The 72089-nt window shown below is 39.8% G+C and overlaps 1 pseudogene; it reads right to left on the bottom strand.

The window, feature by feature from the left end:
- Positions 1–15807: 15807 nt before the first annotated feature.
- On the bottom strand, positions 15808–53130 carry LOC606894 (annotated as a pseudogene).
- Positions 53131–72089: the final 18959 nt, after the last annotated feature.

Raw genomic sequence — 72089 nt, 5'->3', positions numbered from 1 at the left:
CTGGCCTGCAAGCTTTTTAAAGTTGCCCAACATAAAATACAGGAAAGACCTGAATAATACAGGATGCTTTCAGAAAAGCTTAATATTCCTTAGCCTAAGGTTCTACAGCTATTCCTCATAATGGCAATGTGATCTAAAATCCTTCAACACAAGAGTAAAACATTAACTTTTAAAATCCTTGTAGGAGGGAGGGGCAAGACAGCGGAAGAGTAGGGTCCCCAAATCACCTGTCCCCACCAAATTACCTAGATAACCTTCAAACCATCCTGAAAATCTACGAATTCGGCCTGAGATTTAAAGAGAGACCAGCTGGAATGCTACAGTGAGAAGAGTTCGCGCATCTATCCAGGTAGGAAGACGGGGAAAAAGAAATAAAGAAACAAAAGGCCTCCAAGGGGGAGGGGCCCCGCGAGGAGCCGGGCTGAGGCCGGGGGGAGTGTCCCCAGGACAGGAGAGCCCCGTCCCGGAGGAGCAGGAGCTGCACCGACCTTCCCGGGGGAAAGGGGCTCGTGGGGAGGTGGAGCAGGACCCAGGAGGGCGGGGATGCCCTCGGGCTCCCGGGGACACTAACAGGCACCTGCGCCCCGGGAGAGTGCGCCGAGCTCCCTAAGGGCTGCAGCGCGCACGGCGGGACCCGGAGCAGCTCGGGGGGCTCGGGGGCGGCTCCGCGGAGGGGGCTGCGGGTCAGGGGCAGCTCGGGGGGGCTCGGGGGCGGCTCCGCGGAGGGGGCTGCGGGGCGGGAGCAGCTCGGGGGGCTCGGGGGCGGCTCCGCGGAGGGGGCTGCGGGGCGCGAGCGCGAATTCAACAGCGCAGGCTCCGGAGCACAGGGGCCGGGACATAGCCCAGGATCCGGCCTCCCCCCGGACAGGCAGAGGCCGGGAGGGCCCAGAACAGCGAGGACGCTCCTGCCCCGAGCTGAGCAGATCAGCGGCCCCGCCCGGAGCCTCCAGGCCCTGCAGACTGAGAGCTCCAGAGCTACTGCGGGAGCTGAATCCAGGTTTCCAGAGCTGGCCCCGCCACTGGGGCTGTTCCTCCTGGGGCCTCACAGGGTAAACAACCCCCACTGAGCCCTGCACCAGGCAGGGGGCAGAGCAGCTCCCCCAAGTGCTAACACCTGAAAATCAGCACAACAGGCCCCTCCCCCAGAAGACCAGCTAGACAGGGGAAAAACAAATTATTGACCAAGCAGCACTGGAAAGTTCCAGGGGAAGTGGAGGGACTTGCAGTATACAGAATCAGAGGATACTCCCCCTTGTTTTTTTTATTTGTTTTGTTTTGTTTTGTTTTGCTTTTTGATTTCTGTTTGCTTCCCCTCCCCCTTTTCTCTTTTTCTTTTTTTCTCTTTTTCTTCTCCTCTTTTTTCTTTTTTTCTTCCTTTTTTCTTTTTCTTTCCTTCTTCCTCTTCTTTCTTTTTCTCCTTTTCCCAATACAACTTGTTTTTGGCCACTCTGCACTAAGCAAAATGACTAGAAGGAAAACCTCACCTCAAAAGAAAGAATCAGTAACAGTCCTCTCTCCCACAAAGTTACAAAATCTGGATTACAATTCAATGTCAGAAAGCCAGTTCACAAGCACTATTATAAAGCTACTGGTGGCTCTAGAAAAAAGCATAAAGGACTCAAGAGACTTCATGACTGCAGAATTTAGATCTAATCAGGCAGAAACTAAAAATCAATTGACTAAGATGCAATCCAAAGTAGAAGTCCTAACGACGAGGGTTAACGAGTTGGAGGAATGAGTGAGTGACATAGAAGACAAGTTGATGGCAAAGAGGGAAATTGAGGAAAAAAAGAGACAATTAAAAGATCATGAGGATAAATTAAGGGAAATAAGTGACAGCCTGAGGAAGAAAAAATCTAAGTTTAATTGGGGTTCCCGAGGGCACCAAAAGGGACAGAGAGCCAGATTATGTATTTGAACAAATCATAGCTGAAAACTTTCCTAATCTAAGAAGGGAAACAGGCATTCAGATCCAGGAAATAGAGAGAAACCCCCTAAAATCAATAAAAACTGTTCAACACCTCGACATTTAATAGTTAAACTTGCAAATTCCAAGATAAAGAGAAGATCCTTAAAGCAACAAGAGACAAGAAAGCCCTGACTTTTATGGGGAGGAGTGTTAGGGTAACAGCAGACCTCTCCACAGAGACCTGGCAGGCTAGAAAGGCCTGGCAGGATATATTCAGGGTCCTAAATGAGAAGAACATGCAACCAAGAATACTTTATCCAGCAAGGCTCTCATTCAGAATGGAAGGAGAGATAAAGAGCTTCCAAGACAGGCAGGAACTGAAAGAATATGTGACCTCCAAACCAGCTCTGCAAGAAATTTTAAGGGGGACTCTTAAAATTCCCCTTTAAGAAGAAGTCCAGTGCAACAATCCACAAAAACAAGGACTGAATAGATATCGTGGTGACACTAAACTCATATCTGTCAATAGTAACTCTGAACGTGAATGGGCTTAATGACCCCATCCAAAGGCGCAGGGTTTCAGACTGGATAAAAAAGCAGGACCCATCTATTTGCTGTCTACAAGAGACTCATTTTAGACAGAAGGACACCTACAGCCTGAAAATAAAAGGTTGGAGAACCATTTACCATTCAAATGGTCCTCAAAAGAAAGCAGGGGTAGCCATCCTTATATCAGATAAACTAAAATTTACCCCGAAGACTGTAGTGAGAGATGAAGAGGGACACTATATCATACTTAAAGGGTCTATCCAATAAGAGGACTTAACAATCCTCAATATATATGCTCTGAATGTGGGAGCTGCCAAGTATATCAATCAATTAATAACCAAAGTTAAGACATACTTAGATAATAATACACTTATACTCGATGACTTCAATCTAGCGCTTTCTACACTTCATAGGTCGTCTAAACACAAAATCTCCAAAGAATCGAGAGCTTCAAATGACACACTGGACCAGATGGATTTCACAGATATCTACAGAACTTTACATCCAAACTCAACTGAATACACATTCTTCTCAAGTGCACATGGAACATTCTCCAGAATAGACCACATACTGGGTCACAAATCGGGTCTGAATTGATACCAAAAGATGGGATCGTCCCCTGCATATTCTCAGACCATTATGCCTTGAAATTAGAACTAAATCACAACAAGAAGTTTGGAAGGACTTCAAACACGTGGCGGGTAAGGACCATCCTGCTTAAAGATGAAAGGGTCAACCAGGAAATTAGAGAAGAATTAAAATTGGACATCCACATGCAGAAGACTCAAATTAATAAAATCATGAATGAGAAAGGAGAGATCACTACCAACACCAAGGAAATACAAACGATTTTAAAAACATACTATGAATAGCTATCTGCCAATAAATTAGGCAACCTAGAAGAAATGGACACATTTCTGGAAAGCCACAAACTACCAAAGGTGGAACAGGAAGAAATAGAAAACCTGAACAGGCCAGTAACCAAGGAGGAAATTGAAGCAGTCATCAAAAACCTCCCAAGACATAAAAGTCCAGGGCCAGATGGGTTCACAGGGGGATCTATCAAACGTTTAAAGAAGAAACCATACCTATTCTCCTAAAGCTGTTTGGAAAGATAGAAGAGATGGAGTACTTCCAAATTCGTTCTATGAGGCCAGAATGACCTTAATTCCAAAACCAGACAAAGACCCCACCAAAAAGGAGAATTACAGACCAATATCCCTGATGAACATGGATGCAAAAATTCTCAACAAGATACTGGCCAATAGGATCCAACAGCACATTAAGAAAATTATTCACCATGACCAAGTAGGATTTATCCCCGGGACACAAGGCTGGTTCAACACCCGTAAAACAATCAATGTGATTCATCATATCAGCAAGAGAAAAACCAAGAACCATATGATCCTCTCATTAGATGCAGAGAAAGCATTTGACAAAATACAGCACCCATTCTTGATCAAAACTCTTCAGAGTGTAGAGATAGAGGGAACTTTCCTCGACAACTTAAAAGCCATCTACAAAAAGCCCACAGCAAATATCATTCTCAATGGGTAAACACTGGGAGCCTTTCCCCTGAGATCAGGAACAAGACAGGATGTCCACTCTCACCACTGCTATTCAACATAGTACTGGAAGTCCTAGCCTCAGCAATCAGACAACAAAAAGACATTAAAGGCATTCAAATTGGCAAAGAAGAAATCAAACTCTCCCTCTTCGCCGATGACACGAAACTCTACCTAGAAAACCCAAAAGCCTCCACCCCAAGATTGCTAGAACTCATACAGGATACAAAATCAATGCCCAGACATCAGTGGCATTTCTATACACTAACAATGAGACTGAAGAAAGAGAAAGTAAGGAGTCAATCCTATTTACAATTGCACCCAAAAGCATAAGATACCTAGGAATAAACCTAATCAAAGAGGTAAAGGATCTATACCCTAAAAACTATAGAAGACTTCTGAAAGAAATTGAGGAAGACACAGAGATGGAAAAATATTCCATGCTCATGGATTGGCAGAATTAATATTGTGAAAATGTCAATGTTACCCAGGGCAATTTACACGTTAATGCAATCCCTATCAAAATACCATGGACTTTCTTCAGAGAGTTAGAACAAATTATTTTAAGATTTGTGTGGATACAGAAAAGACCCCGAATAGCCAGGGGATTTTTAAAAATGAAAACCATAACTGGGGGCATCACAATGCCAGATTTCAGGTTGTACTACAAAGCTGTGGTCATCAAGACAGTGTGGTACTGGCACAAACACAGACACATAGATCAATGGAACAGAATAGAGAATCCAGAAGTGGACCCTGAACTTTATGGTCAACTAATATTCAATAAAGGAGGAGAGACTATCCATTGGAAGAAAGACAGTCTTTCAATAAATGGTGCTGGGAAAATTGGACATCCACATGCAGAAGAATGAAACTAGACCACTCTCTTTCACCAGACACAAAGATAAACTCAAAATGGATGAAAGACCTAAATGTGAGACAAGATTCCATCAAAGTCCTAGAGCAGAACACAGGCAACACCCTTTTTGAACTTGGTCACAGCAACTTCTTGCAAGATACATCCTTGAAGGCAAAAGAAACAAAAGCAAAAATGAACTATTGGGATTTCATCAAGATAAGAAGCTTTTGCACAGCAAAGGATACAGTCAACAAAACTAAAAGACAACCTACAGAATGGGAGAAGATATTTGCAAATGACGTATCAGATAAAGGGCTAGTTTCCAAGATCTAGAAAGAACTTATTAAACTCAACACCAAAGAAGCAAACAATCCAATCATGAAATGGGCAAAAGACATGAAGAGAAATCTCACAGAGGAAGACATAGACATGGCCAACATGCACATGAGAAAATGCTCTGCATCACTTGCCATCAGGGAAATACAAATCAAAACCACAATGAGATACCACCTCACACCAGTGAGAATGGGGAAAACTAACAAGGCAGGAAACCACAAATGTTCGAGAGGATGCGGAGAAAAGGGAACCCTCTTACGCTGTTGGTGGGAATGTGAACTGGTGCAGCCACTCTGGAAAACTGTGTGGAGGTTCCTCAAAGAGTGAAAAATAGACCTGCCCTACGACCCAGCAATTGCACTGTTGGGGATTTACCCCAAAGGTACAGATGCAATGAATCGCCGGGACACCTGCACCCCGATGTTTATAGCAGCAATGTCGACAATAGCCAAACTGTGGAAGGAGCCTCGGTGTCCATCGAAAGATGAATGGATAAAGAAGATGTGGTCTATGTATACAATGGAATATTCCTCAGTCATTAGAAACGACTAATACCCGCCATTTGCTTCAATGTGGATGGAACTGCAGGGTATTATGCTGAGTGAAATGAGTCAATCGGAGAAGGACAAACATATGTTCTCATTCATTTGGGGAATATAAATAATAGTGAAAGGGAATAGAAGGGAAGGGAGAAGAAATGGGTAGGAAATATCAGAAAGGGAGACAGAACATAAAGACTCCTAACTCTGGGAAATGAACTAGGGGTGGTGGAAGGGGAGCAGGACTTGAGTGGGGATGAATGGGTGACGGGCTGAGGGGGGCACTTGACGGGATCAGCACTGGGTGTTATTCTGTATGTTGGCAAATTGAACACCAATAAAAAATAAATTTATTTTAAAAAAAATAAAAAATAAATTAAAATCCCTATAAACTCTCATGAAATTGTTACAAAATGAACTGAGAAATAGGTTCAATCTTCCTCTCATAAATTGACATTACCAAGTATCTAATGTATCATGTAAACCGTCATATGCCTGAAAGTTAAGAACTAAATTTCCAAAAGTGAAGTCACCAGAAGCATCGCTACATATTCTACAATGAGATTATACCTGTTAAAAGAGACACCAATCAATGTTAGTGTTAACATTACACTGAAAAGGATCATTTCCTCTATTTACATGCTTAATAATAAATGCTACAAGAATAAAGCCATGGATAAAAATGACCAGAATATGTGGTCCATTTATTTCTGTCTCTGGGACAAATGGACAAAACAGCTTAAGTCGTAAAGTCCCCATAGACCACAATAAATCCATTCAATAGGGTAATACCAAGAAATAACACTGCTGTTGAATATTGCACATGAAGATCATTTATACACATCTGATTCTGATTCCCAGGTGTTTACCCACTGTTGCATGGCCAGGATGCTTAGCTGAGAAATGGGTGATTCTGCACTAAAGAGACTAGAGGCTTCATGGTCAAAACTGTTTTGATCAAAATGAGGATTACTGAGAAATTCTAATGAGGAAAATGATACAGATCTAACTAATGTGGAGTTGCTAACACAAGAACATTGACAGATTAGAGACAACTTATCATGTATACTTAACTGTTACATTCTCAATTTTTTTCAGAGAATCCATAAAAATTAGTATTTTCTTGGATGTCCTGGATAGGCTATCTGAAAGTAGACTTCCCAGATGATTTCTGTTAGCTGTCAAAGTAATAAGTCTACCTAAAACAAACAAACAAACAAACAAAAAAACAATTAAGATTCTTATTTTATCTATGATTTCCCACTTATCCTCAGAAATCAATCCTCTATTTTAGCACAACTATCTGGTATGGGTAAGTCTGTGTACAGAATATCTCTTAATTAACTTTCTGACAGAATATGGACTTCATAATCATAGACATCTGTTCAGAGGCTCCAACACCTTAAGCAGTATCTCATCATCTCATCTCCTCAATCCCTTGACTTGAAATTCTGTCCCTTTCCCCTCAAACTCTCGTCAGCTTGGCAGGGAATCCTTACAAGATTATGACCATCCCATCACACATGTTTATCACAAGACTGGCCTCAGCTTTCCACATAGTGCCTGCCAATCTATTTCATCCTAGAATCCTCCTTAGGGGAGTGCAAGACTGGTGAACACCTCCCCCCACACCCCCCCCCATGAGAATGAGACTAGCCAGAGATAGTGGGTAATACCACGACCATCTCTGTACTTCTCAGGAGCAAGATGTTCATGCCATGCCATGCCATGCCATGTACTTCTCACATCTCAGGCCATCTCTGTACTTCCAGGAGCAAGATGTTCATGCCATGAAGCTAGGAAACTGCCACTGTGCCATGTGCCCTCAGTGTCACCAATCCAACTCCCAGAAATGCACTAGGGCCACAGGAGGTGCAAGGTTTGTACTACTGATAACCTTTTCAGGGTATTGGAAGCCTGGTAATTTTAAATATTTCATACAAACAGAAAAGAATGGAGAATAACATGACCACCTATCCCTGCCCCCTCCCCCGGTAGTAAGTAAAAGGTTATAAAAATCAAAGCCATTTGAATCTTTGCAAAATCACTTCCCAAATTACAGCCTTTCCACCCTCAACTATTCTAAACTTGTTTATCCTCCCTGTTCACTTATACTCTTACTCTATTTGTTCGTATCTAGAAATAATTATATTATTATTGCTTTGCAATTTTTCTATCAGTGGTAACATGTAAGTTCTTCTGAAATTTGCTATTCAGTTCTATGGTTTTGAGATTTATCCATATTGATCTAGGTATATAACTTAATTAAACTATTACATGACACTTTATAAAATCCCAAGAATCTTTTCAGTTGTTGAACATTTAAGTAGTTTCCAAGTTTTTATTATTAGTGAACTATAATTTCACTATATGAAAGAGTAAGGGAATTCGCTCTTATAGTTAAATACAATTATTGCCCATATCTTTTGCCAATGAGGGAGAATTTTTCATAGTGTTTTAAACATTTTAAAAAATCTCCACACAGTAAGAAATAATTATACTCTATGACCACACAAACTTAAATTAATTCATTCACAAAATTTTATTAAGTACCTATGATTCATCGGGAACTATTTTAGGCACTGTGGAAATAGTGGATAAAAACATCTCTACCTTAATGACACTTCTACTGTGGTGGGCAGGATGTTAGGGGAGGAACAGAGTTTAGGAAATATAAAGTTAAGTATGTAGTACACAGATGGCCAGTGTTATTTAAAAAAAAAAGAAAAGGATAGGGAATTAGAGATAGGATATTTAGTTTTAAAAAGGCGACAAGGAAGGTCTGAGAAAATGACAGTCTAGCATAGATGAAGAATGAGTAGGTGAACTTGTGGACACATGTGGGAATATGTGATTGTGCATATATGATAAATGCAACATATATTTAATTATACATATTTGTGTATGTATTCATATTCATGAATATATGCATTATCAACTTGAAACACTTTTATTAAACGGTATCATTTCTACTCATGATGTTATTTTACATTTTCTAATCAATTCTATTTTACGCTTTTACTTATCAATATAAGTACTTACTAAGTCTTGGACACATTATGAGTCACCCCATCCCCCTGCCCACCTCCCTTTCCACCACCCCTTGTTCATTTCCCAGAGTTAGGTGTCTCTCATGTTTTGTCACCCTCACTGATATTTTCACTCATTTTCTCTCCTTTCCCTTTATTCCCTTTCATTAATTTTTATATTCCCCAAATGAATGAAACCATATAATGTTTGTTCTTTTCCGACTGACTTACTTCACTCAGCATAATACCCTCCAGTTCCATCCACGTCGAAGCAATGGTATTTGTAGTTTCTAATGACTGAGTAATATTCCATTTTATACATAAACCACATCTTCTTTATCCATTCATCTTTCGATGGACAACAAGGCTCCTTCCAGTTTGGCTATTGTGGACATTGCTGCTAGAAACATCGGGGTGCAGGTGTCCCGGCGTTTCACTGCATCTGTATCTTTGGGGTAAATCCCCAACAGTGCAATTGCTGGGTCGTAGGGCAGGTCTATTTTTAACTCTTTGAGGAACCTCCACACAGTTTTCCAGAGTGGCTGCACCAGTTCACATTCCCACCAACAGTGCAAGAAGGGGCCCCTTTCTCCACATCCTCTCCAAAATTTGATGTGTCCTATCTTACTAATTTTACCATTCTCGCTGCTGTGAGGTGGTATCACATGTGGTTTTGATTTGTATTTCCCTGATGGCTGGTGATGCGGAGCATTTTCTCATGTGCTTGTTGGCCATGTCTATGTCTTACTCTGATATTTCTGTTCATGTCTTCTGCCCATTTCATGATTGGATTCTTTGTTTCTTTGAGGTTGAGTTTAATCAGTTCTTTAGAGATCTTGGATGCTAACCTTTTATCTGATAGGTCATTTGCAAATATCTTCTCCCATTCTGTAGGTTGTCTTTTAGTTTTGTTGACTGTTTCTTTTGATGTGCAGAAGCTTTTTATCTTGATGAAGTCCCAATAGTTCATTTTTGCTTTTGTTTCTCTTGTCTTCATGGATGTATCTTGCAAGAAGTTGCTGTGGCTGAGTTCAACAAGGGTGTTGCTGTGTTCTCCTCTAGGATTTTGATGGAATCTTGTCTCACATTTAGATCTTTCATCCATTTTGAGTTTATCTTTGTGTATGGTGCAAGAGAGCGGTCTAGTTTCATTCTTCTGAATGTGGATATCCTATTTTCCCAGCACCACTTATTGAAGAGACCGTGTTTTTTTCCAGTGGATAGTCTTTCCTGCTTTGTCGAATATGAGTTGACAATAAAGTTGAGGGCCCATTTCTGGATTCTTTATTCTGTTCCATTGATCTATGCGTCTGTTTTTATGCCAGTACCACACTATCTTGATGACCACAGCTTTGTAGTACAAATTGAAATCTAGCATTGTGAATGCCCCCAGCTATGGTTTTCTTTTTTAATATACCCCTGGCTATTCGGGGTCTTTTTTCTTTTTAATTGGAGTTCAATTTGGCAACATATAGCATAACACCCAGTGATCATCCCATCAAGTGCCCCCCTCAGTGCTCGTCACCCAGTCACCCCCGCCCCCCACCCGCTCCCTTTCCACCACCCCTTGTTCGTTTCCCAGAGTTGGGAGTCTCTCATGTTCTGTCTCCCTTTCTGATATTTCCCACTCAAATTTCTCCTTTCCCCTTTCTGGGTCTTTCTTGATTCCACACAAATCTTAAGATGATTTGTTCCAACTCAATGAAGAAATTCCATCGGATTTTGATAGGGATTGCATTAAATGTGTAAATTGCCCTGGGTAACATTGACATTTACATAATATTAATTCTTCAAGCCCATGAGCATGGGGTATTTTTCCATATCATTGTGTTTTCCTCAATTTCTTTCAGAAGTGTTCTGTAGTTTTTAGGGTATAGATTCTTTACCTCTTTGGTTAGGTTTATTCCTAGGTATCTTATGCTTTTGGGTGCAATTGTAAATGGGATTGACTCCTTCATTTCTCTTTCCCCAGCTCATTGTTAGTGTATAGAAATGCCACTGATTTCTGGGCATTGATTTTGGATCCTGCCACACTGCTGCATTGCTGTATGAGTTCCAGCAATCTTGGGTTGGAGTGTTTTGGGTTTTCTATGTATAGTATCATGTCATCGGTGAAGAGGGTGAGTTTGACTTCTTTCCCAATTTGAATGCCTTCTATTTCTTTTTGTTGCCTGATTGCTGAGGCTAGGACTTCCAGTACTATGTTGAATAGCAGTGCTGAGAGTGGACATCCCTGTCTTGTTCCTGATCTTAGGGGAAAGGCTCCCAGTGTTTCCCCACTGAGAATGATATTTACTGTGGGTTTGTCGTAGATGGCTTTTTAGATGCTGAGGAATGTTCCCTCTATCCCTACACTCTGAAGAGTTTTGATCAAGAATGGATGCTGTATTTTGTCAAATGCTTTCTCTGCATCTATTGAGAGGATCATATTGTTCTTGTTTTTTCTCTTGTTGATATGATCAATCACACTGATTGCTTTATGGGTGTTGAACCAGCCTTGTATCTCAGGGATAAATCCCACTTGGTCATAGTGAATAATCTTCTTAATGTACTGTTGGATCCTATTGGCTAGTATCTTGTTGAGAATTTTTGCATCTGTGTTCATCAGGGATATTGGTCTGTAATTCTTTTTGGTGGGGTCTTTGTCTGGTTTTGGAATTAAGGTGATGCTGGCCTCATAGAACGAATTTGGAAGTACTCCATCTCTGTCTTTCCAAGCAGCTTTAGTAGAATAGGTGTGGTTTATTCTTTAAACGTTTGATAGAATTCCCCTGGGAAGCCATCTGACCCTGGACTTCTGTGTCTTGGGAGGTTTTTGATGACTGCTTCAATTTCCTCCCTGGTTATCAGCCTGTTCAGGTTTTCTATTTCTTCCTGTTCCAGTTTTGGTAGTTTGTGGTTTTCCAGAAATGTGTCCATTTCTTCTAGATTGCCTAATTTATTGGCGTATATAGCTGTTCATAATAAGTTTTTAAAATCGTTTGTGTTTCCTTGGTGTTGGTGGTGATCTCTCCTTTCTCATTCATGATTTTATTAATATGAGTCTCTTCTCTCTTCTTTTTAATAAGGCTGGCTAATGGTTTGTCTATCTTATTAATTCTTTCAAAGAACCAACTCCTGGCTTTGTTGATCTGTTCCACTGTTATTCTGGTCTCTATTTCATTGAGTTCTGCTCAAATCTTTATTAATTGTTTTCTGATGGGTGAAGGTTTTATTTGCTGTTCCTTTTCCAGCTCTTTTAGGTGCAAGGTTAGCTTTTGTATTTGAGTTCTTTCCAGTTTTTGGATGGATGCTTGTATTGCGATGTATTTCCCTCTCAGGTCTGCTTTTGCTTTATCCCAAAGATTTTGAATGGTTGTATCTTCATTCTCAGTAGTTTCCATGAATCTTTTTAATCTTCTCTAATTTCCTACCTGACCCTTTAATCTTTTAGGAGGATGGTCCTTAACCTCCACGTGTTTGAAATCCTTCCAAACTTCTTGTGGTTTAGTTGTAGTTTTAAAGCATTATGGTCTGAAAATATGCAGGGGACACCCCAATCTTTTCGTATCCATTAAGACCTGATTTGTGACCCAGTATGTGCTCTATTCTGGAGAAAGTTCCATGTGCACTTGAGAAGAATGTGTGTACTCAGTTGCGTTTAGTTGTAAAGTTCTGTAAGTATCTGTGAAATCCATCTAGTCCAGAGGAATGCCTGGGTGGCTCAGCGGTTTAGCGCCTGCCTTTGGCCCAGGGCGCGATTCTGGAGTCCCGGGATCGAGTCCCACGTCAGGCTCCCCGCATGGAGCCTGCTTCTCCATCCTCCTGTGTCTCTGCCTCTCTCTCTCTCTCTCTCTCTCTCTCTCTGTCTGTCATAAATAAATCTTTAAGAAAAAAAAAATCCATCTAGTTCAGAGTATCATTTAAAGCTCTTGTTTCGGGATCCCTGGGTGGCGCAGTGGTTTGGCGCCTGCCTTTGGCCCAGGGCGTGGTTCTGGCGACCCAGGATCGAATCCCACGTCGGGGTCCCGGTGCATGGAGCCTGCTTCTCCCTCTGCCTGTGTCTCTGCCTCTCTCTCTCTCTCCCTCTGTGACTATTATAAATAAATAAAAATTAAAAAAAAATAAAGCTCTTGTTTCTTTGGAGATGTTGTGCTTAGAAGATCTATTTATTGCAGAAAGCAGTGTCAAGTCTCCAAGTATAAGTGTATTATTATCTAAGTATGTCTTTGGTTATTAATTGATATACTTGGCAGCTCCCACATTCGGGGTATAAATATTCATGATTGTTAGGTCCTCTTGTTGGATAGACCCTTAACGTATGATATAGTGTCCCTCTTCATCTTTTACTACAGTCTTCGGGATAAACTTTATCTGATATAAGGATGGCTACCCCTGCTTTCTTTTGAGGGCCATTTGAATGGTAAATGGTTCTACAACCTTTTATTTTCAGGCTGTAGGTGTCCTTCTCTCTAAAATGAGTCTCTTGTAGACAGCCAATAGATGGGTCTTGCTTTTTTATCCAGTCTGAAACCCTGCGCCTTTTGATGGGATCATTAAGCCCATTCACGTTCAGAGTTACTATAGAAAGATATGAATTTAGTGTCATCATGATATCTATTCAGTCCTTGTTTTTGTGGATTGTTTCCTTGGACTTCCTCTTTTTTGTTTTGTTTTTTACAGAGTCCTCCTTAATATTTCTTGCAGAGTTGGTTTGGTGGTCACATATTCTTTCAGTTTCTCCCTATCTTGGAAACTCTTTATCTCTCCTATTCTGAATGAGAGCCTTGCTGGATAAAGTATTCTTGGCTGCATGTTCTTCTCATTTAGGACTCTGAATATATCCTGTCAGCCCTTTCTGGCCTGCCAGGTCTCTGTGGAGAAGTCTGCTCTTACCCTAATACTTCTCCCCATAATGTTTAGGAATTTCTTGTCTCTTGCTGCTTTAAGGATCTTCTCTTTATCATTGGAATTTGCAAGTTTCACTATTAAATGTCAAGGTATTGAATGGTTTTTTATTGATTTTAGGAGGGGATCTCTCTATCTCCTGGCTCTGAATGCCTGTTTCCCTTCCCAAGTTAGGTAAGTTCTCAGCTATGATTTGTTCAAACACACTTTCTGGCCTTCTGTCCCTTTTGGCGCCCTCGGGTACCCCAATTAAACGTAGATTTTTCCTTCTGAGCCTGTCTTTTATTTCCCTTAACCTAACTTCATGATCTTTTGTTTTTCTTTTTTCCTCAGCTACCTTCCTTGCCATCAACTTGTCTTGTATATCACTCACTCGTCCTTCTACCTCATTAATCCTCGTCATTAGAACCTCCAGTTTGGATTGCATCTCATTAAATTAATTTGTAATTTTGGCCTGATTAGATCTAAATTCTGCAGTCATAAAGTCTCTTGAATCCTATGTATTTTTTAGAGCCACCAGTAGCTTTATAATAGTGCTTCTGAATTGGCTTTCTGACACTGAATTGTAATCCAAACTTTATAACTCTGTGGGAGAGAGGACTGTTTCTGATTCTTTCTTTTGTGGTGAGTTTTTCCTTCTAGTCATTTTCCTCAGTGTAGAGTAGCTAAAACAAGTTGTACTGGAAAAAGGAGAAAAAGAGAGAAAAAAAGGGTGGGGGGACAAACAGAAAACAAAAAACAAGAGGGTATCCTCTGATTCTATGTACTCTATGTCCCTAGACTTCCCCTGGAACTTTCTAGCACTGCCTGGTCAAGAACTTGCTCTTCCCCTGTCCTTTCATCTGGTCTTCTGGGAGAGGGGCCTGCTGTGCTGATTCTCAGGTGTGTGCACCTGGGGGAGCTGCCCAGCCCCCTGCCAGTTGTGCGGCTCTGTGGGAGCTGTTTATCCTGTGAGGCCCTGTTCCCTTGCGGCCCTGCTCAGTTCCAGTTATGAGGTGACACCAGGAGGAACAACAACAGTGGCAGTGGCCAGCTCTCCAGCTCTGGAGTCAGCTTCCGCAGTAACTACTGCAGTCTCCCAATCTGCAGGGGCCTGGAAACTGGGGCGGGGGGGGCGGGGTGCCAACCTGCACAGCCAGGGCCCACCGGTGTCCTAGAGCATCCTTCCTGTCCTGTGTCCTTACTGCCCTGTGTCCTCCTGGCCTCCACCTGTTCCGGCGGAGCACCAGACCTTGGGCTGAGTCCCCTGCACCCTGGGCTCCGGGCCTGCACTGCCTGAACTGCTCCCGGGCCACACAGCTCCCTCTGTATGGAGCCACCACCCGAGCTGCTCCCGGGCCGCGCAGCCCCCCTCCGCCGCGGAGCCGCTGCCAGCCGCCGCCTGAGCTGCTCCCGGGCCCAGCTGGGCGCACGCTCCAGCCCTTTAGGGAGCTCGGCCCGCGGTGTGTTGCGTGCTCTCCCCCAGGGCGCAGTTCCTGTTACTGCCCCTGGGAGCCTGAGGGCATCACTGCCCCTCCTGGGATCCTGCCCGAGTTCCCTGCAAGTGCCTTTCCATCCGGGAAGATTGGTAAAGTTTCTACTTCTCCGGGACTCGGCTTTCCTGTCCTAGGGGCTCTCACTACCCGGCCTTAGCCCGGCTCCTCTTGGGGCCCCTGCCCCAGTGGATGCTTTTTTATTTCTTTATTTTTTTCCATCGTCCTACCTTGATAGAAGCGCAAACTCTTCTCACTGTAGCATTCCAGCTGTTCTCTCTTTAAATCTCAGGTTGAATTCATAGGTTTTCAGGATGATTTGAAAGTTATCTAGGTAAATTGGTGGGGACAGGTGACTTGGGGACCCTACTCTTCCGCCATCTTGCCCCGCCTCCCAGGTTTTCTTTCTATTTTTCTTTTTTTTTTTTTTTAACTTCAGTTCCCTCTAAACAATGCAGTATTCTCCCAATGGCAGTAAGAACTTCAATGTGGTCATACCCTCAACAACATTTAAGCACTTACTATGTACCAGGCACAAGTCTTCGCAAGAGGTTTATGGCAGTGAACAAAAGGAAATTCCATGCACTCACAGAGATTTAATTCTAGATGGGGAAGAAAGGGTAGGTAGGGGTCAAAAAAGTAAGTTATTTGTTATGGCAGACTGCGTAAGTTCTAGGATGAAAGCCTATTCTTAGGCTTTTTTTTTTTTTCACTTACAAAGAGATTATAAAACTTTATTGTGGCATCACACAGCAGAAACGAGTTTGCAAGGCCAGGACTATCTTGGGGTCCTCAGAAGGGGTTGCCCCAGAGGCCAGGGCACAGAGGAAGGGGGCAAGCCATTGCCAGGAGGGTGGCTACAGCCAGGGAGCCAGCCTGTGCCCAGGCGCTCTTGCAATGCCACACTGCAGGGGACCAGAGCGTCTGGCCGGGAGCTTCGGAGCTTCGGGAGGGCAAGGACTCCTGGGTGGCGGGTGGAGGCGGGCTCAGGGCACCATGTTCCACCACTTGAAGGAGAAGGGCTGCCGGCGCACATTGGTGCCCCAGTGGACCTCCCCGTGCTGCATGTGGTAGGCGTAGAAGTCGTCGATGAAGGTGCAGTGCAGGCCCAGCAGCTCCAGCAAGGACCGCACCTTCTCCTCCAGGCAGCACTGGCCATTGATGATGGGACCGAAGGGCTTGGGGATGCCCAGGTGCTTCCCCAGCACCAGCATGTTCACCATGTTTGGAAAATAGGCTTCATCCTTGAGGATCCCACTGTTCTCCTCCTGGAGCTTGAAGAGCTGGGGGATGTCCACGATGTCCCTCTCACTCAGGCCCAGCTCCCGCTTCAGCACCTCCCGGTTCCAGTCGATGCATTTCTCCACGTATGAATCCTGGTCTCTCAGTTTCTTGTCTGACAGGATGTCCTTTACTTTCTGCTTTTTTTTTTCCTGATGCCTTCAGAGAGTGCAGCCTCCCCGTGGCCCCCCCACTGAGCTGCTCCTCCAGCAGTGCGTAGCAGGCCCGGGGGCTGGCCAGCAGCAGCCGGAAGCCCTTCTTGGGCCCGGGCACGAAGCTCAGGAACTCGTCCACGTGGCCCACAAACAGCCAGTCGGAGTAGAGCTTCACAGGCGCCTGCACCTGCTGGGCGCCAAGGAAGTCCTGCACAGCCTGGGGCCTGGTGCATCTCCTGGCTCTCCTTGCTGGGGTAGCTGCCGCTCCCAATGAGGATCCTGCCCAGAGGGTACTTCTTCCTCCCAACCGTGACCGGGGGACTCACTTCCAGGTTTCCAAAGGAGTGGAAAGTAGTAACCTCTCCAGTCTCGGGCCCTCAAGTCACGTAGCCAAAATCTGGACCCAGCAAGCACTTGATGGGGAAGTCCTTCAGGCCCCTGTTCCTCGGAGAGTCAAAGACCATGGGCAGGGTCTTGTGTGGGGCTTGGATGTAGCCGATCTCTATATCGTCCTGCATCCACCGATCATCGTTGCTCTGTTCCTTGGAGGGGATGGTCAGCTTGCACTTGGCTTCCTTAGCCACAGCAGTTACTAATTTCAGGAAAGCATGGAGAATATGAGAGCGTCCCTGTAGCATGCAAAGTGACGGGACAGGATGGCCGGTTCCGAGGGGAATGTACGACGGCCATGCAGGAGGGGTTGGAGTCCAAGAGAGCCTCTCATAAGTCCTGGGAACATAACTGTGAGAGGTGGAAAACCAAGGTACCTTACAAAGTTTCAAACAGATTCGAGGCAGATGCTGTAAAGTTTAGGAAATAGCAGGTACAGAGGAAACAGATTGCTGTGTTCCAGTTATACAGAAGAGCTAAATAAGTGGTGCATCATCATGATGGTTTAGATTTGAATTAAGAAAGCGATCATACCAACAAAAAGAAAACATGACATTATAAAGCCTTTGGAATTAAATAAAACAGCAAATGAATTGCATAAAAAAACGCAAATTTTTTTTAACAAATGACATTTTATTATTCAAATGATATAATATCAACACCAATGCTAATAAAAATAGAGGCTGAATTCATCAATGGCAAAGTCAGTTGTATTTCACTTGAAGATACCCACATTTCGAAGTAAGCCTTTTGTAGACAGATGAAAATCCTCTATTATGTAGAGTTTTAATCTTTACCTATTAAAGACTGGGCAAGGCAAAGCCATCCCTACTAGCAGAGCAAGAAAAGCAGAGATGGAACCGGTGTGTCTCCATACACTTGGAGCTATGAATACTTTTCTGTCTTGCAGTTTAAGATGAAGAAAATTCTTTTTCTCTACTAATGTCTTTAAATGTTGAGATTCTGGGTTCTTTTCAGAGTTTTACAGGATGCTGCTTTGCTCTATTTCTAGGCTATTAGAAGCAATAACGTTTAACCTCAAAGAATCAGTATGGGGTTGGTAACATGGTGACCCTTCCTTTAAAAGCAAAGGACATACAAAAAGGAAGTTTTTCATCAGCAAGCTGGTGGGAGGTGGGGTCCAGTAAAGGAAGTCCTCAATGATATTACACTTCAGAAAACACTGGAAGGATATAAGTGATGAGCCATGTCGATATCTAGAGTTAAAAGTATTAAAGACAGAAAAAATACATTTATAGTATATAAAAATACAATTGAGCTATATCCTAAAAAATTTTCTGAAGCAGTCTGGGTAGTTCAGACTGCCTTCAGCTCAGGTCATGATCTTGGGATCCTGGGATGAAGCCCCATGTCATCTTGGGCTCCATGCTCAGTGGGGAGCCTGATTCTCTCTCTCCTCCCCGCTTACACTGTCTCTCATTATCTCTGCCACTGTCTCTGTCTCCTCTCAAATAAATAAAATCTTTAAAAAGATATATTTCTGGGAAAAATACTCTTATTACTTATAATGCATTGTTTTACATTCTATTTCAGCATTGCATATAGAACACGTTTCACCCAAATCCACTGAAATAACAGCCTACTAATAGATGTCATCCTACAATTTTAAAACCAAAGCACCAGTAGTTACAAAGAGGAACGAGATTGCTAGTTCACTCTACAGAGACCATGCCAACTTTGTAGGGCCCAAAGGACAGTAAAGTGGTAAGGAACATCCTAGTGAGGGGAGCACAGATACAAGTAAGCTTAGTGGTGACAGTCCTCCATAGGCCAAAACTAATGGTAGGAGATGCTACTATGGAACTCGTCTCACAAATGCCGAAGGAGACGATGGAATTCTGACACTGCAGATGCCAGATGGCAACACTAACAAAGGTGGAGCAAGTACAAAACTATAAAGGGCACAGGATGAAAACGTAACTAGAAGGCCTCTGCTCACAGAGATCTGTGGTGATGGCCTGTGGACCACAGTGTTCCTAAGACACAGTGTAGCTTATATAATTGAAGTGGATCAGCACCTTCTCTTGAGGTAGACAGCAGTACGTATTTGCTGTATTACCCTGTGACAATCTTAATTCTTGTTTTCTCCATCACAATATATTCCTAAGGGACCTGGATTATCATGCAATTCTTGATAATGTTCTGATCCATTCTATTGATAACATATTAATCTCTACATTTTGGCTCAGTGTCAGTCATTACAAGAACTGTTACCCCAAAAAATCATATATTGAGTAGCTTACCAATAAATGTATTTCTCACAGTTCTGGAGGTTGACAGTTCAAGATCAGGGTGCCAGCGTGGTCAAATTCTGATGAGAACCCTCTTCTGGATCACAAAACTGCTAACTTCTCATTGAATCATGTAGCAGAGAGCACAGAAGAGGAAGCAAGCTCTCTGGTGATTCTTACCAAGGACCCTAAATCCAACTCATGGGGCCCCACCCTCATAACCACATTTAATCCAAATTAATTCCCAAAGACCCCAATTCCTAATACCTAATATCATATTGGGGGTCTGGGTTTCAACAAATGAATTCTGGCAGGACACACACATTCAGTCCATAACAACTAGAAACCAAAAATTACATCATCTTGGATTTATAATGCACATAAAACAACTATAACACAAACAACAATGCCAGGGAGGAGGTAAATGGAGTTTTATGGTTGCAAGGTTTTGACATTTTATGTGAAATGGTACATTATTAACTCTAACTAGAAGGTGAAAAGTTGAAGTATACTGTATGTAATGCAGAGAAATACTGCTAAAAAGTCAACAAATCAATTAAAGTAGAATTCTAAAAATATTCAAATTCAACAGAAAAAAAGCAAAAAATTAGAGATAAAAAAAGAGGAACCAAACATAAATATTGAAATTACAGAACTAAATCAATCAATAACTACATTAAATATTAATGAAAGAAATGAGGATAGGTATGGTAGTTTTTGAGAAGGCCAAGTATGATTTTGAAAGGCATCTGCTTCATGTTGGGCATCTACAGTCTCCAGGAAGTGGTAGGGTACTCCTCTCTATTAGAGAGGAATGGGTTCTTCCACTAGCCTGAATTTCACACAAGTCTTTAACACCTGCACCATTGCAATCCCTTACCATCCTGAAGCTATTAAACCTTGAGCATGACTTAGGACACAGCCTCACTTCTCAGGACATAAGAATCTTCTGAATGCTTTTATGGAGGTCTACTATCCTTCACTGTGTGCCCTGTGTTGACAGCTAACTTGAACCTGTATCTTCAAGCCTTCTTTTTTTTTTTTCTTTAAGATTTTATTTATTTATTCATGAGAGCCACAGAGAGATACAGAGACTGAGGCAGAGGGAGAAGCAGACCCCACACAGGGAGCCTGATGCAGGACTTGATCCTGGGACTCTGGGATCACGCCCTGAGCCAAAAGCAGACACTCAACTGCTGAGCCACCCAGGCATCCCATCTTCAAGGCTTGTAAGGCAGAAAAGTCAGTAACTCCACAACTCATAAACTTATCACTGCCTCATCTTGTTCAAGTGCTATAGCTACTATACAAATCTATCCAACCTCACGCTCATCTATCACACAGGAGAATCCTTCTATTACAGGATGATGATGATTATCCTCATACTTGCCATTAGCAATGTGGCCTTCATTGCCATCTGACTAATAAGCAATCTAGTTTTAGATTCTCAAACTCGAGTTCTCATTTCTAGGACCACTTTTGGGACCAACAGTACTACTCAGGTTTTGCACAAAAGCTGAGACAAGGAATCAGGCACAGATTATTTTGGAGGTCACTTCGGGAGAACAGAGGGAATGAAGAGAGTTGGACAGGAAAGTGGAGAAGTTAATAAAGTGCCACTGAAGAAAAAACAGTGTCTAGGGGATCCCTGGGTGGCTCAGCGGTTTAGCGCCTGCCTTTGGCCCAGGTTGTGGTCCTGGAGTCCCAGGATCAAGTCCCATGTCAGGCTCCCTGCATTCTCCCTCTGCCTGTGTCTCTGCCTCTCTCTCTCTCTCTCTCTCTCTCTCTCTCTCCCTCTGCCTGTGTCTCTGCCTCTCTCTCTCTCTCTCTCTCTCTGTGTGTGTGTCTCTTTTGAATGAATAAATAAAATCTTTTAAAAAATCATGAAAAAAAAATAGTGTCTAACACCACTGCAGACTCTGAGTACCACCTCAGAATCGATCCTGTTGAGGGATGACTGGGGCAAAATTAACATCCATTGTATTTTTTGTACCATTTTCTTACTGTTGGCTCCTAGTCCACTAGTAGTGATGTTTTATCACGTTGAATGAAATGTAGAAAATTACTACCTATGTTCTTTACAGGCTCTATTTCAAAATATAATTATCTTTAGTATTTTTATATGTAGAGTACCACATCAGGTGGTGTTATTTTTTTTTGCTTCCAATATGAAATAATTAAGAAACTTATAAAAATAATTTTGTACTTGCCCATATTTTTATCCATTTCCTTCTTTCTCTTCTGAATTTCCAAGACTCCTCTGTTTTCATTTTCATGAAAAACTTCTGTTAGCCACTGTTTGAAGGTAGGTCACCATGTAATAAATTCTGTTTTCCTTTATCTGAGAAAATATCTCCCTTTTACTCTCAAGGGCTATTTTTAATATAGAATTCACAGTACATAATTATTTAATCGCTTGAACAATTTCATGCCATGTACTCTGGCCTCCAGGGTCTCAGGTGAGAAATCTCTTGCCATTTGTATTGCTGTTCCTTAAAAGTTAATACACAGGTTTTCTTCAAACTTCAAGATTTTTTTTATTAGTTTTAGAAGGTTGATTAAAACGTGTCTCTGCAATGAAGGCCACATTAATGGCAATGCATTAAAATGTATTAATTTATTCTCTGTGGTTTACTTTCCTTCCTCAATCTGTATATGTTTTCTGCCAAATTTGAGAGGTTTTCAAATACAGGCATACCTTGTCTTACTGTGCTTTGCTTTCCTGCACCTCACAGATACTGCATATTTTTACAAATTAAAGTTTTGTGATGATCCTGCATCCAGCAACTCTACTGGCACTGTTTTACCAAAAGTATCTGTTCACTTCATGTCTCTTTGTCACCTTTTGGTTACTCTCACAACACTTCAAACTTATCTATCATTATTATTGCTATGGTGATGTAACCAGTCATCTTTGATGTTAGCATTATAATTATTCGGGGCACCAGAACTGTGCCCATACAGGATGACAACCTTAATAATGTGTGTTCTGACTATTCCACCGACCAGCCATTCCCCCATCATTCTCCCTCTCCGTGGATCTCACTATTCTTTGAAACACAAGAGTATTGAAATTAGGCCAATTTATACCCTACAGTGTCCTCTAAGTGATAAGTGAAAAAAAGCACATGTCTCAGATTAAATCAAAAGCTAGAAATGATTCAGCTTAATGAAAAAGGCAGGTCAGAAGCCAACACAGGCCAAAAGTTAGGCCTCGTGTGTCAGCCAAATTAGGAATGCAAAAGAAAAGTTTTGGTAGGAAATTAAAAGTGTTACTCCAGTGAACACACAGATGATAAGAAAGTGAAACAGCCTAATCACTGGTATGGAGAAAGTCTGTCTGGTTTGGATAGAAGGTCAAACCAACCACCACATTCCCTTAAGCCAAAGACTATTCTAGAGCAAGGTCCTAACTCTCTTCAATTCTGTGAAGGTTGAGAAAGGTGAGGAAGCTGCAAAGAAAAGTTGGAATCTTGAGGAGGTTGGTTCATGACATTTAAAGAAAGAAGCCATCCTCATAACACACAGTGCCAGGTGAGGCAGCAGATGCTCATGTAGAAGCTGCAGCAAGTTCTCCAGAAGACTGGGCTGAGATAATTCAGGAAGGTAGCTACACTGACCAGCAGATTTTCAGTGTAGACAAAGCAGCCTTCTATTGGAATAAGATGCCACCTAGGACTTTCATAGCTAGAGAGAAGACAATGCCTGGCTTCAAGGCTTCTAAGACAGGCTGACTACATAGGGACTAATGCAGTTGGTGACTTTAAATTGAAATCAATGTTCACTTGCCATTCCAAAAATCAGGGGGTCCTTAATAGTTATGTTGAATCTACTCTGCCTGTATTCTACAAATGGAACAATAATGCTTGCATGACAACACATCTGTTTATAATGTAGTTTACTGAATATTTTAAGTCAATTTTTGGTAAGTAATACCCAGCTAAAATTCTCTCCCTCTCCCTTTGCCCCTCCCCTGCCTTGCACTCCCTCTCAATCAAAAAAGAAAAAAAAATACATTTTAACTACCCAGGACACCTGAGTGGCTCAGTGGTTGAGTGTCTGCCTTCTGCCCAAGGTATGATCCTGGAGTCCCAGGATTGAGTCCTACATGGGGCTCCCTTCATGGAGCCTGTTTCTCCTCCCTCTGCCTATGTCTCTGCCTCTCTTTTTCTGTGTCCCTCATGAATAAATAAAATCTTTAAAAAAAATAAAAAAGACTATAGCTGCCATAGATAGTGATTTCTCTGATAGATCTGGGCAAAGTAATTGGAAACCTTCTGAAAAGGATTCCCTATTCCAGATGCCATCAGGAACATTTGTGATTCATGAGAAAAGGTCAAAATATCAACATTAACAGGAATTTGGAAGAAGATGATTCCAACCCTCATGGAGGACTTTGAGGGGTTCAAGAATTCAGGGGAGGAAGTAACTGCAGATATGGTGGGAATACCATGGAACTCTTAAGTGGACCTGGAGCCTGAAAATATGACTGAGTTACTATAATCTTATGATAAAACCTGAACAGATGAGATGTTGCTTCTTATGGATGAACAAAAAAAGTGAGTTCCTGAAATGGAATCTACTTCTGAAGATGCAGTGAAGATGGTTGAATTGACAAGAAAGGACCCAGACTATCATATAAACTTGGTTGATTAAGCAGCAGCAGGGGTTGAGAAGACTGATTCCAATTTTTAAAGAAGTTCTGTGAGTAAAATGCCATCAAATGGCAGCACATGCTACAGAGAAAACGTTCATGAAAGGAAGCATTAATTGACGTGGCAAAATTTGCATTATTGCTGTAAGAGATTGCCATGGCCACCTAACCTTCAGCAACAAACACCCTGATCAGTCAGCAGCCAACAAGGCCAGGCCTTCTGCCCGCAAAAAGATTACAGTTCCCTGAAAGCTCAGACAATGGTTAGCACATTTTAGCAATAAAGTATTCTTAAGTTAAGGTATATACTCTTTTTTCTTTAGATATAATGCCTATCGCACACTTAACAGACTACAGTATGGTGTAAACAAAATTTTCATAAACACTGGGAAACCAAAAACTTCATCTGACTCACGTTACTGCAATATTTGCTTTATTGTCATGATCTAGAACTGAACCTCTAAGGTATGCTTGTATCTGACAAAGAACTACAATCCAGAATATACAAAGTACTCTCAAACTCATCAGTAAAACCACAAGCCAGTAAGAAAATGGGCAAAAAACAAAAAGAACTGTTTCAACAAAGAGCAACACAAGAAAGCAAATACACAGATGAAAACATTTTATTTTATTTATTTTTATTTATTTATGATAGGCACACAGTGAGAGAGAGAGAGAGAGGCAGAGACACAGGCAGAGGGAGAAGCAGGCTCCATGCACCGGGAGCCCGATGTGGGACTCGATCCTGGGTCTCCAGGATCACGCCCCGGGCCAAAGGCAGGCGCTAAACCGCTGCGCCACCCAGGGATCCCAGATGAAAACATTTTAAACACCATTAGAGAAATTCAAATTAAAATGACTGCTATCACTATGCACCTATCAATTTTTTTCATATATTTTTTTAATTTTACTTATTTGAGAGACAGAGTAAGCAAATGTGAGAAAGCATGAGTCTGGGGGAAGGCAGGGGCAGAGGGAGAAGCAGCAGACTCCCTGCTGAGCAGGGAGCCTGATGCGAAACTCAATCCCAGGACCCCAGGATCATGGCCTAAACCAAAGACAGACACTTATCTGACTGAGACACCCAGGCATCCCTATCAGAATTGTTAAAACAAAGAAGAGTCCTAAGATAAATGATGATGAAGATGCAGAGAAACTAGATGACTTATACATTACTGATAGGAAGACAAAAATGGTATATTCATAGCAGCTTTTTTGTAGTAGCCCAAAACTGCAAAAACTCCAAATATCTATCAATGAATTAATAGTTAAACAAAATGTTACACACACACACACACACACACACACATATATATATTATATATATATAAAAACACAGAACACTTTTCAGCAACAAAAAGGAATGAACCATTGGTATTAGTAATAACCTGGATGAATATTCAAGGTGTTACTAGTCTAGGGAAAAAAGCTAATCCCAAAGGTGACATACATATATATTTACATAACATGTTTGAACTGACAGTGAGGGAGGCACACAGGAGTAAAGAGGGTGTGGTTATAAAAGGGCAACATATGAGAGGTCCTTGTGATGATGGAACTATACTGTATTTTTACTATGGTGGCAGATACACATAAGTGATAAAGTTGTATTGTCCTAAATATATATATCCAAACAAATGAGAAGAAGAAAATTGGAGAAATCTGTGTAAGGCCTGAATTGTATCAATATCAATATCCTGGTTGTGATATACATGATATTTTTTACCCATTAGTGAAAACTGGGTAATGTTCACAGGACTTGTATATACGGTTTCTTAAAACTGCATGTGAATCTACTGTCATCTCATAAAAATTCAATTTAAAAACATAGCAAGATGGTAGATGTTCAAATAAGAACTTATGCCAAATAAAAGCATTTAAAAAGAAAGGCAGGGATTATCAGACAGGAAGAGAAAACAAAAGTCTATCATATAAGAAAATTCACTTTAAATAAAAAGACAAATATAGACTAAAGAAAGATGAAATTAGATAACTATGCAAACACTAATCATAAAAAGCTGAAGTAGTTATATTAATATCAAAAAAGTAGATTTCAGCAAAAAGGAATTTTTCCAGGAATAAATAGGGAAATTTCATAGAAAGAAAAAAGTCATACAAACTTAATGTAACTGTACCTAAAATAAGAGCTTCAAGTTACATGACAAACCAACAACAGAAAAACACAAAGTCACAATTTACAGCTAAAAATAACATACCTTTCTCAGGAATTGACAGAACTGAAAGGGAAATTCAACATGAGCATACATACAATGTGGAAAACATTATCAACCAACTGACATAACATCTCACCCAGTAATAGCAATATACATAATCTTCACATTCACATGGAACATTCACCTAGAAAAACTTAAGTAAAAGCATAAAGATTATATTCTCTGAACATAAACAAGTTAGAAATGAATAGAAAAAAAACCTGGAAAAACTCCCAAATATTTAGAAATCACACAAGGCTTTTCTTTTTTTTTTTTTTTTTTTTTTTTTTTTTTTTTTTACACAAGGCTTTTCTAAATACCCGTGGCAGGGGTGGGTGGAGAAACCTCAAAGTAAATTAGAAAATATTTTGAACTAAATGAAATGAACACATAGCTTTCCAAAATTTCAGATGCTAAAGTGAAACTCAGAACTTTAAAAGCTTATAATTAAAATGAAAATGGTAAAAAAAAGAAAATCCACCTTTCATTTAGTGAGTTAAAAAAAGAACTAAATCTATAATGAATGGGAAGAGAAAAATAGTAGAGAACAGAAGTCAATGAAAAAAAGACAAATAGAGAAAATCAATGAAACCAAAAGCTCCTTCTTTTGAAGAACATAATCAGTACAACTATAAATTTCCTCTAAACTGATGAAAAAAAAAAGAAAGCAAATTATCAATATAAATGAAAGAGGGGCAATTGGTACATACCATACAGACACTATTCATTATGGAATATTGACACAACTGTCTTTAACACAGTATCTGCAAATCAAACTCAGCAATATATAAATGATGGACCACAACCAAGTAGATTTTTATTCCAGAAATACGAGGTTGTTTAAACATTTAAAAATATATAAAGATAATTAATCATATTAGGAAAATTTAAAAAAGGAATCATATGATTATTAGATTTTATGCTTAAAAGAACTAAGGACAAAAATCAACATTTTTCATGGTAAAACTCTCAGCAAATTCAGATGAGAAACAACATTATGGACCTGAAAAATCCACAGCTGACATGAAACATACGGTGAATGACTCAGAGTTGTCCCCCAAGACTGAAAGTAAGGCAAGGATGTCTTTTGCCACCAGTTCTCTTCTGCATTGTAGTGAGAATGCAGTAAAGGAAAAAAAAAGGTGTAAATAGCATAAAGATAGGAAAGAAAAAGGCAAGTACAGGGGACACGATCACATACAATTAGAAAATCTTATGGAATCAAAAAAGCTACCAAAATGATGTTTCTTTATCAAGGTTACAGGAAACAAGGTCAATACACAAGGATCAACTGTATTGCTACAGATTAACAAAAAACAACTGCAAGTGAAATTATATAAACAATACTACTTATAATAGCATTCAAATCAAGACAGACTTAAGGATAAATCTATCAACACCTACAATATCTGTACTCGGGCAATACAAAACACTGCCGAGAGAAATTAAAGACCTAATTAAATGGTGAGATGGATATTCATGGATCAGAAAAGTCAGTATTATTAAGATGTCAACTTTCCCCAAACAGAATCAATAAAATCCTAAAGAAATATTAAGGCAGCTTTTTTTTTTTAAGGAAATGACAAGTTCATTCTAAAATGTATGTAGAAATGCAAAAGGCTTGGAAGAGTCAAAACAATTCTAAACAAGAGAACAAAGTTGGAGAATTTCACTTAAAGACTTATAATTTCATTTAAGACTTACAATTTCATTTAAAGACTTATAAACAAAGATATAGGAATACAGACAATGTAGAGAAGATAAACAGGTCAGTAAGACAGAATAAAGGGTCCATAGGCAGAAACCACCCCCCATAAACAAATACAAATAATCAGTGGATATTTTAATGGGTACTAAGTAATTCAATGGAGAAAAGATAGTCTTTTCAAAAAACGGTGCTAAAAAAATTAAATGTTCAAATGGAGTAATATATAAACTTTGACCCTTAACACACACTGTATACAAAAATGTATTCCAAATAGATCATATACATAAACATAGAGCTAAAGTGTTTAGAAATCAAGGGGGAAAATCTTTCATACCATTGGGTCTGTAAAGATTTCTTAGAAAAGATTAAAACTGATAAGTTGGACTTTATCAAAATGAAAAATTCTAAAAAGCCACAAATTGGGGTGTGGGTGGGGGGGAATGTACAAATTGGGGGGAAATATTCAATTAAAAAACCTTAAAACTAAAAAATCAGACAGACCTAGAAGCAAGCAAACGATTTAAACATATGCTCACAAAATAAGATATACAAATGGCCAATAAGTGAAAGATGCATAACATCATTATTTAATAAGAGAAATGCAAATGAAAACCACTTGGAAATGCCACTATGCACATTAAAATGGCTATATTAAAAAGTAATATCAAGTATTGAAAAAAATGTGAAATAACTATAAGTCTTCCACACTGATGAGAGAAATGTAAAATGGAATAAAGCACTTCAGGAAAGTCTAACATGACATATACTAACCCTACAAACTCAGAAATTTTACTCCTAAGTATTTACTCAAGAGAAATAAAAACACACATATTAAAATCCACAGGAAGTTTACTGCAGCTATGTTCATAACAATCAAAAACTGGAAAGAGAAAGGATAAACAAACTGTAGTATATGCATACAATCAAATATGACTTAAAAATTAAGGTGTTACTGATACATGCTAAAATATGGACACATCTCAAAATCATGCTGAATGAAAAAGACGACAAGGAAGAAGACATCTTGTGTATCTCCATTTATGTGCAATGATATTAAAACAAAACAAAACAAAACAGAAGTCTAACCTAGTTACAAAAAGCAGATCACTGGTTGCCAGGGGCTAGGAGGAAGGTGACTGAGAAACCTGGGTGTGATGTCTCTCTTAACTGTAGGAGTCATATATACGAGTATACTGTTACTAAAGTTGCCTACTTAAATAGGGTATATTTAACCGTATTTAAATTATTGCCCAGAGTTGGTTAAAAAAATTAGGAAATATTATCTTAATAAAGCTCTTATGTTTTGAAAATCATACCCAGAAAAATAGACAATATTGTTGTTACAGTCATATATGATGTTTTATTAAAATCAATCAGCTAAAGCTGAATATATCAATATGTATAAATATCAAAACCATGTATTTGAAGACAAAAGCAAGTTGCAAAATGTGTGTTCCCACAGATATACTAGCAAAACAATGTTATTACATCACAAAGAAATATATGTAAAATATTACTATAAAAGTAATAAGATGTGAGATCAATATTAACCTAATTTAGAAAAGCACTGAAGAAAAAAAAAAAAAAAAAAAAAAAAAAAAAGAAAAGCACTGAAGGTGGTAAAAGTTATAGGATATGGAACAGATTTGAGGATGGAATGCAGATACTTCAATTATTTTCATAATACATTACTTTCAAACTACAGCAGGCACACCACTGGTTATGATATTCCTCATAACTGGACACACATATGAAATATTTCACTAAAACAACACAAAGTTTGTCTCCCCTGGAAAGGTGGGCTATCATTGGATCAAGAGGCTTGAATTCAAGAATGTAAACTATGTTGAGCTTCCTGTAAATTTGAATTGAGGCATAAAGGTCAAATGCCCTAGAGTACTCTAGAGGCAGTACTCTATTTTCATTAACAGTCAATGTTATTTCTGCTTCCTAAACTAAGAAGAGGAAGCAGATACATCCTCCAGACTGTCCCTGGGTGGTGGCATTATATATTCTGGTAAAAATATATAATGGTTCTCTAATCCATGGAGAAAAACCCTAGAGTAGATTCCAGGATGAACCAGACCATCTAGCATTATTTGCAAAGGTAATAGCATAGTTTAGGGGCAAATTAATAAAAAAACTATGATGGCTCATGATAGGGAGGGCCATGGGGTGACAGATGTTTTTCCAAAAGTGAAATCAAAGACTAAGATTATTCAATTTATTCTTTTCAAAAAGCTTCACATACCACAGCTAATGTTTTTAATAAATGTCTATTTTCAGCTTTACTTCTATTTAAAAATTTGAGATCAGAGAAAAACATAACGTTAATAATCATATATTTAAAGAATTTCTGTTTATATTTTGTAAAGACACCCATCCTTCAATACAACCTTCAGATATAATAAAGCCTGAATTTTGTTAAAGCCTGCACATTCAAAACATCTTTACGACTTCTTCCGACATCAATTTTCTTGCTCAACAAAATGGCATTTCTTGATAAAGCCTCAACCACTTTTGCTGCTTTGGGTATCTCCCTATTATTTCCCTGACACTCATTGAGTACAACTTGTATATGAAGGTCTCAAAAAATACAAGCGTTGACACTTTTTCCGAAGTGTGGTCTGATTGTTATTTATGGCCAAATTCTGGAAGAATATTTTCATACATCTGTTTGACTGACAGTATTGTCTCCTACGTAAGTTCTTTGTTTTTTGTTTTTAATATACGTGTATTTTTTATTGAAGTTCAATTTGCCAACATATAGTATAGCACCCAGCGCTCATCCCATCAAGTGTCTCCCTCAGTGAAGTTTTTTGTTTAATAAGATCTACTTCATAATAAAATAATTCCTCACCTTCCCTATATGCATTAGTAAGGTTTCTTCTACTTTTAGTAGTAGTCACTTTTAGTTTTCTTATTTACAACAGATTTTCAAACATTCATTACATTCAGAGTATTTTCTACTATGAGTATTCTCTTATTTATTTTGGAAGATGACTGCTCCTGCCTGGATTATAACTGCAGTGTTTGCTCTAATTGTGCTTGGAGACAATGGGCTTTGGATAGGTTCTTAAACAGTCATCGTTACATTTTTCTGAGCATAAAGGTAACATGAAGGATAGCTGAGAATTCTTAGGGTAAATAAATATATCAATTGAATATTTTAGGTCCAGGCTTCTGTGGTCATAAATCTAAATAAAAACAAGAAAGGTAGCAATGTGGGAATAAAAGAAAATAAATTCTTAATACTATGTCAAAGCAAGTTTAAAATGGGGAAAAATTAGCATCTGGTGGTAGAATATCTGACAAAAGAAGCTTGAATATGCCACAACTAAAAACAACTGATGGCTTTGTTCATCTTCATCCTCTGCCTCTCTCTCTCTCTCTCTCTCTCTGTCATGAATAAATAATTTTTAAAATGATAATGATACTAACAACAGGAAAAGTTAACGGGAAAAGTAACCAGTATGAGCCGAGCACTGTTCCATGTACTTTTCATGTATTAATTCTCAAGAATCGCCAAATATGTTAGAAATTAAATGTGGACTTATATGGCAGGAAAGCATATCTGTGGGTAATACTTAGGAAGAAGGATTTAATAGGACGTTTGCACCAGTTCTGTGCCACAGAAATGAGATGTAGTCATATTTAAGGGTCAGTGAGGCACCTGGGTAGCTTGGTTAAATGTTTGACTCTTGGTTTCAGCTCAGGTTGTGATCTCAGAGTTGTGAGATTGAGGTTTAATGCCCATCATGGAATCTGCCTGAGATTCTCTCTCTTCCTCTGATCCTCCTCACACACATGTGCACTTGCTCTAAGTAAATAAAATATTTTTAAAAAGATAAAAAAATGGGTGATGGGCACTGAGGGGGGCACTTGTCGAGATGAGCACTGGGTGTTATTCTGTATGTTAGTAAATTGAACACCAATAAAAAATAAATTTATAAAATAAAAAAATAAAAATAAAAAGATAAAAAAGTTGAGTTGTTAAATGAGAAAAACATAAATTTACTATATTACATATTGAGTAAAATAGAATTCCAGATACTAACATGATAAATTAGATGCTTTGGGGGGCAAAGTCTAATTGCATTTAGGAATTAGAACAATCAAGAGTAAAACAGTATGTCAAAGTGTTTTGGGTAGTATCAGTGCAAAGTAAGAATATAAAAGGAATTTTTTAAAGTTTACAAAAATCTAATAATGATCTAACATTAGTAAGAAAGGAAGACAGAAAAATAAAATGATAGTATGACTCTCAGTTACAAGAAAAGAAGACTCTGTAGGTTGTCTTTTAGTTTTGTTGACTGCATCCTTTGCTGTGCAAAAGCTTCTTATCTTGATGAAGTCCCAATAGTTCATTTTTGCTTTTGTTTCTTTTGGCTTCATGGATGTATCTTGCAAGAAGCTACTGTGGCTGAGTTCAAAAAGGGTGTGGCCTGTGTTCTCCTCTAGGATTTTGATGGACTCTTGTCTCACATTTAGATTTTTCATCCATTTTGAGTTTATCTTTGTGTCTGGTGAAAGAGAGTGGTCTAGTTTCATTCTTCTGCATGTGGATGTCCAATTTTCCCAGCACCATTTATTGAAGAGACTGTCTTTCTTCCAATGGATAGTTTTTCCTCCTTTATCAACCATAAAGTTCAGGGTCCACTTCTGGGTTCTCTATTCTGTTCCATTGATCTATGTGTCTGTTTTTGTGCCAGTACCACACTGTCTTGATGACCACAGTTTGTAGTACAACCTGAAATCTGGCATTGTGATGCCCCGAGCTTTGGTTTTCTTTTTTAAAATTCCCCTGGCTATTTGGGGTCTTTTCTGATGCCACACAAACTTAAAATAATTTGTTCTAACTCTCTGAAGAAAGTCCATGGTATTTTGATAGGGATTGCATTAAACGTGTAAATTGCCCTGGGTAACATTGACATTTTCACAATATTAATTCTGCCAATTGATGAGCATGGAGTATTTTTCCAACTCTTTGTGTCTTCCCCAATTTCTTTCAGAAGTCTTCTATAGTTTTTAGGGTATAGATCCTTTACCTCTTTGGTTAGGTTTATTCCTAGGTATCTTATGCTTTTGGGTGCAATTGTAAATGGGATTGACTCCTTAATTTCTCTTTCTTCCGTCTCATTGTTAGTGTATAGAAATGCCACTGACTTCTGGGCATTGATTTTGTAACCTGCCACGCTACCAAATTGCTGTATGAGTTCTAGCAATCTTGGCGTGGAGGCTTTTGGGTTTTCTATGTAGAGAATATGTCATCGGCGAAGAAGGAGAGTTTGACTTCTTCTTTGCCAATTTGAATGCCTTTAATGTCTTTTTGTTGTCTGATTGCTGAGGCTAGGACTTCCAGTACTATGTTGAATAGCTGTGGTGAGAGTGGACATCCCTGTCTTGTTCCTGATCTTAGGGGAAAGGCTCCCAGTGCTTCCCCATTGAGAATGATATTTGCTGTGGGCTTTTCATAGATGGCTTTTAAGATGTCGAGGAATGTTCCCTCTATCCCTACACTCTGAAGAGTTTTGATCAGGAATGGATGCTGTATTTTGTCAAATGCTTTCTCTGCATCTAATGAGAGGATCATATGGTTCTTGATTTTCTCTTGCTGATATGATGAATCACATTGATTGTTTTACGGGTGTTGAACCAGCCTTGTGTCCCGGGGATAAATCCTACTTGGTCATGGTGAATAATTTTCTTAATGTATTGTTGGATCCTATTGGCTAGTATCTTGTTGAGAATTTTTGCATCCATGTTCATCGGGGATATTGGTCTGTAATTCTCCTTTTTGGTGGGGTCTTTGTCTGGTTTTGGAATTAAGGTGATGCTGGCCTCATAGAACGAATTTGGAAGTACCCCATCTCTTTCTATCTTTCCAAACAGCTTTAGGAGAATAGGTATGGTTTCTTCTTTAAACGTTTGATAAAATTCCCCTGGGAAGCCATCTGGCCCTGGACTCTTGTGTCTTGGGAGGTTTTTGATGACTGCTTCAATTTCCTCCCTGGTTATTGGCCTGTTAAGGTTTTCTATTTCTTCCTGTTCCAGTTTTGGTAGTTTGTGGCTTTCCAGGAATGCGTCCATTTCTTCTAGATTGCCTAATTTATTGGCGTATAGCTGTTCATAATATGTTTTTAAAATCGTTTGGGGGGGGGGAAATCGTTTGTATTTCCTTGGTGTTGGTAGTGATCTTTCCTTTCTCATTCATGATTTTATTAATTTGAGTCTTCTCTCTCTTCTTTTTAATAAGGCTGGCTAATGGTTTATCTATCTTATTAATTCTTTCAAAGAACCAACTCCTGGTTCTGTTGATCTGTTCCACAGTTCTTCTGGTCTCGATTTCGTTGAGTTCTGCTCGAATCTTTATTAACTCCCTTCTTCTCTTGGGTGTAGGATCTATTTGCTGTTTTTTCTGTAGCTCTTTTATGTGTAAGGTTAGCTTTTGTATTTGAGTTCTTTCCAGTTTTTGAATGGATGCTTGTATTGCGATGTATTTCCCCCTTAGGACTGCTTTTGCTGCATCCCAAAGATTTTGAACGGTTGTATCTTCATTCTCATTAGTTTCCATGAATCTTTTTAATTCCTCCTTAATTTCCTGGTTGACCCTTTCATCTTTTAGCAGGATGGTCCTTAACCTCCACGTGTTTGAGGTCCTTCCAAACTTCTTGTTGTGATTTAGTTCTAATTTCAAGGCATTATGGTCTGAGAGTATGCAGGGGACAATCCCAATCTTTTGGTATCGGTTAAGACCCGATTTGTGACCCAATATGTGGTCTATTCTGGAGAAAGTTCCATGTGCACTTGAGAAGAATGTGTATTCAGTTGAGTTTGGATGTAAAGTTCTGTAGATATCTGTGAAATCCATCTGGTCCAGTGTATCATTTAAAGCTCTTGTTTCTTTGGAGATGTTGTGCTTAGAAGACCTATAGAGTATAGAAAGAGCTAGATTGAAGTCACCAAGTATAAGTGTATTATTATCTAAGTATTTCTTCACTTTGGTTAATAATTGATTGATATATTTGGCAGCGCCCACATTCGGGGCATATATATTGAGGATTGTTAAGTCCTCTTGTTGAATAGATCCTTTAAGTATGATATAGTGTCCCTCTTCATCTCTCACTACAGTCTTTGGGGTAAATTTTAGTTTATCTGATATAAGGATGGCTACCCCTGCTTTCTCTAAGGACCATTCGAATGGTAAATGGTTCTCCAACCTTTTATTTTCAGGCTGTAGGTGTCCTTCTGTCTAAAATGAGTCTCTTGTAGACAGCAAATAGATGGGTCCTGCTTTTTTATCCAGTCTGAAACCCTGCGCCTTTTGATGGGGTCATTAAGCCCGTTCACATTCAGAGTTACTATTGAGAGATATGAGTTTAGTGTCATCATGATATCTATTCAGTCCCTGTTTTTGTGGAATGTTCCACCGAACTTCTTCTTAAAGGGGAATTTTAAGAGTCCCCCTTAAAATTTCTTGCAGAGCTGGTTTGGAGGTCACATATTCTTTTAGTTGCTGCCTGTCTTGGAAGCTCTTTATCTCTCCTTCCATTTTGAATGAGAGCCTTGCTGGATAAAGTATTCTTGGTTGCATGTTCTTCTCATTTAGGACCCTGAATATATCCTGCCAGCCCTTTCTGGCCTGCCAGGTCTCTGTGGAGAGGTCTGCTGTTACCCTAATACTCCTCCCCATAAAGGTCAGGGATTTCTTGTCTCTTGCTGCTTTAAGGATCTTCTCCTTATCTTTGGAATTTGCAAGCTTCACTATTAAATGTCGAGGTGTTGAACGGTTTTTATTGATTTTACGGGGGATCTCTCTATTTCCTGGATCTGAATGCCTGTTTCCCTTCCCAGATTAGGAAAGTTTTCAGCTAGAATTTGTTCAAATACATATTCTGGCCCTCTGTCCCTTTCGGCACCCTCGGGAACACCAATTAAAGGTAGGTTTTTCTTCCTCAGGCTGTCGTTTATTTCCCTTAATCTATCTTCATGGTCTTTTAATTGTTTGTCTCTTTTTTCCTCAGTTTCCCTCTTTGCTATCAACTTGTCTTCTATGTCACTCACTCGTTCTTCCACCTCGTTAACCCTCGTCGTTAGGACTTCTAGTTTGGATTGCATCTCAGTCAATTGATTTTTAATTTCTGCCTGATTAGCTCTAAATTCTGCAGTCATGAAGTCTCTTGAGTCCTTTATGCTTTTTTCTAGAGCCACCAGTAGCTGTATAATAGTGCTTCTGAATTGGCTTTCTGACATTGAATTATAATCCAGATTTTGTAATTCTGTGGGAGAGAGGACTGTTTCTGATTCTTTCTTTTGAGGTGAGGTTTTCCTTCTAGTCATTTTGCTCAGTGCAGAGTGGCCAAAGCAAGTTGTATTGGGAAAAGGAGAAAAAGGAGAGAAAGAAGGAAAGAAAAGAGAAAGAGAAGAAAAAGGAAGAAAAAAAACGAAAAAGAAAAAAAGGGAAGAAGAGAAAGAAAAAGAAAGGAGAAAAAAAGGGGGATGGGGGAAGGAAACAAATCAAAAAGCAAAACAAAACAAAACAGAAGACAAAAAAAAAAAAAAAAAGGCACCACGGGGGAGTATCTTCTGATTCTGTGTACTTTAAGTCCCTTGGCTTCCTCTGGAAGTTGTCAATCAGTCCAGCTGGTCTTCTGGGGGAGGGGCCTGCTGTGCTGATTTTCAGGTGTGAGCACTTGGGGGAGCCGCTGTGCCCCTGCCTGGTGCAGGGCTCAGTGGGGGTTGTTTACCCCGTGAGGCCCCAGGAGGAACAACCCCAGTGGCGGGGCCAGCTCTGCAGCCCTGGAGTCAGCTCCCGCAGTAGCTCCAGAGCTCTCCGTCTGCAGGGCCTGGAGGCTCTGGGCGGGGCCGCTGATCTGCTCAGCTCTGGGCAGGAGCGTCCTCGCTGTCCTGGGCCCTCCCGGCCTCTGCCTGTCCCGGGGGAGGCCGGATCCTGGGCTGTGTCCCGGCGCCCTGTGCTCCGGAGCCTGCGCTGGTGGATTCGCGCTCCCGGGCCACGCAGCCCCCTCCGCGGAGCCTCCGCCCGAGCACCCCGAGCTGCTCCTGGAACCGCGCAGCCACCTCCGCACGGAGCCTCTTCCTCTGCCCGAGACCCTCCGAGCTGCTCCCGGGGCCGTGCAGCCCCCTCTGCGGAGCCGCTGCCCGAGCCCCTCCAGCTGCTCTGGGTCCGCCGGTCCCGCCGAGCGCGCTGCAGCCCTTAGGGAGCTCGGCGCACTCTCCTGGGCGCGTAGTTGCTGTTACTGTCCCAGGGAGCCCGAGGGCATCCCCGCCCTCCTGGGTCCTGCTCCAACTCCCTGCGAGCCCCTTTCCCCCGGGAAGGTTGGTGCAGCTCCTGCGTCTCCGGGACGGGGCTCTCCTGTCCTGGGGACACTCGCCCCGGCCTCAGCCCGGCTCCTCGCGGGGTCCCTCCCCCTTGGAGGCCTTTTGTTTCTTTATTTCTTTTTCCCCGTCTTCCTACCTTGATAGAAGCGCGAACTCTTCTCACTGTTGCATTCCAGGTGTTCTCTCTTTAATTCTCAGGCCGAATTCATAGATTTTCAGGATGATTGGAAGGTTTTCTAGGTAATTTGGTGGAGACAGGTTATTTGGGGACCCTACTCTTCCGCCGTCTTGCCCCTCTCCGGTGAATAATTTTCTTAATGTACTTTTGGATCCTATTGGCTAGTATCTTGTTGAGAATTTTTGCATCCATGTTCTTTGCAAATGACGTATCAGATAAAGGGCTAGTTTCCAAGATCTATAAAGAACTTATTAAACTCAACACCAAAGAAACAAACAATCCAATCATGAAATGGGCAAAAGACATGAAGAGAAATCTCACAGAGGAAGACATAGACATGGCCAACAAGCACATGAGAAAATGCTCCGCATCACTTGCCATCAGGGAAATGGAAATCAAAACCACAATGAGATACCACCTCACACCAGTGAGAATGGGGAAAATTAACAAGGCAGGAAACCACAAATATTGGAGAGGATGCGGAGAAAAGGGAACCCTGTTGCACTGTTGGTGGGAATGTGAAATGGTGCAGCCACTCTGGAAAACTGTGTGGAGGTTCCTCAAAGAGTGAAAAATAGACCTGCCCTACAACCCAGCAATTGCACTGTTGGGGATTTACCCCAAAGATACAGATGCAGTGAAACGCCGGGACACCTGCACCCCGATGTTTCTAGCAGCAATGTCCACAATAGCCAAACTGTGGAAGGAGCCTCAGTGTCCATCAAAAGATGAATGGATAAAGAAGATGTGGTTTATGTATACAATGGAATATTACTCAGCCATTAGAAATGACAAATACCCACCATTTGCTTCAACGTGGATGGAACCGGAGGGTATTATGCTGAGTGAAGTAAGTCAATTGGAGAAGGATAAACATTATATGTTCTCATTCATTTGGGGAATATAAATAATAGTGAAAGGGAATATAAGGGAAGGGAGAAGAAATTTGTGGGAAATATCAGAAAGGGAGACAGACATAAAGACTCCTAACTCTGGGAACGAACTAGGAGTGGTGGAAGGGGAGGAGGGCGGGGGGTGGGGGTGACTGGGTGACGGGCACTGAGGGGGCACTTGACGGGATGAGAACTGGGTGTTATTCTGTATGTTGGTAAATTGAACACCAATAAAAATTAAAAAAATTAAAAATTAAAATACAAAGAAGACTCATAGAAGGTAACAAATGAAACAATAAATTTATGATTTGTGAGTGCTCATTTTGATATTACTGCTTACTACATACACTCTGATGGGATCAGGATATACTGTATATTCTGTATATAACAGGTATAACACTGAATGTTAAGTAGAGAAACGATGCTGAAAATATAAATATGTAGTTATCAGAATAAATGAAAACCTATTATCTCAGATATAGCAAGGTATTATTGTATTTTCAATATCTGATTTGACAATTTGTATTTTAACAGGCAAATTTAGTCTGTTTCCATTTATGGGGATTACTGAAATATATCAAGTCATCTCTTACATTTCACTTGGTACTTTATATTTGTCAGTTTTACTATCAATTATATTGTACTTTTCTTCCTACCTTTTGAAATAACTTCATATCTTTCCCATTTGTTCTTGTTTTAGGAGTCATGCATACCTGTTTCTCAGCTTTAGATGGCTATTATATCATATCATGAATTTTTAACTTAAAATCTGAAGTAATTCAGTGTCTTAAACCTCTTTTTCTGAATAACAGAAGTATCAAACTCAATTTGATCACCTCTCACCTCATTTATATGCAGTTATTGCTTTGTGTCTCATGGGGTTTTTTTTAGCCCTACATATTAGGTATCATAATCATTTTATACATCTATTGTTTCAGATTTAAATGTAAGTTTTTTCATTTCTTATCACTTACTGCTCCTTCTCTCATCTCAAGCACTCTCTGGGATTTCATTTTTCTCTTTTCTTATAGTATCTCCATTAGAATTTTACAATGAAAAAAAAAAGAATTTTACAACGAAATTATACAATAAAAGGTATGGATTCTATAATTTATTTCATTATCAACCCAAATTTTATCATACAGTCTGACAAGACCTCTCCCACTGATTAACCCTTGGTAGGCTCCTCTGAACCCTATTCTCAACCAGGCCTTGATGAAGCCTTCTAGGTCTGTCCAGGCTGAGCTCAGTTTTAGCAGGAATCCATTTAAGTCAGTCTAGTGACAATCCCCTCACCCTTGATATCTGATCAGGTTCCTTACACCCCACCCCTAATGTATGAGTGCCTGGTCCCTATTGTTGATATTTTTCTTAGTGATCTTCTATCCAGTGATGCCCCCATCTTACCCGCTGGCTGTAAATCCCTGGCTGTCTTAGCTGTATTTGGAGTTGAGCTTAGTCTTTCTGAAATGTCTTGCCTTCTATTCCAATAGCTACTGAATAAAATGTGTATCTATCACTGTTAGCTGGTGTCTGGTTTTATTTCTCAGTGATTCAGCATGAGCTCAGTGATTGCTGGAAGAGAAATAGGAGCAGAGAGATAAACTGTCTGTGACACAGGCTTGGATGGGGAGCCAAAAGCTGAATATGGAGCACAGACACTGAGGAAATTCTCCTGACATGATAGAGCCAAAACCTAGGAACAGTGCCAAACATAGCCACACATAAGTAACTGTAGTCTCAGGAAAAAATAAAGGATGAAATATATCAAACCACGCATTTAGGAAACTGAGAAAACAACAAGAAAAATACCTAGGACACCCCCTAAAATAAATCAAAGGTAAACATGGAAACATCAGAGTTGAATCGCCAAAAACCAGAGATGAAAAGAAAATTTTGAAGGTAACAAGAAAAAATAGAATATTAAACACAGAAGAACAAAGATTTAAAAATCATAAAAGGAAGTAGGTATGTAAGCCAGAAAACACTGAGGTAAATCAAGGATGGACAGAAAAAAGAGTGTCAATTCAGATTTTTGTAACAGGAGAAAATATGTTGCACAAATGAAGACCTGTGGGCAGAAACAGCTGCTACTTTGTGGGGTTTTTTTTAAAGATTTTATTTACTTATTATAGAGACACACAGAGAGAGAGGCAGAGACACAGGCAGAGGGAGAAGCAAGCTCCATGCAGGAAGCCCAACGTGGGACTTGATCCCGGATCTCCAGGATCACGCCCTGGGCTGCAGGCAGCACTAAACCACTGCACCACCAGGGCTGCCCTACTTTGTGGGGTTTGATGTAAAATATCACAGAAAGGGAGAGAGGAACAGAGGTATATTGCTAAAACATTGCACAGCTGCATATTAAATAGTACGACATCATTTGAAATCAGACTGTGATAAACTGAAGATACTGTAGGCCATAAGGCAACCTATATAGTGGCTAAAATATTCCCATTAAAAAGTAGAGGTTTTCACATTAGTTTAAAAAAGACCCAACTATGTGCTATCTATAGGAAATCCATTCTAAATATATGTAGGTTAAAAATAAAGAGATGGAAGAAGATATACCATGTAAACATTACAAGAAAGCTAAAGGTACTGGGACACCTGCATGGCTCAGCAGTTGAGTGTCTGCCTTCGGGTCAGGGTATGATCTTGGGTCTGGGGATCAAGTCCCCCATGAGGAGTCTGCTTCTCCCTTTGTCTCTGCCTTTCTCTGTGTGTCTCTCATGAATAAATAAATAAAATCTTTAGAAAGCAAGCAAGCTAGCTAGCTACAGGTACTATATACGTTTTTTCTTCTTTTGCCTCTAGTACTTCTGACTACACTGCGGGTTCCTGTAACTATTCATCCTACCTCAGATTTGATAATTCACTAGAACAGCTCACAGAACTTAGAAAAACAATTTACTTATATAGTTTGCTCTAAAGGATTCAACTCTGGAGTAGCCAAACAGAAGAGGCATATGAGTAAGGTTTGGGGATGTGTGTGGTATGTGGAATTGCCATACCATCTCTGGGGCACACCACTCGAAGCTCCCCAAACTCTGTTGCTTAGAGGCTCTTATAGAGGTTTCATTACCTAGGCTTGATTAAATCACTGGCCTTGGTGATGGCAACCCCCAATACTGAAGTGATCTAGTGTCATGTCAGTACAAAAGACACTCTTCACACTAGAAACTCCAAGGGTCTTAGGAGCTGTGTAAGTGGAATTGCGGGCAAAGATGAAAGATTTGTTTTTTCTTTGCTTTATTATATTCTCATTACTAAAAACTACAATGGACCCCTATTTTTTTTTAATGAAATTCAGATTTTTCAGAATGGCCTAGAACTGTAAGAATAAGTTTATGACGATTCCTCCAACCTTATTTCAAACTTGCTCACTGTTCTTGTAGAAATACACTAGCCATCTTGCTATTGATTGAACTAATTAAGTGTGCACCAGCCCAGAGCATTCCTTCCTGTCTCAGGAATGCTCTTCTCATGGATCTTTGCTATCAATATTTTTCATATAATTTAGCACCTTTTCAAATACAATTCTGAAGAGGCTACCCTTGGCTGAAACAGTCTACTTATCCTCAATACCCTCTATCACATCATCTTATTTTCTTGTCTTTAAAATCCTTCATAGCATTCAGCATGATTTGAAATTATACAATTAATTTATTTGCATCCTTGTTTATTGTCTACTTCTTCCTCTGTGGTCCTTACCTCTATACCTCCCTCCTGAATCTAAGCTCCACAAAAGCAAAATCCTTGGCTTTCTTATTCATTGAGGTATCCTGAGCTTTTAGGAGGGCATCTGTTAAATATTAATTATAAGTATAAACTTCCTGACTGCCTATTTTAGCAAGGCACTGTGTATTTGTATATTGCCTCATCTGATGCTCACAAATACTGTGACAAAGGCCTTATTATCTAAATTTATAGTGAGGAAACAGAGGCTCATAGAGGTTAAGTGACTTGTCTAAGCTAATAAATGGCTTAGCTAGGATTTGCAGAGTGGCTGTATTAATATCAAAGTAGGGTTCAGAACAAAAAGTTCTACCAGCAATAGAGACATCATCATAAAGGAGTAAACTCATCAAGAGGACATAAAGATTCTAATACTTATACACTCAAAAATTCTTTAAATTGATAAAGCAAAAACCTATAGGAATGAAAGGAGAAATAAATACAAAGTTATACCTGGAGACTTCAATGCTGCCTTTCATTGTATCACTGACAAAGCTTTTGAGCATTGTATCTCCAACCCCATTTTTCCATTAACCCTGTCATTTTCAGTACACTAATTTATAGGGAGCAGCAGATTTTTTTTTGTAGGAATACACATGTTATTTTATAACAGAATACTGCATTCATATACCTTCTTTCCTCTCAATTTGTTTTTAGCCTCTTCTTAAATACATAGATACACAGCCTTTCTGTGTTGCCCAGATTTATAACTGGTACAATCTTTTCTGTCATCTAGCTCCCACATTTGCTTTAAAATTAATTCTTTGGGGGCACCAAGGTGGACTCTTGGTTTCAGCTTGGGTCATGATCTCAGGATTGCGAGATCAAGCCCCCCATCAGGCTCCATGCTCAGCATCTGCTTGCTTTTCTCTCCCTCTCCCTCTGCCTCTCTCCACCATGCTTGCTCGCTCTCTTTCTCAAACAAATAAATCTTTAAAAAACATTATAAAATAAAATTGGATCTTCAGTTAAATTCAGAGCCCACCATCAGTCTTCTAACCATGCTTTTTTATGTCCTTCCTTGGTTACCTGATATTCACTACTCTAATAGAGACTTCTAGGCACAAAGATCCTACAGTTCTTGTCTATTCAAAAAATATTTCCTGTTTTTGTTAAAAAATATCTTAACTGGGCATAATATTCTCAATGTGACACCTTGAGGATTTTGTAGAAACTGTTCCACTGACCCTTAGCTATAGATTTTACTATGGAAAAGTATGAGGCTAGTTAGGACTTCCTCTTATATTGGCTGGTTGTCAAAATGACTTTGTTTTTGAAACCTAGTCCCTTTATTAGAATATATACTAATGTTGATGAGGATTGGCTCTTTTAGGGATATGTAGATTCAATTATACAACTCTTCCCCGACAAAAAGCATTACTGAAATATTTCAAATACTTGTTCTATTTCTTTTCCTTTCTATTTTGGAGAATGAATTGTATGTATATATTTATGTGAACTCTTTTTTTTAATGTAATCTTCAAAATTTATTTCATTTTCTTCTTGCTCACATTTCTCATGTCTTTCTGTACAGAATTTTGACAGTACCTATTCTTCCCTGGGATTCCCCTAATTTGCTTTCCTTACTGTGATTTTATTTTCTGTTCCAATTCTTGTCTGAGTATGACACCTCACAATTATTATCAAAGAGACAATTAATTAATAATTCAATTAGTTCACCTTTTTGAAATTCATGGTTTAATATTTGGTCACATTATTTATCTACTTTATTACTGCTTTGATCAGATGACAATTCAATCACCAACTAGCTTTCTTCCCAATTTTTTTCACCCCTTTTTTCTTGTAACAGTTTTGTATGCATTTTGTGCTGGTTCCTTTTCAATTACTCAGACTGAAAGGATGTCAGCTTTTTAAGGAACAGCACACTGCAAAAGGTTTATCTGGAAGAGGGAATAGAGTCATAGAGTCTTAGGCTAATATGGTAATTCATTATGAACAAATGTTTTGCATATGTACTGGACTCAGTTTATAAATCAATCAAAATGTGCCTTTCTTCCTAGCCAGAGTAGCCTTAGCAATGGCTGGCTCTTTTGGTCATCACAGTCAGGTCGCTGGGGTTGGCACTTCTGCAGCTCCAAAGTAAGGAACACAAGTGCTAAGCTGACTTCCCAAAAACTACAAGCCCAAGAGGCTGAATTGGGCCCATGGAGGTTCTGACTTCCCTAGCATCTGCCGAGACAAACAGTCTGATGCAATCCAGAAAAGAAAGGTAGACTCTATGGACCAGTTTCATCTAATGAGAGACAGAAACATGAAGATAAAAGATGTAGAGGAGGAGGGGCAAGATGGCAGAAGAGTAGGGTCCCCAAATCACCTGTCCCCACCAAATTACCTAGATAACCTTCAAACCATCCTGTAAATCTACGAATTCGGCCTGAGATTTAAAGAGAGAACAGCTGGAACGCTACAATGAGAAGAGTTCAGGCTTCTATCAAGGTAGGAAGATGGGGAAAAAGAAATAAAGAAACAAAAGGCCTCCAAGGGGGAGGGGCCCCACCAGGAGCCGGGCTGAGGCCGGGGGGAGTGTCCCCAGGACAGGAGAGCCCCCTCCCGGAGACGCAGGAGCTGCACCAACCTCCCCGGGGGAAAGGGGCTCGCAGGGAGTTGGAGCAGGACCCAGGAGGGCGGGGATGCCCTCGGGCTCCCCGGGGACACTAACAGACACCTGCGCCCCGGGAGAGTGCGCCGAGCTCCCTAAGGGCTGCAGCGCGCACGCGGGACCCGGAGCAGCTCGGGGGGCTCGGGGGCGGCTCCGCGGAGGGGGCTGCGGGGCGGGAGCGAATCCAACAGCGCAGGCGCCGGAGCACAGGGCGCCGGGACACAGCCCAGGATCCGGCCTCCCCCGGGACAGGCAGAGGCCGGGAGGGCCCAGGACAGCGAGGACGCTCCTGCCCCAGCTGAGCAGATCAGCGGCCCCGCCCCGGAGCCTCCAGGCCCTGCAGACGGAGAGCTCTGGAGCTACTGCGGGAGCTGACTCCAGGGCTGCAGAGCTGGCCCCGCCACTGCGGTTGTTCCTTCTGGGGCCTCACGGGGTAAACAACCCCCACTGAGCCCTGCACCAGGAGGGGCAGAGCAGCTCCCCCAAGTGCTAACACCTGAAAATCAGCACAGCAGGCCCCTCCCCCAGAAGACCAGCTAGACGGACAAGTTCCAGGGGAAGTCAAGGGACTTAAGTACACAGAATCAGAAGATACTCCCCCGTGTTTTTTTTTTCTTTTTGATTTGTTTGCTTCCCCCACTCCCTTTTATTTCCTTTCTTTCTTTTTCTTTCTCTTTCTCTTCTCTTTTTTTTCTTTCTTTTTTCTTTTTTCTTTTTCTCTTTTCTTTCCTTCTTTCTCTCAGTTTTTCTCCTTTTCCCAATACAACTTGTTTTTGGCCACTCTGCACTGAGCAAAATGACTAGAAGGAAAACCTCACCTCAAAAGAAAGAATCAGAAACAGTCCTCTCTCCCACAGAGTTACAAAATCTGGATTATAATTAAGTGTCAGAAAGCCAATTCAGAAGCACTATTATACAGCTACTGGTGGCTCTAGAAAAAAGCATAAAGGACTCCAGAGACTTCATGACTGCAGAATTTAGATCTAATCAGGCAGAAATTAAAAATCAATTGAATGGGATGCAATCCAAACTAGAAGTCCTAACGACAAGGTTTAACGAGATAGAAGAACGAGTGAGTGACATAGAAGACAAGTTGATGGCAAAGAGGGAAACTGAGGAAAAAAGAGACAGACAATTAAAAGACCATGAAGACAGATTAAGGGAAATGAACGATGGCTTGAGGAAGAAAAACCTACGTTTAATTGGGGTTCCCGAGGGCGCCGAAAGGGCCAAAGGGCCAGAATACGTATTTGAACAAATCATACCTGAAAACTTTCCTAATCTGGGAAGGGAAAAAGGCATTCAGATCCAGGAAATAGAGAGATACCCCCTAAAATCAATAAAAACCGTTCAACACCTCGACATTTAATAGTGAAGCTTGCAAATTCCAAAGATAAAGAGAAGATCCTTAAAGCAGCAAGAGACAAGAAATCCCTGACTTTTATGGGGAGGAATATTAGGGTAACAGCAGACCTCTCCACAGAGACCTGGCAGGCCAGAAAGGGCTGGCAGGATATATTCAGGGTCCTAAATGAGAAGAACATGCAACCAAGAATACTTTATCCAGCAAGGCTCTCATTCAGAATAGAGAGATTAACAACTTCCAAGACAGGCAGCAACTGAAAGAATATGTGACCTCCAAACCAGCTCTGCAAGAAATTTTAAGGGGGACTCTTAAAATTCCCCTTTAAGAAGAAGTTCAGTGAAAAAAAAAAAAGAAGAAGTTCAGTGGAACAGTCCACAAAAACAAGGACTGAATAGATATCATGATGACACAAAACTCATATCTTTCAATAGTAACTCTGAACATGAACGGGCTTAATGACCCCATCAAAGGGCGCAGGGTTTCAGACTGGATAAAAAAGCAGGACCCATCTATTTGCTGTCTACAAGAGACTCATTTTAGACAGATGGACACCTATAGCCTGAAAATAAAAAGTTGGAGAACCATTTACCATTCAAATGGTCCTCAAAAGAAAGCAGGGGTAGCCATCCTTATATCAGATAAACTAAAATTTACCCCGAAGACTATTGAGAGATGAAGAGGGACACTATATCATACTTAAAGGATCTATCCAATAAGAGGACTTAACAATCCTCAATATATATGCCCTGAATGTGGGAGCTGCCAAATATTTAAATAAATTAATAACCAAAGTTAAGATATACTTAGATAATAATACACTTATACTCGGTGACTTCAATCTAGCACTTTCTATACTCGATAGGTTTTCAATGCAAAACATCTCCAAAGAAACGAGAGCTTTAAATGATACACTGGACCAGATGGATTTCACAGATATCTACAGAACTTTACATCCAAACTCAACTGAATACACATTCTTCTCAAGTGCACATGGAACTTTCTCCAGAATAGACCATGTACTGGGTCACAAATCGGGTCTGAACCGATACCAAAAGATTGGGATCGTCCCCTGCATATTCTCAGACCATAATGCCTTGAAATTAGAACTAAATCACAACAAGAAGTTTGGAAGGACTTCAAACACGTGGCAGTTAAGGACGATCCTGCTTAAAGATGAAAGGGTCAACAAGGAAATTAAGGAAGAATTAAAAAGATTCATGGAAACTAATGAGAATGAAGATACAACCATTCAAAATCTTTGGGATTCAGCAAAAGCAGTCCTAAGGGGGAAATACATCGCAATACAAGCATCCATCCAAAAACTGGAAAGAACTCAAATACAAAAGCTAACCTTACACATAAAGGAGCTAGAGAAAAAATAGCAAATAGATCCTACACCCAGCAGAAGAAGAGAGTTAATAAAGATTCAAGCAGAAGGCAACGAAATCGAAACCAGAAGAACTGTGGAACAGATCAACAGAACCAGGAGTTGGTTCTTTGAAAGAATTAATAAGATAGATAAACCATTAGCCAGCCTTATTAAAAAGAAGAGAGAAGAGACTCAAATTAATAAAATCATGAATGAGAAAGGAGAGATCACTACCAACACCAAGGAAATACAATCACTTCTAAAAACATATTATGAACAGCTATATGCCAATAAATTAGGCAATCTAGAAGATATGGACACATTCCTGGAAAGCCACAAACTACCAAAACTGCAACAAGAAGAAATAGAAAACCTTAACAGGCCAATAACCAGGGAGGAAATCGAAGCAGTCATCAAATTCCTCCCAAGACCTAAAATCCAGGGCCAGATGACGTCCCAGGGGAATTCTATCAAACGTTTAAAGAAGAAATCATACCTATTCTACTAAAGCTGTTTGGAAAGATAGAAAGAGATGGGGTACTTCCAAATTCGTTCTATGAGGCCAGCATTACCTAGATTCCAAAACCAGAAAAGGACCCCACCAAAAAGGAGAATTACAGACCAATATCCCTGACCAACATGGATGCAAAAATTCTCAACAAGATACTAGCCAATAGGATCCAACAGCACATTAAGAAAATTATTCACCATGACCAATTAGGATTTATCCCCGGGACACAAGGCTGGTTCAACACTCATAAAACAATCAATGTGATTCATCATATCAGCAAGAGAAAAACCAAGAACCATATGATCCTCTCATTAGATGCAGAGAAAGCATTTGACAAAATACAGCATCCATTCCTGATCAAAACTCTTCAGAGTGTAGGGATAGAGGGAACATTCCTCAGCATCTTAAAAGCCATCTATGAAAAGCCCACAGCAAATATCATTCTCAATGGGAAAGCACTGGGAGCCTTTCCCCTAAGATCAGGAACAAGACAGGGATGTCCACTCTCACCACTGCTATTCAACATAGTACTGGAAGTCCTAGCCTCAGCAATCAGACAACAAAAAGACATTAAAGGCATTCAAATTGGCAAAGAAGAAGTCAAACTCTCCCTCTTTGCCGATGACATGATACTCTATATAGAAAACCCAAAAGCCTCCACGCCAAGATTGCTAGAACTCATACAGCAATTTGGCAGCGTGGCAGGATACAAAATCAATGCCTAGAAATCACTGGCATTTCTATACACTAACAATGAGACTGAAAAAAGAGAAATTAAGGAGTCAATCCCATTTACAATTGCACCCAAAAGCATAAGATACCTAGGAATAAACCTAACCAAAGAGGTAAAGGATCTATACCCTAAAAACTATAGAACACTTCTGAAAGAAATTGAGGAAGACACAAAGAGTTGGAAAAATACTCCATGCTCATCAATTGGCAGAATTAATATTGTGAAAATGTCAATGTTACTCAGGGAAATTTACACGTTAATGCAATCCCTATCAAAATACCATGGACTTTCTTCAGAGAGTTAGAACAAATTATTTTAAGATTTGTGTGGCATCAGAAAAGACCCCGAATAGCCAGGGTAATTTTAAAAAAGTAAACCATATCTGTGGGCATCACAATGCCAGATTCCAGGTTGTACTACAAAGCTGTGGTCATCAAGACAGTGTGGTACTGGCACAAAAACAGACACATAGATCAATGGAACAGAATAGAGAACCCAGAAGTGGACCCTGAACTTTATGGTCAACTAATATTCGATAAAGGAGGAAAGACTATCCATTGGAAGAAAGACAGTCTCTTCAATAAAAGGTGCTGGGAAAATTGGACATCCACATGCAGAAGAATGAAACTAGACCACTCTCTTGCACCATACACAAAGATTAACTCAAAATGGATGAAAGATCTAAATGTGAGACAAGAGTCCATCAAAATCCTAGAGGAGAACACAGGCCACACCCTTTTTGAACTCAGCCACAGTCACTTCTTGCAAGATACATCCATGAAGCCAAAAGAAACAAAAGCAAAAATGAACTATTGGTACTTCATCAAGATAAGAAGCTTTTGCACAGCAAAGGATACAGTCTCAAAACTCAAAGACAACCTACAGAATGGGAGAAGATATTTGCAAATGACGTTATCAGATAAAGGGCTAGTTTCCAAGATCTATAAAGAACTTATTAAACTCAACACCAAAGAAACAAACAATCCAATCATGAAATGGGCAAAAGACATGAAGAGAAATCTCACAGAGGAAGACAGAGACATGGGAAAATGCTCTGCATCACTTGCCATCAGGAAATACAAATCAAAACCACAATGAGATACCACCTCACGCCAGTGAGAATGGAGAAAATTAACAAGGCAGGAAACCACACATGTTGGAGAGGATGCAGAGAAAAGGGAACCCTCTTACACTGTTGGTGGGAATGTGAGGGAATGCCCTACGACCCAGCAATTGCACTGTTGGGGATTTACCCCAAAGATACAGATGCAATGAAACGCCGGGACACCTGCACCCCGATGTTTCTAGCAGCAATGGCCACAATAGCCAAGCTGTGGAAGGAGCCTCGGTGTCCATCGAAAGATGAATGGATAAAGAAGATGTGGTTTATGTATACAATGGAATATTCCTCAGCCATTAGAAACAACAAATACCCACCATCTGCTTCAACGTGGATGGGACTGGAGGGTATTATGCTGAGTGAAGTAAGTCAATCGGAGAAGGACAAACATATGTTCTCATTCATTTGGGGAATATAAATAATAGTGAAAGGGAATATAAGGGAAGGGAGAAGAAGTGTGTGGGAAATATCAGAAAAGGAGACAGAACATAAAGACTCCTAACTCTGGGAAACGAACTAGGGGTGGTGGAAGGGGAGGAGGGCGGGGGATGGCATTGAATGGGTGACGGGCACTGAGGGTGGCACTTGATGGGATGAGCAGTGGGTGTTATTCTGTATGTTGGTAAATTGAACACCAATAAAAAATAAATTTATTATTAAAAAAATAATAAAAACAGGGATCCCTGGGTGGCGCAGCAGTTTGGCGCCTGCCTTTGGCCCAGGGCGGGATTCTGGAGACCCGGGATCGAATCCCCATGTCGGTCTCCCGGTGCATGGAGCCTGCTTCTCCCTCTGCCTCTCTCTCTCTCTCTCTCTCTGTGACTATCATAAATAAATAAAAAATAAAAAAATAATAAAAACAAAAGAAAAAGATGTATCATTTTTCCTTCCACTATTCTGACTAGCTTCTCTGGCACACAGTGGTTCACATCAAGATTCCAAAAATATCCTGGTGGTCTGAGCAATCAGATGTGCTAATTACAGAGTTACAGCTAACAATGTAATCACCCCATGAACTTTCCCTTCCTCTGAACCAGCATTACTCCCCAGCTTCCCTCATTTTTGCAGGATGTCTGAACATCCTGACCAACTTTTATCAAGTAAGGTTTGGCTTCAAATTCTGTGTCCTAGGAGTAGCCACTAAGATAGCACTTAAGATTCTATCTCTATATTTGGTGTCTGTGAGGTGGTTTTCCCAAATGTAAAGTGTCTCTTGCACTGTCACAGAAACAGAGAGCTACTGAAAATATGGTTTGTGCTATACTTTACTATGTCTTCTTGCAAAACCAAACTGTGTCCAAAGAAGCTCAGCTATGTTGTGTGCACCACTGTTGTTAATATAAATTTTAAGATTTCACACCTAAGAATATGTGCTCTGTTCATGGAAACACTCTGCCAGTCCCCGTGAGCATCAGAAATCCTTTTGTTTTCTACTCATCTGCTGATACACATACTCCTTGATTAATCAATTTTGCTACATTTATTTGGGATTTCAGATATCCACTAGTGTCATATAATGAAGTTTGTGTTGCTCATTTTCCTTAATGCTTCTGGATGATTTGCAGGCAGAGACAGGAAATGCTGACTTTATATATTCTTCTTCAAGAAGTTCATTTTGTCTGCAAACTGTCTTAACTTGGCTACAGGATACCACATTCTCTGTTTCCACCTTATCCCCACACAGTTCTTCTTTCTTCCTTGCTGAGCTTTCTCATTTCCAGGACTTCTGAAAGTTAGTGTCCCAGGGGACAGCCTTCAGACCTCTCAAATCTGTTCATCCTTACATCTAAGGGAGAGGTAGTTACCCAATCCCTTAGCTTCAAACACTAAATTTAAAAACTTTAAATATTACCATAAGTTGATCATTTCCAAACAAATACCTTCAACTTGGGGTCTCCCCTAAACTACCTCTATTTACACAGCCAAATGCTTATTCCTATGTAAACCTGTGTATTTTATAATTACCTGAAATTTGATGTGTGCAATCTAAACTCCTAGTAACCCCTCCAAATTTGTTCCTCTCCAGTATCCTCAATCTTGGGAACTGGCACTCACTCATCCCATTGCTCTAATGAACTCCTTCAAGTTATTTTTGACTCCTTTCTTTCTCTAACAGTCCTTATCCAACCCACAGAAAATCTTAAGAGGTCCCACCTTTAAAACACATCCAGAAGCCAACCACTTTTAATCTTTTTCACCAATCCCAACCAAGGGAAGTGATCATCACCTTTTCATAGATTGAAATACTGTCTTGATGGTCTCACTTTCATCCCCATGCCTCTATTAGTATTTTCTTTGCCCGGCAGCCAGAGAGAAAAGTTTAAACATAACTAAGCATATGTCACTTATATTAGGTAAAATTGCCCCAAGGGTTTCTCAATTCACTCAGAATAAAATCAAAGTCTTTATCACAGTCAAAATGGCTCTACATAATTTGAGCTCCATTGCCTCAACAATGCCAAATCTTACCAGTCTCTGCTCATTTATCACCCCCAATGCACATTGATACTTGTGTGTCCTCAAAAACACCAAATACATTCCTGCCTTGGTAGACTGACATTTAGTGTCACCTCTGCTATCAAGATTCCCCATGATGTTCACCCTCATTTAATTCAAACTGATATCTCATCAAAAATGCCTTCTTGAACCTCCTTTCTCAAGTATTACACTTCATTATTTTCAACCTATAACTTCCTTGCTATTTTATGGACACATCATGTGTTTGTGTGTACATATGTACTGTTGTTTGTTTCTTATCTTTCCCTATCAGAATGTAAGCTCCATGAGGTCAGGAACAAACTTAGTTTGCTGATGTGTTTTGGCACCTAAAACTTGAGTGAAGCAGAGGAGGTCCCCAGTATTTGTTAAATGTGAAAATGAACATATAGGCAAACACATAAGAATAAAAACAATTCATATGATGTCATCTGCTGTCCACCTATTTAATATGTACTAACTCACCTGGGTAGCTCTGACTTGGTGATTCTTCCTCTAATATCCATGGCTGGTCTACTTCTTCCAACTTCAAGATCACTTCTGGTTTAGGGATGCAACACCCTGTAATTGGGAAATGACATGGGAATTGGGCTTGGCTCACTGGCTTCAGGGCCCTTAAATAAGACAGAAAATGAAGCTTCAGGGGCCAGTTACAATCTTTCTTTGAAGAAGAAAACAATCTTTATGGTGTTTCAACAATCCTGCTTAAGCAGAAGCTTGAATCTAAAGCCTAAATATCATTAAACTCAACAAAGCTGCTACAGATGTGAAACCAAGAAAGGAAGTGCATACTAAAAGTCCACATGGAAAACAATCCCTACCCACTGAGATGAGATGGCTATAGTTCTCCAGCATCTCATCCCTGTACAGGGTCCTCTGAGCATGGTCCAGGTGCTGCCACTCCTCCTGAGTGAAGCCCACAGTCACATCCTCAAATGATAAGGATCCCTGAAACAGCGTATTTGTGTTCAAATGTAAGTAATCAGAATGGGAAGACATGGAAAAGCTGTCAGAGAACTGTCATGTAGCTCACTATTCAGTTAATTAGAAAGTGTCCTCTGGCATGTCTACTTTTGTACTTGGTCAGAGAAGAAATCATGATAGACATTCCTCACTGCTGTGATAAGTTACTGGTGTCCCATTATGTGCCTGTATGCCATAAGAACTCTCCTACTTAGAGAATCCAAAAACCAGGGGCATGTGGGTAGCTCAGTTAAGTGGCTGCCTTCAGCTCAGGTCATGATCCCAGGGTCCTGGGTTCCAGCCCCACATCAGGCTCCCTGCTCAGCCTGCTTCTCTCTCCCTCTGCCTGATGCTCCCCCTGTTTGCTTTTGCCCTCTCTGTCAAATAAATAAAATTTTAAAAATCTGAAAACTGATTAAAATCGTATCACTGTTCTTAAGGAGCATATAATCTGATAAACAGACACAAACATTAAGTATCCAACTACCATGTAGCATACCATGTTACTACAGTAAACAGATGTGCAAAGGAGACCTAGGTTACAGAGGGGAGAAAAGTTCTATTACTGCTATTGGGGTGGGTTTCATTGATAACAGATAATCATGATAATCATGACACCTGGAGCAACAGAATAACCATGTGTAATCTAAAATATGTAGTTAGAGAGGTGAGTGAACACACAAGAAAGTACTATTTGGACTATGATCACATAAAGAGCTATAATGGTCTTCAGGGAATACTTTATTGAGTAATTCTAGACATAATTCCTGTAGAATAGGGGAGTCCAAAACATTTGATTACTCTTCCATCAAGGAAAACTTTTTTTTATATAAATAGTAAACTTATAATGTCAATCTATATTAAATTGTCTTTTTTTTCCTAAATCACTTTAATTTTTTTCAACTGAATAAATTTGGCATGTAACATTGTGTAACTTTGATACATTTATATATTGTAATGGTTGCCAATGTAATTGTATTTATCATATTACATAATTATAGTACAATACTACAGCCTATATTCATTTCACTGTATATTAGATTTCTTCATTCTTATTTTTATGGATTAAAATAAACCTAGGGAGTCATCTGAATATTTTCTTCCCATAACTAAAGAGACTGTCTTGCACAGTTCCTAAGTTATATACTATCCACAGATGACCACTGTGAAAAATACTGCAACAGACATAAGCAAGCAGAGACAGAGATGTATCATTCCCAGGTTATCAAAACAAATAGCTAATCAATACTCATGCCATATACTAAAAATTAGTTAACAGAAAAAATCCTATTTTTCAGAAATGTATAAAGTATTATTGAGAAAAAACAAAGAATACCTAAACAAATGAAGGAATACATTATATTCATGGTTTAAACAATTCAATATTACAGAAGTCTCATTTCTCTACAAATTGGCCTATAAATTCAAGACAAAGCAGAATTAAAATCTTAGCAGATATTTTATGGAAACTGGTAAGCTGATTCTCAAACTTATAAAGATATTCAAATGGCCAAGAACAACCAAAGCTATCTTGGAGAACGAAAGGATAAACTCACACTATGTGTGTTAGGCAGAATCTAAGCTGACTTCCAGTGGATCCAACACCCTGATATAAACTCATCTTTAGTGGAAAAGACTTATGTCCCTGTGATTATGTTACATTCTATGGCAAAGCAGATTTTGCAATTAATCAGTTGACTTTGGTCTAAAAGGGAGATTGACTTAGGTGGGCCTGACCTAATCATGTGAGTCTTTTTAAAGAAGGTACAATATCAGAAACACTCTTCTACTGACCTCAAAGAAGGAAGCTACTGGGAGTTTTAAGGCTTGCAGAAATAAATTCTACCACATATCTACAGAAGGGAATCCAACCAAGCCTCAGTTAAGGAGTCCCAGGTGACACCCTGACTGCAGTATTGTGCCTAAGAGAACCTGCTAACTTATGCTTAGACTCCTGATTCACAAAAACTGTGAGATGACAAATTTGTGTTGTTCTTACCTGTAAAATTTGAGGCGACTTACTACAAAGTAGAAAACTGATGTACTAGTGAATATAAAAACTTATTCTGAAGTTAGAGTAATTTAACAGTGTGCTATCAGTAAAAGAATAAACTGAAAGATCATTGGAACTAAATTTATAGTATAGAAACTGACTCACAAACATGGACACCTGGTTTATAAAATAATGTGTTACAGCAGGGCAGTGAGAAAGGACATGAAAAAAAAAAACAAATTTGATTTCAATCTCAAATAATATGTGGAAATCAATTCCAGAGATGGATTATAGATCAAAATGTGATCAGTAAAACTTCCAAAAGATAACATGATAAACTTATCTTCACAATCTGTAGACAATCAAAAAAAATTTAAGCAAGAAACCAAAAACACTAACCATAAAGAAAAAGACTGAAATAAGTTGGATGACATTAAAATTAAGAACTTCTATTAATCTAAAGGAAACCATTAATTAAAAGCAAATCAGAGAGCAAGAAATGTTGGCAACACATTTAAATGATAAAGGGATTATATACCCAGAATGTATTTCTAAAATCAGTATGAACAACGCAATCTAATGGAAAAATGGGAAAAGGATCTAACAATAACTTTACAAAAGATCAGTGACCAATAAACACGGTAAAAGAGGGATCCCTGGGTGGCGCAGTGGTTTGGTGCCTGCCTTTGGCCCAGAGCGCGATCCTGGAGACCCGGGATCGAATCCCACATCGGGCTCCCGGTGCATGGAGCCTGCTTCTCCCTCTGCCTATGTCTCTGCCCCCCTCTCTCTCTCTCTGTGACTATCATAGATAAATAAAAAAAATATATCTTTAAAAAAATAATAAAAAAAATAAACACGGTAAAAGGTGCTCAACCTAAACAGTCAACCACTGGATGAAAGGTCATAGGGAATAAGAACATTCACAGTCTCCAAATGTCACCTGACAGATTATTAGTTTACAAAAGGAAAAAAGAAGACTACTTTTCAAGTGGAGATTATTTGGTGGTATTTAGATAATGGTACAGTCAGACGACATAAGAAATATACAATAAATGAGCCTAATAAAAATATATATTCTGAATCTAATCATGAGGAAAAACAGATCAGTCAACACAAATGTGGGGGCATTCTATAATCATGCTTCTTAACATGGCTGCACACTGCCAGGTGTCACTCCCCAGAGTTTCTGACTTAACTGGTATGGAGTGCAGTCCAGGTATAGGAATATTCAAAGAGTTCCAGATGATTCTAAAGTATAATTAAGTTCAAGAATAACTATTCAACAAGACATGACCAGGACTTTAAAAAGTCCATAATATGAAAGAATACAAGGGCATAATCTTTGCATTCTGAACAGGATATGAGGATGCTTTTATGCCTGTAGCAAATTATTTTTTTTTTTTTTTGCCTGTAGCAAATTAAATTAAGTGTATGTGTTGTTAGATCTTTTGGATTTCTGTCAGTCCAACAGGAGTGAAATGGTTCAGTCTAATTTTTACTTACATTCTTCTTTTTTAAAGAGTAAGCTTGATTTTATAAGTTTTAGTGCCATTTGCATTTCTCTTTCTGTGAGTTTTCTCTTCACAGTTCTTGCCCATATTTAGAATGTTATTGGTTTTTCCCTTTTTAGAAACTCTTTACATAGGGAAATTAAAAGAAAAACTTAAAAAAAAGGTCACCCTCATGGTAAGGGAAGGAATAGGATGGAGGGGATGGAGATAGAAGCCAGACTTATCTCTGAATACACTTTGCTTTATATTCACAGTCTGTCTTCAGAAAAATTTAAATATTTTTTATACTTATATAAAAATAATTATGAAAATAAAAGCAAAACCTTAAACAAAAGGAACAAATGAAACAAATGAATCGAATTGTGTCTCAATTTGATGGTATACCTCAGAGAGAAAATACCTGCTAAATTTAAGACAGGAATGTGACTATGTATCACAATGGGAATATACCTAAGGATAAAAGAACTGTAAAAAACCCAAACAAACTCAACAAACCAGAAAAAAAAGAAAGAAAGAAAAAAGAACAAAACAAAAAGAAAAAATACAGTAAAAAACAAAAATAATAAAAAAATTTCATAAATCTGACTACATCAAACTGTAAAACTTTCATATGACCAATGCTATCATAAAGTGAACAGAGAAGACAAATCCTGGGAAAGATATTTACAGTGAATCTATTTAAAACAAAGATTACTATACAAAACTCATAAATATGAGTTATTAAGAACAAAATCAATAGAAAAAATGTAAAAATATACAAAATATATAAACCAACATTTACAGAAGAAAACCGAAAGGCCCAATCTTATCCATAATCAGAGAAATACAAATCAAAACAATAAGGTTTTCATTATCCATCAGACTGGCCATAATTTTTGAATAACAGTATCAACTATCAACAAGGAGGCAAAGAAAGATGTCCTATCATATAAGAGCTGGTATGAGTCATCTGGTCACTTAGACCAACTTGGCAGGAGACAAGTGACATTGGGAGTCTTGTCCTTATGACCCAACAATATTAATCATGTGTGTACTATGGAATGCTTGAAATGCTTCCTTTTATACAGGGAGAGAAAATGTAAAAGACAGTCACTGAAGAATTATACATAATAATGATAAATGGAAATGACATAAATGTCTTTCAAATGAAGAAATGGACAGGAAAAATTACACTTGTATAACAGGATATTAAAAAGATCAAGTATTAACCAATCTGGACAGATCTTAAATGAAATATTAAATTTTAAATACAGGGGTGCCAGGGTGGCTCAGTCAGTTAAGCATCTGGTCTTGATTTTGGTTCAGGTTATGATTTCGGGGTCAAAGGATTGAACTCCGCATTGGGCTCTGCTCAGCACAGTGTGCTTAAGATTCTTTCCCCTCCCTCTCCTCCCCGCCCCCCCCCCCCCGCTGTTTGTTCTCTCTCTCTGAAATAAAATCTTTTAAAAGAAATTAAAAATAAATTTTAAACAGAGCTGCAGGAACATACATAGCAAATAAGAGAGCCTTCATAATTCTAAAAATCATATAAAACAAAAATACATTATTATTTTACGATATATACATACAGTTCTGTCTACCTACACAAATAGAACAACAAATCAATGTACATATACAAATAGAAAGGAACAGTGAGTCAGGGATGAAAACGCAGTAGTGGACTGATTTAATGGCCCCAGAAATATTCATGGCCTAATCCCTGGAACCTGTGAACATTACCATATATGGCCAGAGAGACTTTACAGATAAGATTAAGCTAAGAATCGAAAAGAGGAAATGTTCCTGGATGATCCAGATCAGGCCTGGAGCTTAATCACAAGCATCCTAACAAGCCCTCAGACAGAGCCTGGACTACAGAAGAGAAGGCAATGTAAAGACAAAGTGGAGACTGAAGTAATGCACTTTGAAAACGAAGGAAGTTGCCAGATAGCTTTAAAAAAAAAAAAAAAGCCAGAGACTCTCCGCCTCAGAGCCTCCAGAAGATACCAACCCTGCCACTGCCTTGGTTTTAGACCCATAAGGTTAATCTCAGACTTCTGACTTCCAAGAACTCTAAGAGGATAAATCTGTGTTGGCTTAAGCCACTACATTTGTGGTCATTTGTTATAGCTTTTAATGCAGTTATACGTTTCTACCAAGTCAAGACTCCATAAAGGAGCTATCACTATCATTAGACAGGTAGGAAGGGGCTACGTGGAGTCACAGGAGCCTACAGTAGACTGCAGAGGAGCACAGGCAATGAAGTCAAATGCTACAGAAGTCAAGGAACTCAAACACTGCAAAATATCACTGAAGCAAACCTTGTTCAGGAAAAGAGGTATGACAGGAAACTCCCAGAGTGCCAGCCCTCCCCAGAAATATCAAAAAAAAACCCACAACTATCAGAATGAATTTTATCAGAACCCTGGAAAAGAGGCAAAGGCTGACAACCATCAAGCAAATGACTGACCGAGAAGGCGGCAAGTGAAACCTGGTGGGAGAGATCCGTTTCATTTTAACTCCATCTTGCTCCACCACACCCTCTCAGGCCGCACACAACTGCTAGGGCTACCAGAACAAACAACTATAAAAACTGAGTGGCTTACATGACATAAATTTACTGTTTGCAGTTGCAGTTCAGAAGACTGGAGTCCAAGAGTTTGGTGTTGGCACAGTGGTTTCTTCTGAGCACTGTGAGGGAAGGAGGTGTTTGAGGCCTCTCTCAAGGGCTTGCAGAAGGCCATTTTCTCCCTATGACACATCATCTTCCCTATGTATGCAATTCTGTGCCCAAATCTCCCTTTAATGGGGACTTCCAGCTTAATGACCTCAGTTTAACTTGATTGCCTCTGTAAAAACCCTGTCTCCAAATGAGGTCATACTCTAAGGTACTGGGTAGGGGGTTAGGACTTGTACATATGACTCTTCAGCAAACAAAATTTAATCCATGACACTAGCTCAGCAACAGTCTTAGAAGATGAAATCCCATATTCTTGGTGTGGATTCCTGGTGCTAGAGAGAGTAAAACAGAGCTTGTTCTCAAACAATGGGATTGTTTGTTTTGACCTGTCTAGTGGTGATCTGCAAGACTAATGCAGAATGCTAATAACTCTCTCACATTGGAGAAATGACTATGGGGAAAGCATCTAAAACAGTTAAAGGCAAATGAGCCAGCTGTTGCCACCAGGGGCAAAAGATATCAGCTGGGGCAAACAAGATATGACAAAAAGTCTGGGAAGAAAAGCTGGGGAGTGAAATGGTTTGAGATTTTGAAAAACATCTGTATACTCCTGGAAATCTGGAAGACACCACACATATTCAGAATGAGGCACATGTTCAAAAAAGCCCCAAGCTCACTTCTAATGGCCACCAGCTGTGGGTAAGCAAAAGTGAGGGTGAAGGAAGAGTTGTAAATGACCCAGCTTGTTATTGGAGGTGTACCCCAATGCACCTAGACCCCAGCAGCAAGGACTCAAGAGATTTTTGGTTTTGTTGGCCCTAGGCATTTAAATCTCTGTTAAATCACTAGTTCAACACTGGCAGATGAAATAGAGACTTTGGTAAAGACATGGAACAATCAGTCTTTATAGAAATAGTTTAGAAACTCATTACACAACCACAAAACTATGCTTCACACAACAGTAACAAGTCTGGGGTATAGCATAAGGGATGACTTGATTTCTGAGTTAACATAATATTCAAAATGTCTGGTCTTCACCAAAAATATCAGGGCACTTAAATGGGAAAATATACTCCCATTCATAAAAATTAATAGATGCTTTCTCTGAGAAGTGCTAGGCTATGGACTTACCAAAACAAAGATTATAAGTCAACTGTCTTAAATAGGTTTAAAGAGATAAAGGGAACCATGAAAAAAAAAACTAAAGAAAAACAGAAGAATGATGTTCCACCAAAGCAAGCATCAACAGAGAGATAGGAAGTATAAAAGGGAACCAAACAGAAACTCCCAAGTTGAAAAATAATTAAAATGAAAGATTCACTAGAGGTTTCTGCTGCAGATACAAGAAGGTAGGAAAGGAAATCAACAAACTCTAAGATCGGTAAACTGAAATTATACAGTCTAAAGGGTGGAAAGAAAAAAGACTGAAGAAGAATACAGACAGCCTAAGAGATCTGTGGGACAGCAACAAGCATACCAAGCAGCTACATAATGGGATCCCAGAGGGATGAGCAAAAAAAAAATTTAAAAAAAATAATAGCTGAAACCTCCCAAAGTTGATGAAAAAGATTAATCTATACATCCAAGAAGCTCAAGGAACTACAAATAGGATAAACACTGAGATACAGCATACCAACTGTCAAGACAACAAAAAGAATCTTGAGAGAAACAGGGAAGACTCATCATGTACAAGACAATGTTAGAAAAATTAATAGCCAATTTTCTCATCAGAAAAGGTGCTAAAAGAAGAAAATTCAATGAAGAATTCTATATTCAGCAAAACTATTCTTCAAAATGACAAAAGTAGGGGCACCAGGGTGGCTCAGTTAGTTGAGCATCCAACTCTTGATTTCAGCTTAGGTCTTGATCTTGGGGTCATGAGTTAGAGCTCCATGTTGGGCTCCACACTAGGTGTGGAGCCTACTTAAAAAAAAGAAAAAATTAAGCCATTCTCAGACAAAGGCTGAGAGAGTTTGTTGTTAATACACCTATCCTACAAGAATGCTAAAAAGGAGTCCTTGATGAATGGAAGACATTAACTCAAAGCCATTAGAAGAAATAAGGAACACCATTAAACTAAACTACAAAGGTAAACATAAAAGCCAACAGTATTGTATTTTTAGTTAATAAGCTTCGTTTTTTTCCTCTGATTTAAAAGATAAAAGCATTAAATAATAACTACAAATCTGTTAATGGGCACACATATGAGATTCCCAGAGCTGCTACAACAATTCCCACAAATTGGGGTAGTTTTGTAATGAGAAATATATTCTCTCACAGTTCTGGAAGCTGGAAGTCCAAAGCAAGGCATCACCAAGGCCATGCTCCCATCTGGGACTCTGGGTAGACTCTCTCCTTGCCTCTTTCTAGCTTCCAATAATGACCAGCAACAGTTGACATTCCTTGGTTTGCAGCTGCATTATTCCAATCTCTTATCACATGGTGTCTTCCCTGTTTGTCTCTCTCCTTGTGATAGAGTAGAAATATGTGTTTTTGTCTTTGTCTCAGGAAGGACAAAGAATAATAAAAATCATAATTAACAAAACTGAAAGTTGCTTCTTTGGGAAAAAAATCAACAAAATGAAACACCTTTATCTAGATTGACAAGTAAAAATTAGAGAAAGCTCAAAATATTCAAATCAGAAATTGAGACACTACTACCAACCTAACAGAAATAAAAAGGGTTGTTAAAAAATACTATGAACAATTAATTATATACCAAAAAACTAGGTAACTTAGATGAAATGAATAAATTCCTAGGAACACCAAATTACCACAGACTCAAGAAAAAAAATACAAAATGTGAATAGTAAGCAAAGAGATAGAATTAGTAATCAAAAACCTCCCAACAAAGAAATGTACAGAACCAGATGACCTCACTGGTGAATTTTAACAAAGATAAAGAAGAAACAACAATAATCTTTCCCAAACTCCTCATCAAAAAAGAAGATAATAAATACTTCTTAACACTATGAAACTGGTATTAATTACCCGTATAGTAAGCCAGATGAAGGCATAACAATAAAAGAAAATGATAGAACAATGCATCTTATGGATACAGATGTAAAATTCTCAACCAAAATACTATGAATTTGAGGCAAATGACATACTAAAAGGATCATGAATCATGACAAAGTGGAATTTACATGGGGAATGCAAGAGCAGTTTAACATAAGAACATTATATATCACACCAATAAGAACATATCACCATACAGTTCTCAATTGAAGCAGAAAAAATAACTACATATAAAAACTTTGTTCAGAATACAAATCACTCAATAAATTAGGAGTAAAAGCGAACTTCCACCACATGAGAAAAGATATTTATGAAAAACAGCTAATATATTTATTAATAGTGAAAGACCCATGCTTTCCAGTGAGATCAGGAACAAGACAAGAATACCCACTTAGACCACTCCAAGGTCAATCACTGTTAGAGAAATCCCAGCCAGAGCAATTAGGTATGATAAAGAAATAAAGATGCACAAATTAGAAAGAGTGAAGTAAAACTTTCCCTATTTATAGAAGACATGATCTTTTATTTTTTTTTTTTTTTTTTTTTTTTTTTTTTTTTTTTTTTTTTTTTTTTTTTTTTTTTTTTTTTATTGGTGTTCAATTTACTAACATACAGAATAACACCCAGTGCCCGTCACCCATTCACTCCCACCCCCCGCCCTCCTCCCCTTCTACCACCCCTAGTTCGTTTCCCAGAGTTAGCAGTCTTTATGTTCTGTCTCCCTTTCTGATATTTCCCACACATTTCTTCTCCCTTCCCTTATTTTCCCTTTCACTATTATTTATATTCCCCAAATGAATGAGAACATATAATGTTTGTCCTTCTCCGACTGACTTACTTCACTCAGCATAATACCCTCCAGTTCCATCCACGTTGAAGCAAATGGTGGGTATTTGTCATTTCTAATAGCTGAGTAATATTCCATTGTATACATAAACCACATCTTCTTTATCCATTCATCTTTCGTTGGACACCGAGGCTCCTTCCACAGTTTGGCTATCGTGGCCATTGCTGCTAGAAACATCGGGGTGCAGGTGTCCCAGCGTTTCATTGCATTTGTATCTTTGGGGTAAATCCCCAACAGTGCAATTGCTGGGTCGTAGGGCAGGTATATTTTTAACTGTTTGAGGAACCTCCACACAGTTTTCCAGCAGTGGCTGCACCAGTTCACATTCCCACCAACAGTGTAAGAGGGTTCCCTTTTCTCCACATCCTCTCCAACATTTGTTGTTTCCTGCCTTGTTAATTTTTCCCATTCTCACTGGTGTGAGGTGGTATCTCATTGTGGTTTTGATTTGTATTTCCCTGATGGCAAGTGATGCAGAGCATTTTCTCATGTGCATGTTGGCCATGTCTATGTCTTCTTCTGTGAGATTTCTGTTCATGTCTTTTGCCCATTTCATGATTGGATTGTTTGTTTCTTTGGTGTTGAGTTTAATAAGTTCTTTATAGATCTTGGAAACTAGCCCTTTATCTGATATGTCATTTGCAAATATCTTCTCCCATTCTGTAGGTTGTCTTTGAGTTTTGTTGACTGTATCCTTTGCTGTGCAAAAGCTTCTTATCTTGATGAAGTCCCAATAGTTCATTTTTGCTTTTGTTTCTTTTGCCTTCGTGGATGTATCTTGCAAGAAGTTACTATGGCCGAGTTCAAAAAGGGTGTTGCCTGTGTTCTTCTCTAGGATTTTGATGGAATCTTGTCTCACATTTAGATCTTTCATCCATTTTGAGTTTATCTTTGTGTATGGTGAAAGAGAGTGGTCTAGTTTCATTCTTCTGCATGTGGATGTCCAATTTTCCCAGCACCATTATTGAAGAGACTGTCTTTCTTCCAATGGATAGTCTTTCCTCCTTTATCGAATATTAGTTGCCCATAAAGTTCAGGGTCCACTTCTGGATTCTCTATTCTGTTCCACTGATCTATGTGTCTGTTTTTGTGCCAGTACCACACTGTCTTGATGACCACAGCTTTGTAGTACAACCTGAAATCTGGCATTGTGATGCCCCCAGATATGGTTTTCTTTTTTAAAATTCCCCTGGCTATTCGGGGTCTTTTCTGATTCCACACAAATCTTAAAATAATTTGTTCTAACTCTCTGAAGAAAGTCCATGGTATTTTGATAGGGATTGCATTAAACGTGTATATTGCCCTGGGTAACATTGACATTTTCACAATATTAATTCTGCCAATCCATGAGCATGGAATATTTTTCCATCTCTTGTGTCTTCCTCAATTTCTTTCAGAAGTGTTCTATAGTTTTGAGGGTATAGATCCTTTACATCTTTGGTGAGGTTTATTCCTAGGTATCTTATGCTTTTGGGTGCAATTGTAAATGGGATTGACTCCTTAATTTCTCTTTCTTCAGTCTCATTGTTAGTGTATAGAAATGCCACTGACTTCTGGGCATTGATTTTGTATCCTGCCACGCTACCGAATTGCTGTATGAGTTCTAGCAATCTTGGGGTGGAGACTTTTGGGTTTTCTATGTAGAGTATCATGTCATCGGCGAAGAGGGAGAGTTTGACTTCTTCTTTGCCAATTTGAATGCCTTTAATGTCTTTTTGTTGTCTGATTGCTGAGGCTAGGACTTCCAGTACTATGTTGAATAGCAGTGGTGAGAGTGGACATCCCTGTCTTGTTCCTGATCTTAGGGGAAAGGCTCCCAGTGCTTCCCCATTGAGAATGATATTTGCTGTGGGCTTTTCATAGATGGCTTTTAAGATGTCGAGGAATGTTCCCTCTATCCCTACACTCTGAAGAGTTTTGATCAGGAATGGATGCTGTATTTTGTCAAATGCTTTCTCTGCATCCAATGAGAGGATCATATGGTTCTTGGTTTTTCTCTTGCTGATATGATGAATCACATTGATTGTTTTACGGGTGTTGAACCAGCCTTGTGTCCCAGGGATAAATCCTACTTGGTCATGGTGAATAATTTTCTTAATGTACTGTTGGATCCTATTGGCCAGTATCTTGTTGAGAATTTTTGCATCCATGTTCATCAGGGATATTGGTCTGTAATTCTCCTTTTTGGCGGGGTCTTTGTCTGGCTTTGGAATTAAGGTGATGCTGGCTTCATAGAACGAATTTGGAAGTACTCCATCTCTTTCTATCTTTCCAAACAGCTTTAGGAGAATAGGTATGATTTCTTCTTTAAACGTTTGATAAAATTCTCCTGGGAAGCCATCTGGCCCTGGACTCTTGTGTCTTGGGAGGTTTTTGATGACTGCTTCAATTTCCTCCCTGGTTATTGGCCTGTTCAGGTTTTCTATTTCTTCCTGTTCCAGTTTTGGTAGTTTGTGGCTTTCCAGGAATGCGTCCATTTCTTCTAGATTGCCTAATTTATTGGCGTATAGCTGTTCATAATATGTTTTTAAAATCGTTTGTATTTCCTTGGTGTTGGTAGTGATCTCTCCTTTCTCATTCATGATTTTATTAATTTGAGTCTTCTCTCTCTTCTTTTTAATAAGGCTGGCTAATGGTTTATCTATCTTATTAATTCTTTCAAAGAACCAACTCCTGGTTCTGTTGATCTGTTCCACAGTTCTTCTGGTCTCGATTTCGTTGAGTTCTGCTCGAATCTTTATTAGCTCCCTTCTTCTCTTGGGTGTAGGATCTATTTGCTGTTTTTTCTCTAGCTCCTTTATGTGTAAGGTTAGCTTTTGTATTTGAGTTCTTTCCAGTTTTTGAATGGATGCTTGTATTGCGATGTATTTCCCCCTTAGGACTGCTTTTGCTGCATCCCAAAGATTTTGAACGGTTGTATCTTCATTCTCATTAGTTTCCATGAATCTTTTTAATTCTTCCTTAATTTCCTGGTTGACCCTTTTATCTTTTAGCAGGATGGTCCTTAACCTCCATGTGTTTGAGGTCCTTCCAAACTTCTTGTTGTGATTTAGTTCTAATTTCAAGGCATTATGGTCCGAGAATATGCAGGGGACAATCCCAATCTTTTGGTATCGGTTCAGACCCGATTTGTGACCCAATATGTGGTCTATTCTGGAGAAAGTTCCATGTGCGCTTGAGAAGAATGTGTATTCAGTTGAGTTTGGATGTAAAGTTCTGTAGATATCTGTGAAATCCATCTGGTCCAGTGTATCATTTAAAGCTCTCGTTTCTTTGGAGATGTTTTGCTTAGAAGACCTATCGAGTATAGAAAGAGCTAGATTGAAGTCACCAAGTATAAGTGTATTATTATCTAAGTATTTCTTCACTTTGGTTAATAATTGATTTATATATTTGGCAGCTCCCACATTCGGAGCATATATATTGAGGATTGTTAAGTCCTCTTGTTGAATAGATCCTTTAAGTATGATATAGTGTCCCTCTTCATCTCTCACTACAGTCTTTGGGGTAAATTTTAGTTTATCTGATATAAGGATGGCTACCCCTGCTTTCTTTTGAGGACCATTCGAATGGTAAATGGTTCTCCAACCTTTTATTTTCAGGCTGTAGGTGTCCTTCTGTCTAAAATGAGTCTCTTGTAGACAGCAAATAGATGGGTCCTGCTTTTTTATCCAGTCTGAAACCCTGCGCCTTTTGATGGGGTCATTAAGCCCGTTCACATTCAGAGTTACTATTGAGAGATATGAGTTTAGTGTCATCATGATATCTATTCAGTCTTTGTTTTTGTGGACTGTTCCACTGAACTTCTTCTTAAAGGGGAATTTTAAGAGGCCCCCTTAAAATTTCTTGCAGAGCTGGTTTGGAGGTCACATATTCTTTTAGTTGCTGCCTGTCTTGGAAGCTCTTTATCTCTCCTTCCATTTTGAATGAGAGCCTTGCTGGATAAAGTATTCTTGGTTGCATGTTCTTCTCATTTAGGACCCTGAATATATCCTGCCAGCCCTTTCTGGCCTGCCAGGTCTCTGTGGAGAGGTCTGCTGTTACCCTAATACTCCTCCCCATAAAGTCAGGGATTCTTGTCTCTTGCTGCCTTTAAGGATCTTCTCTTTATCTTTGGAATTTGCAAGCTTCACAATTAAATGTCGAGGTGTTGAACGGTTTTTATTGATTTTAGGGGGGATCTCTCTATTTCCTGGATCTGAATGCCTGTTTCCCTTCCCAGATTAGGAAAGTTTTCAGCTAGAATTTGTTCAAATACATATTCTGGCCCTCTGTCCCTTTCGGCGCCCTCGGGAACCCCAATTAAACGTAGGTTTTTCTTCCTCAGGCTGTCGTTTATTTCCCTTAATCTATCTTCATGGTCTTTTAATTGTTTGTCTCTTTTTTCCTCAGTTTCCCTCTTTGCTATCAACTTGTCTTCTAGGTCACTCACTCGTTCTTCCACCTCGTTAACCCTCGTCGTTAGGACTTCTAGTTTGGATTGCATCTCATTCAATTGATTTTTATTTCTGCCTGATTAGCTCTAAATTCTGCAGTCATGAAGTCTCTTGAGTCCTTTATACTTTTTCTAGAGCACCAGTACTGTATAATAGTGCGTTCTGAATTGGCTTTCTGACATTGAATTGTAATCCCAGATTTTGTAACTCTGTGGGAGAGAGGGACTGTTTCTGATTCTTTCTTTTGAGGTGAGGTTTTCCTTCTATTCATTTGCTCAGTGCAGAGTGGCCAAAAGCAAGTTGTATGGGAAAAAGAGAAAAGAGAGGAGAGAAAGAAGGAAAGGAAAAGAGAAAGAGAAAAAAAAAGGGAAGAAAAAGAAAAAAAAACGAAAAAAAAAAAAAAAAAAAAAAAGAAGGAAAAAGAGAAAGAAAAAGAAAGGAGAAAAACAGGGGGGTGGGGAAGGAAACAAATCAAAAGCAAAACAAACAAAAACAAAAACAAAAACAAAAACAAACAACAAAAAAAGAACCACCGGGGAGTATCTCTGATCTGTGTTCTTTAAGTCCCTTGGCTTCTCCTGGAAGTTGTCCGTCTAGCTGGTGTTCTGGGGGAGGGGCCGTTGTGCTGATTTTCAGGTGTTAGCAGTTGGGGGAGCTGCTGTGCCCCTGCCTGGTGCAGGGCTCAGTGGGGGTTGTTTACCCCGTGAGGCCGCAGGAGGAACAGCCCCAGTGGCGGGGCAGCTCTGGAAACCTGGATTCAGCTCCGGCAGGAACTCCGTCTGCAGGGCCTGGAGGCTCCGGGGCGGGGCCGCTGATCTGCTCAGCTGGGGCAGGAGCGTCCTGCTGTCCTGGGCCCTCCCGGCCTCTGCCTGTCCCGGGGAGGCGGATCCTGGGCTGTGTCCCGGCGCCCTGTGCTCCGGAGCCTGCGCTGGTGGATTCGCGCTCCCGGGCCGCGCAGCCCCCTCCGCGGAGCGCCGCCCGAGCCCCTCCGAGCTCCTGGAACCGCGCAGCCCCCCGCACGGAGCCTCTTCCTCTGCCCGAGCCCCTCCGAGCTGCTCCCGGGGCCGCGCAGCCCCCTCCGCGGAGCCGCCGCCCGAGCCCCTTCAGCTGCTCCGGGTCCCGCCGGGTCCCGCCGTGCGCGCTGCAGCCCTTAGGGAGCTCGGCGCACTCTCCTGGGCGCGCAGTTGCTGTTACTGTCCCGGGAGCCCGAGGGCATGCCCTCCTGGGTCCTGCTCCAACTCCCCGCGACCCCTTTCCCCCGGGAAGGTCGGTGCAGCTCCTGCTCTCCGGGACGGGGCTCTCCTGTCCTGGGGACACTCGCCCCGGCCTCAGCCCGGCTCCTCGCGGGCCCCTCCCCCTTGGAGGCCTTTGTTCCTTTATTTCTTTTTCCCCGTCTTCCTACCTTGATAGATGCGCGAACTCTTCTCACTGTAGCATTCCAGCTGGTCTCTCTTTAAATCTCAGGCCGAATTCATAGATTTTCAGGATAATTTGAAGGTTTTCTAGGTAGTTTGGTGGAGACAGGTGATTTGGAGACCCTACTCCTCCGCCATCTTGCTCCTCCCAGACCAGACATGATCTTTTAAATAGAAAATCCTAAAGAATCCACAAAGAACCCTATTAGAGCTAATAAGCGAATTCAGCAGAATTGTAGAACACTAGATGAATACACAAAAAGCAGTTGTTTTTCAATACACTAATAATGAACAATCCAAAAGTAAATTAAGAAAACAATTCTATTTACAATATCATAAAAAAATAAAATACTTAGGAACAGATTTAATCAAAGTGGTCCAAGACTTGCACACTGAAAACCACAAAACTGTGCTGAAAGAAATTTTATTTTTTTATTTTATTTTTTTTTTTTAAGATTTATTTTATATTCACGAGAGACATACAGAGACAGGCAGAGACTCAGGCAGAGGCAGAGGGAGAAGCAGGCCCCCACCAGGGAGCCCAATGCAGGACTCGATCCCAGGTCCCCAGGATCATGCCCTGGGCTGAAGGCAGACACAACTGCTGAGCCACCCAGGCGTCCCAAAATTTATTTTTTTAAAAGATTTATTTAAAAATAAAAAATAAAAGATTTATTATTTATTTATTTATTTATTTATTTATTTATTATTTATTCATGATAGACATAGAGAGAGAGAAAGAGAGGCAGAGACACAGGCAGAGGGAGAAGTAGACTCCATGCCGGGAGCCTGACGCGGGGCTTGATCCGGGACCCAGGATTGCGCCTGGGCCAAAGGCAGGTGCCAAACTGCTGAGCCACCCAGGGATCCCCCTGAAAGAAATTTTAAAAGATTAAATAAATGGACACTTTTTTTCTTGAAATGGATATTTAATATAGATAACACGGTGATGCTCCTCCAGTGTTCTACACATTCAATGAAAAATCCAGCAGCCATTTTTTTTGCAGAAATGGACAGGATCTTCAAATTCATATGTAATTGCAGAGGACATCAAATAGCCAAAACAGGGGTACCTGCATGTTGCAGTCGGTTAAGCACCTGATTCTTGGTTTCAACTCAGGTAGTGATCTCAGAGTCATGAGATCGAGCCCCATGTCAGGCTCTGTACTCAGTGTGGAGTCTACTTGAGATTCTCTCTCCCTCTCACTGCCTCTCCTGCTTGTATGCACTCTCTCTCTCTAAAATAAATAAGTCTTTTAACAAAAATAGCCAAAATAATACTGGCAAATTTGTTCAGGAAAACAAATTAGAGAACTCACACTTCTGACTTCAAACATGCTACAAAGCTACAGTATCAAAACGGGATAGAACTGGCATAATAATATACACATAGAGCAAATGAACAGAATTGACAGTCCAGAAATAAACCCACACATCTATGGTCAACTGATTCTCAACAAAGGTGCCAAGGTCATTCAATGGGAGAAAAAATAGTCTCAATAGATCAAAGACCTAAATGTAAGAGTTATTACATTTAAGAGTATTAACACTCTTAAGAAAACAGGAGTGAATCTTCATGATCTTAGATTGACAGTGGATTCTTAGATATGACATCAAAAGCAAATGCAACAAAGTAAAAGAGATAAGCCAGACTTTACCAAATTAAAACCTTTTGTGAATCAAAGGACATACTTTCAAGAGAATGAAAGATAACTCACAAAATGGGAAGAATATTTGAAAATATATTTGAAAATATATCTGATAAAAGTCTAGTCTCCAAAATACCCTTACAATAAATCGAATTTAAAAATGAGCCAAGGGGATCCTGGGTGGCGCAGCGGTTTGGCGCCTGTCTTTGGCCCAGGGCGCGATCCCGGAGACCTGGGATCGAATCCACGTCGGGCTTCGGTGCATGGAGCCTGCTTCTCCCTCTGCCTATGTCTCTGCCTCTCTCTCTCTCTCTCCTCTCTCTCTCTGTGACTATCATAAATAAATAAAAATTTAAAAAAAAATAAAATAAAAAATAAAAATGAGCCAAGGATTTAAATGGACATATCTGCAAAGCAGATACACAAATATCCAATAAGCATATGAAAAGATACTCATTAGTCATTAGGAAAAAAGCGAATCAAAACCACAATGAAATAATACTTCATACCCACCAGGTGGCTATAATAAAGACAATAAGCTTTGTCAATAATGAGGAAAACGAACTCTTATACATTGTTGGTGGAAATATAAAATTGTGCAGGCATTGTGAAAAACAGTTTGGCATTGTGAAAAACAGTTTGGCTGTTCCTCAAAAAATTAAAACTACAACTGGGGCATCTGGGTGGCTCAGTGACTGAGCATCTGCCTTTGGCTCAGGTCATGATCCCAGTGTCTTGGGATCAAGTCCTGCATTGGGCTCCCTGCAGGGAGCCTGCTTCTCCCTCTGCCTATGTCTCTCCCCTCTCTCTGTGTCTCCCATGAATAAATAAAAAATCTTAAAAAAGTTAAACTACAACAAAAAGTACAATCCAGCATTTCACTTCTCAGTAAATACCCAGAAGAACTAAAGACATATTCAAGAAAACTTGCACATGAATGTTCAAAGCAGCACAATTCACAATAGTGGGAAGGCAGAAATAAGCCAAATGTCTGTTAACTGATAAGTAAACAGAATTAGTCCATTTATACAATGGATATTATTCAGCAATAAAAAGGAACAAAGTAAAAAAAAAAAGGAACAAAGTCTTGGTAAAAAGGTACAAACATTCAGCTATAAAATGAAGAAGGTCTGAGGATCTAATGTATAACATGGGGACTATAGTTGATACCACTGCATTGTACCACTAAAATTTTCTAAGAGAGAACTTAAAAGTTTCTCACCAAAAAAAAACAAAACAAAAACAAAAAAACATACAAAAAAAGAAATATATGAGGTGATAGATGTGTTAGCAGATTAGATGGGAAGAATCCTCTGACAATGTATACAAAATCAAATCACGATGTTTGCAAAGTATCTTACAGTTTTGTCAAATATACCTTAGTAAAGATGGAAAAGAAAAAGAATGACATCTGTAACATGCCCAATATGGACG

This window comes from Canis lupus, chromosome 4 (assembly GCF_011100685.1).
Source record: "Canis lupus familiaris isolate Mischka breed German Shepherd chromosome 4, alternate assembly UU_Cfam_GSD_1.0, whole genome shotgun sequence".
Lineage (NCBI taxonomy): Eukaryota > Metazoa > Chordata > Mammalia > Carnivora > Canidae > Canis > Canis lupus.
Note: the sequence above shows the minus strand (reverse complement) of the source record. Positions and strands in the feature narration are given on the sequence as shown.